This window comes from Sprattus sprattus (assembly GCF_963457725.1).
Source record: "Sprattus sprattus genome assembly, chromosome: 1".
NCBI classification, from domain to species: Eukaryota; Metazoa; Chordata; class Actinopteri; order Clupeiformes; family Clupeidae; genus Sprattus; species Sprattus sprattus.
In genome coordinates, this window is record NC_137920.1 from 28,638,067 (window position 1) to 28,710,155 (window position 72,089).

General features: G+C 43.6%; 4 protein-coding genes across 8 annotated transcripts; 1 reads left to right on the forward strand and 3 right to left on the reverse strand.

Annotated features, from left to right (window-relative positions):
* Positions 1-3,799: 3,799 nt before the first annotated feature.
* On the reverse strand, positions 3,800-9,317 carry crtac1a (cartilage acidic protein 1a; the record flags this gene model as incomplete). The annotated part of the gene is made up of 13 exons (XM_080849610.1): positions 3,800-3,973; positions 4,075-4,117; positions 4,559-4,704; positions 5,063-5,231; positions 5,498-5,598; positions 5,746-5,828; positions 6,155-6,291; positions 6,659-6,795; positions 6,918-7,052; positions 7,741-7,897; positions 8,175-8,311; positions 8,647-8,843; positions 9,133-9,317. 13 exons carry the CDS (start codon positions 9,315-9,317, stop codon positions 3,963-3,965), a joined length of 1,638 nt encoding a protein of 545 aa, XP_080705736.1. The 3' UTR covers positions 3,800-3,962.
* A 1,029-nt stretch (positions 9,318-10,346) lies between these two features.
* Positions 10,347-16,709, forward strand: r3hcc1l (R3H domain and coiled-coil containing 1-like). Its single transcript, XM_080855783.1, has 7 exons — positions 10,347-10,435; positions 10,957-11,565; positions 11,796-11,980; positions 12,154-12,224; positions 14,739-14,834; positions 15,115-15,255; positions 15,624-16,709. Exons 2-7 carry the CDS (start codon positions 10,972-10,974, stop codon positions 15,674-15,676), a joined length of 1,140 nt encoding a protein of 379 aa, XP_080711909.1. The 5' UTR covers positions 10,347-10,435; positions 10,957-10,971; the 3' UTR covers positions 15,677-16,709.
* A 613-nt stretch (positions 16,710-17,322) lies between these two features.
* On the reverse strand, positions 17,323-55,042 carry pnpla6 (patatin-like phospholipase domain containing 6). 5 transcript variants are annotated; one of them, XM_080838857.1, is made up of 37 exons: positions 55,024-55,042; positions 50,745-50,833; positions 50,489-50,560; positions 47,316-47,372; positions 46,788-46,875; positions 46,533-46,615; positions 46,299-46,390; positions 45,757-45,897; positions 44,825-44,984; positions 43,155-43,235; positions 42,378-42,506; positions 41,957-42,037; positions 41,291-41,423; positions 40,533-40,607; positions 39,849-39,949; positions 39,224-39,403; positions 38,696-38,773; positions 38,261-38,466; positions 35,513-35,644; positions 34,410-34,533; positions 33,797-33,910; positions 33,570-33,645; positions 33,221-33,370; positions 33,005-33,068; positions 32,442-32,610; positions 31,951-32,133; positions 31,523-31,641; positions 31,095-31,251; positions 30,534-30,650; positions 30,181-30,250; positions 23,879-23,995; positions 21,733-21,881; positions 21,309-21,461; positions 20,641-20,757; positions 20,358-20,445; positions 19,835-20,025; positions 17,323-19,537 (listed from the first exon to the last, which is right to left on the reverse strand). In XM_080838857.1, exons 2-37 carry the CDS (start codon positions 50,787-50,789, stop codon positions 19,448-19,450), a joined length of 4,182 nt encoding a protein of 1,393 aa, XP_080694983.1. In that variant the 5' UTR covers positions 50,790-50,833; positions 55,024-55,042; the 3' UTR covers positions 17,323-19,447. The 5 variants fall into 5 exon arrangements, with proteins under 5 accessions (XP_080694983.1, XP_080694985.1, XP_080694982.1 ...); XM_080838859.1 differs by having other exon boundaries at positions 47,316-47,369; positions 55,019-55,042; XM_080838856.1 differs by having other exon boundaries at positions 55,019-55,042.
* A 4,213-nt stretch (positions 55,043-59,255) lies between these two features.
* Positions 59,256-60,530, reverse strand: msx1b (muscle segment homeobox 1b; the record flags this gene model as incomplete). Its single annotated transcript, XM_080835487.1, has 2 exons — positions 59,256-59,665; positions 60,116-60,530. The coding sequence occupies 2 exons, from the start codon at positions 60,528-60,530 to the stop codon at positions 59,256-59,258; spliced, it is 825 nt and encodes a 274-aa protein (XP_080691613.1).
* Between the last annotated feature and the right edge of the window lie 11,559 nt (positions 60,531-72,089).

The following is a 72,089-nucleotide window of genomic DNA, read 5'->3' on the forward strand; positions in this document are numbered from 1 at the left end:
CGGACTTGTGTTGCGGAGGTAATTACTAATTACTGAGATACAATCTTACCTATTTATCGTTCTGATGGTGTTCAGGTAGACATTCTGAGCACATTAGTACACTCATGAAAATGCTGCCATGACCTCAGTGCCACTTCTGTTGCTTGTTTTAGAATTAGGCTGAAGAAACGGCAGTCAGGCACAGGGAGCAAGCAGGCGGACATAGAGGTGGGCATGCCGAACGTGATATACTAACCTTAGAGAAAACACACCCGCTTTTTAATGCTCTTTTCAGTTAAGTCATCACTAACTATCCATGATCTGTAAGTGAGGCTATTTTTGTTTTTAGATTCTTTTAAAACTCAAGTGTCTTTTTTTTTTTTTTTTTTTTGCATCTAACCAGATCCAAACTCATTTATTCACAAAGCTGAACCCCTCTGTGTTCTCTCCTCATCAGAATGACACCAGTGCTGAGTACAGCAGAATCTCAGCGACAGCTGTGGCTGTTGAACCAGCACAGGCAGCGAAGGCCGGCGATGAAGACGACATTCACTACGCCAGCATTAGGTTCAAGGGATCCAAAGGAGATGAAGGACAGTTGTACTCCAACATCCGGCAGCACCAAACCCCCAAGCAGCGTGAGGACGTGGTGTATTCCTCTGTGAAGTTCTCTCGACCCAGTGCTGCCACACAGTGGGTATTTTTGTGTACTACACCAGACCTAATGCTGTTCAGCACAAGCTCGGCAATGGCAATATGCATTTTCAATGCCAGATGTGGAGAATTCCACTAGATTCTGGAAGTGGGGGCTTAGCTAAGTAGAGTCAATCCAAATTACATTGAAGTTTGAATCAGGTCACAGACCACTCTGGTTTTAAAAGAGACTCTTAGCCTAGTCAAGTAATAAACCAAACAATGAAGGGTGCCTCTTCCGCTATAGAGGACCATGCAAGGTTTTACTTTCTGACAATGCAACCTTATATATTCCACAGTTTTGTCCACATAAACTCTGATGAAATTAAATAGAGCAAAATGACACCATAGGTTTTTAAAAGAAAATGTCTCTTCTATCATAGCCCATGACTCCCCATACGTAGCTTGCTGATTAGCAGAAAAAACAGAAAGTCAAGTCTTGTTTTCACTGAGCATTGTAAGAATATTATCCAGGTGAAATATATTTTAATATATTTGATGAGCAGTGAGAAGAGAAAAATGCTAACCTTTACTCTAACCGTATTTTGTTTACGACAGATCTGAAGACAGTTCTGCAATCTACAGTACAGTGAACAGAGCTGGGGGGTCCTGAGCACTGTTCTACGCCCTGCCGGAACCTGAGCACTGTTCTACGCCCTGTCGGAACCTGACCACTGTTCTACGCCCTGTCAAAACCTGAGCACTGTTCTACGCCCTGCCAGAACCTGAGCACTGTTCTACGCCCTGTCTGAACCTGAGCACTGTTCTATGCCCTGTCAAAACCTGAGCACTGTTCTACGCCCTGCCAGAACCTGAGCACTGTTCTACGACCTGTCAAAACCTGAGCACTGTTCTACGACCTGTCAAACCTGAGCACTGTTTTACGACCTGTCGGAACCTGAGCACTGTTCTACGACCTGTCGGAACCTGACCACTGTTCTACGACCTGTCGGAACCTGAGCACGGTTATACGACCTGTCGGAACCTGACCACTGTTCTACGCCCTGTAAGAACCAGACTAGTGTGCCTTTTCCTTCTTCATGTGGAGCAAAACATTGAAAGTGATATTAACTTTTCATTTCTGCCCATGGCATGTCTGTTCCTCTTTTGGATGTCATCATTTTCTATGTGCCTCATCTGAGTGGTTGAGTCTAGTAATGTCAAGCTTGCTGCGTATTTTTGTTTCATTATCAGTTTATTTATTGTTTTATTATTTATTATTTATTTAGCAAATGCCATTTGACTGTTTTTAAAGGAAGATTCTTCAACCTCTGTACATTTTTGGAGATATCTGCACCTCTAATGATGCTTAGTTAAACTGGAGTATGTGTTTGCCGGTGATGAACTGACCTGAGAGAAATAAACACATTAAGGGATCTGATTTGTTATCTTTAATAACCAACATTATAATGGAACCGATTCGTATTGTAAAACAACATACCATACAATCATGAATAATTATACAGAAGAGGAGTATTAGATGGTATTAATGATCTTCATCACTGTAAACATTTAAAATATTTCATGCCCTACTTTAGGCAGTGTCAGTGCAAGACTACAGAATATATGGGTATGACATATACATTTTGGCGTACACATAAACTGCACTCATTTTGTGTTCAGTTACTACAATCACATGGAATCCATGCAGAATAGTTCATGATATGCAAATTCACTTACAATCGTTGTTTAAACTACTAACCAGCCAGTCAAGTCAGTTGATCAGTTACACACACACACATACACACACATACACAAACATGCACACAGGCAAAAGCACAGGCACATAGGACCTATGACATTTAAGGCAACATGATTGAGGATTACACCTGCAAGCAGAACTGTAGACCTTCCTCTTGTGTAACCATGGGAACAGTGATCTATAAGGAAAGTCATGCTATCAGGAAAATAAGAAAAAAAGCCCTTAGCTGGAAAAAGCCAGTCCTGAAAATAAGAAAAGAGGAGGAACATTATTGCTTCAGATAACAAATAAAGAATAAAGATTTACAAACCCTTTGTTGTTGTCATTCAGTGTGGGCTTATAAACGGTCAAAACCTTTAGGCAACTTACCCATATCCTGATGCTATCCAGAAGCCCATTCGTGTCGAGAGCCCTTTTTTCCCTGTATGAACTCCAGACTCCTTGGGTAAAGTGGTGACAAAGGTCAACATGATCTCAGCCCCAACGTCAGGGACCCAGCGGGCAACAAAAGTCCCAGCAGGGAGAGTTGAGGCTGAGGGGGGGATGTGCTCTTATATCGGCTCGCCACAGCTACGGGACAGGAGGAATAGAGAAGGAGGAAGAGGAAGGAACAGACTTCAAGGATTTATGAAAGAAGAGTTAAACAGAGAAAAGAACAGGTGAGAATCGCATGTAGGAGAAGGTATCAGGGAAGAGGATGAACAGAAAACACCGATAAGTTGTGTGCGTGTCTGCCTGTGTGTGCGCGCACGTGTGTGTGTGTCTGTCTGTCTGTCTGTTATTCTCACATGCTTATTCAGCTTGCATGCCAAGCAGGTCTGATCTGAATATACTCCTACTCTTGAGATATCAGGACAGATCAGTTAACAGGACAGATTTGGATGGTGAAGCAGACCCGAGCCCTAATTCTCGTGCGTGCTGCGGTGCCAGGTTGGCACTCTCCAGCGCCACTCACCCACACAAGCTCTGCCACCATCGGCAGACTTATATCCCTCGGCACATTTCTTCTTGGGCCTGCACACGTAGCCTCCATAGACATTGGTGCAGAGAGGGAGAGACACTGGACACATTCGGGGCTTCACTTTACACTCATTAAGGTCTGTGTGGGGTCAAAGGTCAGAGGTCAGTGGGTAAACAGGGACAGAGATATAAAAGAGAGAGGAGAAACATCTGTGTCGGGAGAATGAGACTGAAAGTGTCTAAAACATCACACCAGGGGGTTTGGTTTGTTTTGAAAAATAAAAACAAAGTTTATTGACAAAACGTCCAACACACATACAACTCAAAACATCCAACAGAAAACACTCATGAGCTCAAACAACTCTTAAACCAGTGTGTGTGTGTGGAGAGTTAAGGCTTGTTAATAAAAAGGAATGACAGAAAAAAAAACTAGTGCAAAATAAACAAAAAAATCTTTAAGTTCAGAGTAAACATTGCATCATCCCTGATTTTCTCCCAAAAAGCCCTTCCATTTGAAACATACATTAGGAAGAAAATCAATGTAACAGCATCAAATACAACTGTAAAAATATCTTTACATTCTACTAAATTGATTTAAAACGTTAAAACCATCCTCTTCCTTTGGTGCCTAGGTTCTACCTGTATGGGTGAGAATAAAAAGAAAGATGTTTGTAAATGGTTGACGACCATCAGATTTCTATTGCTTTAGTGTTGTTATACTTTAGTGAAATAGATCGCACCTGTGCAGCGGCCATTTTTATTTAAAGTGAACCCGCTTCCACACTGAAAGGGAAAACAGAGGGATAACCACATATTAGAAAAGTTTACATTAAATACACAAAAAATTCACAGCAAAGGAAAGAAGATTAAATACAGCCTTACATCTACAATGATTGACCTAGGGAGCCCATTTGGTAAAAGCATGATTGGGATAATTAGCCGTTACAGCCGGTTTTTCATCAGGTTTCCATAAAAATGTTCAAGTGTTTTAAAATAAAAGTTCTTGTGGGAGTAATTCATTATGTATTTAAATTGGAACCAACCAATTTACCCCCACACAGTACAATTCACACCAATTTAGCAATAACAAGTGCCCACCTACGGGAGACAGGGCACTTCTGACTGCTCCTGTGTGTGTGTGTGTGTGTGTGTGTGTGTGTGCACATGCGCGTGTGTGTGAATGCGTGAGTTTGTGTGTTTGTGTGTGTGTGTGCGCGTGCACACCTGAGAATCTGATGTCAGCACAAACTGCTCCCCCTCTGTGGGGTAGGTGATCTCCAGGGAGGAGTTCATCTCTCCCTCCTGCAGGGCTCTGGCCATGGACCGGCCATCTGGCCAATAGATTTCCACGCTGACAACCTCATCCTCGCCTGTGGACCAAACATGACGTGTCACTACCAGCAGAATCCCTGAACTATGGAACATAACCTTCATGGTTCCAATCAAATGGACTTATTTTTTTTTTAATCAAGTTCTCCTCACACACCTTTAGCTGTCCGTTATGTGTGTGCGCTAATAAAAAACCAACAAACAGTCTTTGTGTTTGTAAACAGCTCTGTAAATTCCATACACTGTTCCAGCCAATCAACACATTGCCTCAAGAGCACAGAATCGAAGGGTGTTATTGTAAGTTCAAATATCAATAACCTTTCACCAAAATATCAGACTGTTACTTAAGTCCCAGGTTCTACTGTCTCTTTAAGCGGGTGTCAGTGCGTGCTTGCCTACCCAGGCCAAAGTGAGCCACCGGTTCCATCTGGCACAGGTAGCCAGAGCCGCCATCGATGATGCGCACGTGGGTCCCACTCTCCTTGGTGTACGCCACCACCTTGGCGCCGCGGGCGAAGGCACCGTGCCGTGTGCGAGGAACGACTCGCAGCCAGTTGTTGGAAGACCCCTTGGGAAGAGGAAGAAATTCAGCTGTGCTCCAAAACAGACACTACTGCTGAATATAAATCATAGAAAAAAATTGTTTAAAAAAATGACTTTAATATCTGAAACTGAACGCCCTGCTGAAGGATAATAAGAGATTATATAACTCAAGCAGACAAATAAATGACAGCTTGTACTGATCATTAGTTAGATGTCTGGTATTATATTAGTATCATACATTAATAATTCCTAGTTATTATTGATAAACCTATTAATATTAAAATGAAAGACCTGGTTAACTTTGTAGACAGATATGGGCTGCACTGCACTCTCGCCATGAGCAACCAGCAGGTCCAGCATCCCATCACCATCAAAGTCAGTTATCGTGGCACCTGTCAATCAAAGTTTCATTATGAACCCCAGAGGAAAACTGGCAACTCAACAGTGACATATTGGTAAGCGTTTTAAAATACGAGTGTATGAAGATTACGTGACTCGACGTGATGCGATACTGTATGTGCCCCGACGGTCATGCTCACCGGTTCCGCGACCCTGAGGTTCGGCAGCATCACCGACATTCAGTTCCTCAATCTTAGGATCAGAGTTTGCTCTCCTGCTCACTCTGTGAAGCAAAGGGATGAAATGTCACACATGGAAAGCAGCTTCCAGCATCATGACCATACATTAATTCCTGTCGCATTTTGCATTAAATGTTTTGTTAGTTACTTGGGAATGTGTGTAACACATAATCAACACTAAAACACTACAACACCTAATATTATATTATTATATTATATAACTAAACACTAAATATTATGATGGCTGGTTGTCTAATAGCTAGCATTTATTTTTAAACGTGCATGGGCAACATCTATTGAAACAATTAATCATAACTAGTTGTCTGAATCGTGTCTGTTTTGGTTCAACTTTGACAGCTGAGGCTCAGACCTGAAGATTCTGTTGGGCGAGCTGCCTCTGTAGGCAATGTTGTTGAAAAAGACTTCCAGCTCCTTGTCGTTGTCGAAATCGGCAGCGATGACGGTGCGTATTGGAGAGGGAGAGGCAAAAGCCTGCGTGGCTATATTCTGTGGAAAAACAGAGGAGAAACAGAAGGCTTAAAGCGTGAGAATAAAACTAGATACATCAGTCTTTTGAGTTTGATAAGTTTTCCTCTTGTATGGGCCTGTTTTTAGGCTACTAGAAGTTTGAAATGTAAAGCACATTATAGTGTAGTCTATTGAGCACATGAATGCATAAATATCTTCCATTTGTCAGAAATGTATACACAAATGACACAAGTTTTGCACTTCTAATCATCATTTCCAATACTTGACCAGAAACAAGTAGGAAAATGTGGAAGCAAGAGCAGCAAGGCCCCACAGCATTTTTGAGACAGTAAAAACACACACAAAAACCCAACACAAATCCCTTTAGGGAGGATTCCCGTCTTACCCTAAACTTCTGGTTGGTTCCCTGTAGATAGAGGCGGTGAGGACCGTTCCAGTTGCCATAGACGATGTCTGTCTTGCCGTCCCCGTTGAAGTCAGCCAAGGCAACCCCCCTGCCATGCTGGTGGATATCTTCTACACCTGTGGACAGCAACCCACACACAGGAAGGTATTCCACCAGTCGAATGAACCCATGGAGATAAATGTATCAGAGCATAAAACTTGTTTTCACATACAGCTAAGTTCCTGTGTTAGGCACTCACCAGCTTGTCTGGCCATGTCAGTAAACGTTCCGTCCCCATTGTTCTGGAACAAGAAGTTGGGACCATTCTCATTGTCACAGAAGACATCAGATCTGCTCTCACTTATGATTGGCCCAACCACAACACCACGCCCACCTGGATATTATTAAGGGTAGATGTAAGTTACAGTTTGTATAAAGAAGTTCACTCCATTCCATAATGCAAGATTCGGTAAGGTTAACTTTGAAGAATCAACCATTTCTCTGCCAAGTCAGATCAACTCTTGCGTATTTGCTCTTTGGATAGCAGTAGCACCCCAGTGTGAGCTAACCCTCTCACATGTGTGTTTGTCACTGTTGATGATGTGTGAGCTAACCGTCGCACCTGTGTGTTTGTTGAGCCCTAATCCTCTCACGTGTGTGTTTGTTGACCCCTAACCCTCTCACCTGTTGGTTCGTTGACCCCTAACCCTCGCACCTGTGTGCTTGTTAACCTCCAACCATCTCACCTGTGTGTTTGTTGAACCCTAACCCTCGCACCCGTGTTCTGTTGACCCCTAACCCTCTCACCTGTGTGTTCTGTTGACCCCTAACCCTCGCACCCGTGTTCTGTTGACCCCTAACCCTCGCACCTGTGTGCTTGTTGACCCCTAACCCTCGCACCCGTGTTCTGTTGACCCCTAACCCTCGCACCCGTGTTCTGTTGACCCCTAACCCTCGCACCTGTGTGCTTGTTGACCCCTAACCCTCGCACCCGTGTTCTGTTGACCCCTAACCCTCGCACCTGTGTGCTTGTTGACCCCTAACCCTCGCACCCGTGTTCTGTTGACCCCTAACCCTCTCACCTGTGTGTTTGTTGACCCCCGCCTGAGCGGCCACATCTGCCAGGGCGATGATGCCTTTGCTGAGGTCACTGGCAGCCTCATCCATCTCAATCAGTGCATGCGGGCCAACGTTACCACTGGCGTAGTTTGCCACATACACAGAGTAGCGTCCCGTACCCTGCAATCAACCAAAGACATTAATTTGTACATTAACTGCAGTGTAATTTCCTTATAGAGAAATCGCTTAATGCCAACGATGTACAATTTTCAGTTTTTTCTTTTCAATTCTTTAAAATAATAGCATTCATGAAAAATATGAAGAATATTGTAATTTCACTACCGACTGACTTTTTTTCTTCAATTTTTATGCACACATTGTGGTCTCACCAAGCTAAAGAAATTGTTGAATAAACAAAGTGGTGGATTGATAATTAATCGGCTAATGGTTTGTCTACCTTTCTGTCCACACATGCCACGGATCTTCCCGCCATCTTGTTGGCCACACCTCTGCGCTGGTTGAGGTCATCACTCAGAAGGTCCTCGAAGCGGCCGTTACGGAACTTGAAGAGCTTGTCGGAGTAGGTTGCCCGTCCTTCATAAGGAACATCCAATTTTTTTCATGCATTTAGTGTCACAGAGGTGCGACAACCACTAACTCTCTCTATGATTGACCTGTAATTACCCTTCAACATAATAATAGTGCATGTTCCAAAGTGAGACTACAAGACATGTTCACACCTCTTGACTAAGATATGTTTTGTTATAGTGACTTTTAAACACCTTCATGCAACCGTTAGATTTCAAAAATGACTTAATGCCCTTGAAATTCACTTTGTTCTAATGGTTTGTGCCTTTAATATATATTCTCTAAATGCAAGTTCATGGCAATGGATGTGTCCACTCCACATGGGGCATAGGGGTGCATACCTGAATAAGCATTGTTGGTGTTAAGGAAGTAGATTTCTTCTCTTCCATCCCCGTCCACATCGCATGCAGTCACACCAATGGCATTGCCCAGAGGGTCTCTCAGGGCATAGAAAGGAGAGCTGCTGTCATCGACTGCGATGTTCACGAGTTTCTTCTGGCTGCGATCATACTTCAGGACAAGGTTGGGTCCGTTGTATCTGTATACGAGTAGTAAAGAGAAAGGGATGTGTTGGCATAGCATTCACTTTAATATATTCATACAAAAGGACTACACAACTAGACTTGAACTTTTCAAACAACTTGTTTATGTTTATTATCTGCACCAATATACCAAAGGAAATCGCTGGTAGGTGTAAACTTACTGGGCAATAAAAACAATTCTGATTCTTATTTTGAATTTCGAATAAGATTGCTGATACTTGCATCTTTCGGCAAGGCTTGTGCTGTTTCAATGCATCTCACATGGCTCAAACACAATAAACATACCCAGCAACCACCACCTCAAGGTCTCCATCACCATCCACATCTGTTACTGCCATCCCATAATTTAGCTGGGTCGGGTTATGGAACGCGTCAGGGGGCAGGACTGTCTCCGTGACTACAGAAAACATGGACTGTGCCTGGGACAGTCCATAGCTCAAACAGAAAAGGCACAACCAGAGGGTCTGCATCCTCTTAATCTGTTCAAGCAACAGTCTTTGAGGCTGTGGGAAGAAAATGTAATATTTTTATATTGTTTATAATTCACAACAAATGACAAAATTGACATCAGTACAAAAACATTCAAAATTCTCTTCATCATTGGCACAATCTGAAGTTATGTTTGCAGGTAATATATTGCATGCAAAATTGGGTGCAATCGACAGAATAGTAATCGTGGGCAATGATAAAATAGGCAAACATTCCCTGCTGTCAGATGCCCATGTTTTCAAAATAGCATACTACAAAATGCACATTGGATTGTGCAGTGCACACAGTTTACGTTCTATGCGCATCTGCAGGCTATGAAATAATAATGGATTTAGATAGCTCGCTACAAATATTATAACTAAGTACATCTCTAAAGTCTACTTACCTCGACAGACTAGAAATGTTTCTCTTGGAGCGTGAAACTCCCTTACAATCTAAGCTACAAACTAGCTTACACAACGAGCAATATAAAGGTTTACGCAAGTGGTTGTGTAAGGAAATAGCCAATCACAGAGAACACAGTTGAATATTTTACACGTTTAACCAATGAACAATGAACATTTAAGCAGCGTAGAAAGGGGTGTGGGTAGTGCAGCAACCCAAGGATTTGTTTTGCATATCAGTACTACAAGTGACCAAAGAAACACCTTTAGAGAGTATGTATTTATTTTAAAAATGGCTCGATAATGACTAAGCGGTTGGAATAAAATATAAAATGATAAGCCTAATTCAGGCTATACGAATAAAGAACTTGTGTCCATCAGAAAAACAGGCGCACGAATTCTTCAAATCTATCCAGTGGAGGGGTTACCTAGTCATATTGACACAGCGTTCTTTAACATTTTGAGATATTTTAATTCAATGCATTTGACTAGTTATTATTTAAAAATGTATATCAGCAACTGACCGTGAAGATAATCAGCCGGTTGTTGAATTACTGTGATTCCCAGAACGCAACGCGATTTGATGACGTATGAACACAATTCTGTTACCAAACCAAACATCCGGCTGTGTATGTCAGCCCTGAAACGAGTCTCTCTGTGTAAATAATCATACTTTTTCCTGTGATTACCGTTGCGTAGCCGAAATCTACTTAAAGGTATGCATGTATTGTATCATTATTCTACTGTACGCTAGATAGTGTGCGATTAGTTATCATCAGAGTTATGTTATGCACTGCTCGGTATGACTAGCTAAGCTACTCCGCTATTTTGGGATTCTACGTTAGCCAGTTAGCCATTCAACTTCACTAGCTATTAACTTAATAGGCTAATAGCCTCTTAGGTTCTGTGGGAGCCTTTGTTATTTTTCTTTGTACTGCGCTTTGTTTCTACCTTACTGCCATGGAAGGTTGTGATCATGCATTTGGGATGTTGTCATAATCGTAGCAAGAGAGTTCGCTGTTTAAAGTAAACAGTAAAAGACAGTTGGCTAGATTGGCTAATGCAAAACTTGCAAACCAATGACTGTCATTGGTGCAAGCCGAAACATTCTCCTAGTGGCCTGTGAACACTGTTCTTAAACTAGAAAAAAACTAATTTTATAAGCCACATATTTCTCTTTGCACAGCTGCTCACTGCACATTTGTTAATCAACCTTCTCTTTGGTTCTATTCATTAGGTAACTTCGCTGGCTATGGCTGATCACCAGCAGGAAAAGCAAGGAGACTGTAAACCTTCAGGGCCACCACGCCCCACCAAAAAGCCTGACCAGGTTCTCTATGTCCCCAAAGGGCAGCAGAAGGAGGGTGGTGGGCAGGAGGGGGATGCTCAGGTGCCCAACCCCAACTCCAAGAAGCCCCATGCTGACAAAAAGGGCAAGCCCAGGCCTCGGTACACAGACAAGGCCTGGAAGAATAATGCCAAGAACAAGAAAGACAAAAGCGGAGGCAAACCAAAGATGGACGAGTCACCTCTAGGTCACGGAGACTCAGGTGTGGTTGTCGCAAACGGAGACGGTAACGGGAGTGAGAAAGAGCAGGTGGACGTTGAAGAAGAGGGGAAGGAACGTCAGCAGACGACAGGGGAACAGAGCAACTCACAAACGGGTGTAGAGAGCAGTCAAAGTGGAATCCCCAGTGACATTGCTGGGCTGTCTGACCGGTTGAAGATCTCTGACCCCAAGGCTTCCGACGAGGACCAGGAGGAGGACAAGGATGAAGAGCAGGACAGCTGGGACACTCTGTTCAATGACGACGGAGAATGTCTGGACCCTCATCTGCTAGAGGAGGTATTTCCTGCAGTGTCTCTCATTTGTGCTTTTGAATATGAAGTTAGTGGCCAATCTCTGCCCATCTGGGCTGCAATGATTATAGCAGTGAAGCATTCAGTGTTGGCATGGTGCATCACACAGCCTCGCTTTACTGGATATGGAATAGATAAGGAAAAATACGATTATGGTAAAATGTGTCAATTCTAACATGACCTAAAAGTATCCCGCTCTACGTCTTGCTGTTGTAGGTTGCTGAAAAGGCGGGGCGTAAGAAAAAGTCCATGCAAGAGCCGCAGTTCAACTACTATAACTGGACGCCTGAAAGCGAGGACATCGAGCTCAGGGACGATGAACTCTCGAACATAGTAGAGATCTTCGACTTCCCGATCGAATTCAAAACCGAGGACCTGATCCTCGCTTTCCACTCCTACCAGTAAGTGTTTATCTGTCCTTCACATGACCATATGCTATCAAATCAAAATGAATTTGAGGATGATACAAAAACTAGTTGCCTATAAAACCATACCTCAAACAGTGTCAAATTGTTGCATAGTGTTACTTAAAAGCTTCTCTGAATGGGTTGTGCTGTTGCTGTTTTGTCTCCAGACAGAAGGGGTTTGACGTTCAGTGGGTGGATGACAAGCATGCTTTGGGTCTCTTCTCCAGTCCCATAGCAGGTAAGAACCGAGACAGAACATTCTAGCATACACTACTATACTGCACCATTAAGATAAGTGTGCTTAGAAGTTAAATGCATTTTGTTTTTGTTTAAACATCATGTCAACTCTAAGGTGAGTTTTCTAACCTTCAAATATCCAAAAATTGTAATTAAAATATATTTATAGGAGTGTGATCCAAATTGCAGAGACCCACTCAAAATACTCAAAAAACGACCCACTCACAAAGATTAGCTATACAAAGCACTTAGTTAAACATAACACTACCCACACAAACCCCTTTGGCTTGTCTGTAGTTCTCAGCTAGTGTGAAGACCGTCGGTTGTGTGAATTGTGGGTTTGGTTTTATATAGCAAGTCCTGTTCTGTATTGTGAGTGACACTTAGGCTGACAAGTTGGGGCCCACTTTTTAGACGTCTTAAGTGCATTTTGGAGTCTTGCTTGGCATCTTTCTGGCATCTGTCATTATTTCAGTCATGTTGGGGGGGGGGGGGGGGGGGGGGGGGGGGTGCAACAGTCTGTAATTGCTGACAATGAGCCAGACCTCATCTTTATGTTAGTTTGTCACACTTGGAAAAGTCCCATTGACAGTTTACATTAATTACACACAATGTATTTTCTTAAATAGATTAGAGGTAGTCACAGTAAGCGCTACTTTTCAGTGAGTTATATTTGTTAATGGCAGGGTCATCTAAGAGTTTACGAACAACATTTTCATAGGAAAAAGAACTGAACATATAAGTGTATGTATGAATAAGGGAAGTACATAGAAACACTAGAAATAGTATGTCAAATAAGACCTGACTGAGGGCACACTAGTATACAGCAAACTCTCTGTGATGTATTTGCTTGATTGATTGATTGATTGATTGGTTATACTGAAAACACCTCATATTCACTCAAACCCAAGGGCGTAACCATGTTATAGACATTGGGGGGGTCCAAATAAAAAATAAAAATGACGTGCATTGCCTTCAATTCTATATTTATATGAACATTCGCACATTTAGAAAATAGTTTTTCGAGGACTACATTGATCACTTGAATTCACATCTAAAGGAATAGTATAATATCTCTGAGATATTATGTTCTAAATGTGCGAATAGTAGGCCTAGATTAAAACTAATGTTGTAAGGCTGTCTAGTCGTACATTCAAATTTCACACCTGATCACCCACATGTCCAGAGCATGTCCCTGTCTAGTCTGGCCACTGCTTTCAGCATGCCTGTCTTGTTACCACTTGTCATTTTATCAGAAAAACAGCGACTAACCTTCATGGCAGGGGCAAATCTAGGTTCCCATATTTTGGGTTGGCTAAGCTCTTAGATAAAACCTATTTTTCCTGTTACCCAGCAAAACTAGGGGGGTTAGGGGGCATGCTCCCCCATTAGATTTTTTTGAAAATATTCTTTTAAATAGTGTCCTCTAGTGGGTTCTAAAGAGAAATTAACACATAAATGTTAGACATCTGCTTAAAAAGGTGCTAATTATACTTTAGCACAGGGATTTGCAGCTCAAGTGAGTAGTTTAACGTTGTAGGCTAGAGTTCACTAGCTAGTTATAGCTGACGGAGCTACTGAATAGGCATGATTCAAGAGAGCAACGACATCTACCATTTGCTTGTGACGATTTAACCATTTAGTTTCTTTTACTATTTTAAACTTCATGTGCTTTACCTTTATATCCAGCATCTTGTTATGTCAGCTTTCACCAGCTTGGGTCAGACAGTCTCCTAAATCTGTTTACTAGACGTTATCACTGACTGCACGCTCGCGAGGCCCAATCGCGACCAAATCCGTGCACTTGCCACAATAATCTCACTCATACAGGGGGGAGTCCTGTGCTTCTCGGGACTATTTTATTTCTAACTCTTAAAATTAAACAAAATAAGTTCACTTAATCGGTTGCAAGGTGCCCCTGGTTTATGATCTATCATTTTATATTCAGATTTTATGAGGCAACACGATTTATCTGCTTACACATTAAGATCGGTATCAACTTCCTTACTGTCTTGAAAATCTCTCCACCAACGTTACTTTCTTTGAGCTCCACTGACTGAAGTGTTAGGTAACCATGACAACGCAGAACGACGCAAGGTGGATTCAAACAAATTCACCGAAGTGTGGAGGGGGGAGTCACACGCTTATGTTTTTCATAACAAACGGAAATACATTGAAAATAAATAGGACATAACGGGAGACCGATCCATTGACAGGGTTCATAAAAGGAGAACACATATTTAACATATTTTCTGTTGTATATTGGGGGGGACAGATTGGTACTTTCTCAGTATTGGGGGGGACACGTCCCCCCCAAAGAATGCGTGGTTACGCCCTTGCTCAAACCCATTGTGGCAAAAAAGTGTACACCTGGATCAGTGATTCCTTGTATAAAAGTAAAGCGGCTAAACTATTCCATCCGGCATTCCATGTATGGACACACCACACCAGACCATAATGTTCAATGTCCATCGAACTGTCAGTGACTTGTTTTCTTCCTTTACTCTCTCGTTAGCTCGGGATGCCCTTTCGACGCCACACCCGCTGCTGAAGGTGAGGCCTCTCTCCAAAGCCTCAGCTGCCACCAAAGCCAAAGCCCGCAGCTGCTCAGGTAATGTCTACGTTCACAAGACGCTTTTATGCAAAGTAAGCTTGGTGTTGAACCTATGACCAACTGCTTTAAAGGGAATGTACTGTAGTTTTATCCCGCCGTTCTGTCTCTACTTGGCATCCCTACCTTGCTCTTCCCTATCTGTGATCGCGTAAACAGCTTTCTTCATTCAGTTTTAGTTCCATGGGGATTCTAATCTCACGTAGTTCCTGTAGTTCCAGTTCCTTTTTCTTCCTCTCGCTGGCATAACATTGACATCCTCTCCCCTCTCTATGCCCAGACTACCTCCTGCCTGCTAAGGAGCGCCCCGCGACGAGCGCTGTCCTGGCGCGGAGGTTGGTGATGGGGGCGCTGGGCGTGAAAAGCCCCCAGAGCAAAGAGGACCGTGAGGCTGAGAGGAAGAAGCTGACGGTTGCCAGAGGTGAGGACCACAGTAACAGATTCTACCACACGTTAAACTCATGTTTAAACTACATGTTATACATCTGAAATAAAATTAACTAGTTATCTCAGTCTGAATCAGATGAATTTTGTTACTTTTTACCTTAATTACTTAGATCGAATTAGTTACTCTAGTGCAGTTAGTAGCGTTGCAGGTGTCTATTCGACTCTAGCTGTTGGATAGAGCCATGTAAGTATGAGAGTATTTATTCTTTTTTTAACATAGAAAATTAGCGCAGACCTGTAAATGTGGGCCCCTTCAACTTTCACTGGGCCACATGAGGGTAAAAAGGAACAAAGTCTCCTCTTTTCAGTCATTCAGCGTTTGTTGTTTCTTCCATCTTCCAGACCAAAAGCGTTTAGCGGCAAAACAGAGGGACGATGCCTGGGAAGGGAAGTGACATGGTCGGAGTCCCCAGTGCTCTCTCTCTCTCCCATCCATCCTTTCCTCAGAACCCCCCCCCCCCAGCTGCCTAAACCCTGCCCGGTTCTGCAGAGGGCGAGCTGGTGAGATGGGCACAGGTGCATCCATCTCTTCACAAACTGAAGGGATTTAACGCCATCTTCTCTCGTGACACGCAAGACACGTTTTTTCAGATCCAGTGGTCCAGTGATGTTTCACAGGGTGTTTTTTTTAAGTAAGCTTGTTTGATTAAAACGTAAACATTTAGTTCTTCCTCCACTCTACATTCCAAAGCTGAGAACAGGTCTAGATGGAATGAACGGCTGATGATGCTTTTGAAGAGGTGGAGGAAATGTGATTTTTAGAAATGTGTTTCCTTGTGAATTTCCCTATAACCTGTAATATGCTTTGGTAACATGTATCTACTTATGGACTGCTGGGTGGTACTAATGCTGCCTGTATGAAAGTTGTATTTTATTTGATTTCCTTTGTTTGCACACATTTAACATTTGTCATGTTGACAAGGGCTACAATTCAGGTTAATTTGGGCTGTTGTGTCCATCGTTAGTGTGTGTGTGTGTGAGTGAGTATGTTATTAATATGTTGACAGTGACACTCACAGTATTCAGGTTTCAAGTGGACATCATTTGTATCAAGATCCCTGATTATGTTAAATGTAACCAATAACATTGAATCCTAAGAGACAGTCACAAAAATGAATCACGTTTTTGGTGGGAGGGTAACAACTCTCATTTTTTTAGTCCAGTCATTAGTACCAAACAGCAGGTGTAGACTAATAGTGTGGAGGGAGGAGACCCTACTTAGTAAAGTAGTACTGTAAGAACCAGGGGGCAGCTAACACTGATCCGTTATATTTTTTTGTAGTACCTGTGCTAATTGTATTACTTCTTTATTAAAAGCTCTGTTGTACTTGGTGGTATGCATGTTTTTTGTTTGGAGCTTTTTTTTTTATGCCTACAGGCTTTTTTTATTATTGGTTTATTTTTTAAATTTGATATTCAAGAGTGTATTAAATGTTAAAGCACTTTTTTTTAACAGGAAGCAAATTTACGGTTGAAAATGCCACCCCAAAAAATACTCTTTTTTTTTTTTTTCTCAGCACATTTCTGTGTTTGCCTAAAGGGAGTTAAATAAAATGCAAACCCCAGGATAATGTTTTTGTCTTTTGTTCCCTTTCTTTTTCAGAGACACTGTAGTTTGATATGATTCAAGTCTAATGAAAAAAAAAAAATGAACACACAATGGTGACATATTACGTAAACGTGCCACCCCGAGTTGACACTGTCTATCAATCGTCATACCTGATTTTTGACCAACAATCCAGGTCACCTGTCAAATTAAGGCTTTGGACGTTGGATGGGTTAAGGTAAAGGCAGTGTCTGTAGCACAGTAGTGATAACTAAAAGAAAGCCAGGCATCCCATTAAACAGTATGGTCCAGTCATCTCTAATGTCACTGACCTCTCCATGTCCCCATCATCAGGAAGACGCCTAAACAGCCCCAGAAGGTCGTCTCTTCCTGACCTTAGAGCGTTCTGCAGTGGAAACCCCACCACCAGCCATGGACGTCACTGTAGCATTTGTGACCATCTCGATTGACAAGTAAATACTCAGTCTTCAGGTGAATTTTTAGATTGATTTATTATTTATCATTTCATTTTTTTCTAAATACTTTAAATTCAGTTCCTCAACATGAAATGGCAGCTCTGACTCAACATTCCTGTTTCACAAAAATAATAATAATAATAATTACCCTTCATTAATTATCATGGGTGAGAAAAAATAAAAGCAATGCTAAATGAAAACAAAGATACATTTCTACAGCCCCCTTATATTCACATCCACATGGCCCTTTCCATATGGAGATTATTTTCCAGTGTTAAAAAAATGTATAGTACAAAAATGCTAGTGGTAAAAACAAATAAATAAAAACAAAATGAATTGGCATCCCACTCCCATCGCATACATACAGCATTAACATACCAAAGTAGCAAATCCTTTTTTTTCCAGACCGCAATAATGCGGTCTGTGTTAATCGTTGTGTTCGCATAATAGACTTTGTAAATAGTAATTTACATATATTCATACAGTGTCTACACAAGACTGCCATTAAGAGGACCATTACTCCGTCTTCTTAACGACATAGATTAGTTCTTAAAGTCGTTCGGAAGGGGATTAACCTATGCAGTCCTATAGAAATGTAATGAGTCTGGGCCCCAAGACTCCAGGTCCCGAGTCCATTCACAACGCTCAGTTGTGGGCATGTGCAATACCAATAAAAGGCGTCCTCCCTTTCTGGAGGGATTAAAAGCAGGGTTGCCATCAAGGCCGAACACAAAACTTGAGAAACAAAAACACAACGTTGGCAGATCAGAATGTACAGAGCACACAGGCGTACACACACACACACACACACACACACACACACACACACACCAAGACAGAGACACAACCAGACATACAACTGCAAACATTTGATCACACAAAGACAAAAAATAGCACAAATTAAAAGCACTGGAAATGTCTTTTCTAAAAGGGTCCACAGTTCATCACCTTCACACCTCTCCTAAGAAGTCTCTCTTCAGGATGTCCAACACACATTACATGCACGAAACCTAACATCCCATAAGTGTGTTTGTGCACACACACACACACACACACACACACGATATGGCCACATCCTGTTTCTCTCCATCACTCCCTACAATCTACTTCAGACTCTTTACATTCCCTCCCCGTCTATTTATTTTTCTTCCCCACGTCCTAAACTCCTTACCTCGTTCCCTACCCTCTTGTATCTCCCCTACATTTCCACGGTGTTCCAAACCACAAAATATCTCCCTTCAAACAGTATTTCTCCAACCCTACTTCTGAATCTCCATTTAAAAGTCGTCCCCTACTTCAAATACTACATATCCTACCTGTAACCCCCTACATCCCTTCATTGCACTGATCTGCAAGAGGACAATCTGATTCCCTCCCTACATTTCCTTTTCCATGGTCTCTCCTTTAGCAAGGTGCCACTGCTTACGTTTACTGTCTGTCAGGTGACCACAATTTTTTTTTTAATACTTTCAATGCCCTATCATCACACTGGCCAGTTGAAACTAATCATTAAGGGTGTAATCGTTATATTTTTTAACGGTTTCCCATATTATTCCAAAACGTATTACTCACAGTATGGCAAACAAATACAGACATCACATACAGACAGAACAACTTTTGTTCTTAATCTCACACACACACACAATAACTCATATCTTGAAATGATATTGTTTTAGTACACATTGTTTTTCAGTTGCTTCCTGGTTAGTTTCTGAGGAAATCATTAGGAAAACTGGTGCCGAGAAGGTTTAATAAATTAACGATTAGTGTTTATTTATTGAACCACTGCGTCATCAGACATCAGTCTGCCTGCAGTCGTGCTGGGGGGGGGGGGGGGGGCAAGCTAAGTGGAGAGAAGAGAGAACACACACACACACACACACACACACACACACACACACACACACACACACACACACGGTTTCCCTCAGTTCAATGGGTCCTAGAGTCCGTGCTCCATTCACCCCAAGGGAGGGGGGCGGGGGGCTTGTATCTTTGGTTCTCCTCTGCTTTTGTGTCTCCAAGGGAGGCTGCTCTTCCAAGGTGTTTGTGTGAGTGGGGGGATGTGTGGGGGGGTCAAGCCTTTTCCCTCACTCCGACCCCTCATCTCTGACCTTTCAGTACCTGGGGTAGGTTGGGTGACGTCAGCAGTCTGAAACCTCGGAGCAGGTGTTGGAATCGCCAGGGGTTTTCCGGCGCTGGCGGACAGACTTCTCCTCGTCCTGGGACACATCCTGTTCCAAGGAGATGGAAGACAGACATTAGTCGCTAATGTGGCTATTTGAAGGGGCTTGAATAGGCATGAAGGTGTTCTGAACTGTTCTAAGTGGTACAATTTACTATGCACTTCAAACATGGCCACCAGCTAAACACAACCCCCACATGGCTGATTTATGACATGTACTCAACTATACAACTCATGAAGGTTCCAGACCTTGGAGCAACACTTAGGCTACATACTTCTACAGAGGCCGCAATGGGATATGTGTGTGTGTGTGTGTGTGTGTGTGTGTGTGTGTGTGAAGTCTTACTGCCTGGAACACTCCGTTGTGGCCCCACTCGCCAGGGGAGTGGTCACCAGGGGAGTGGTCACCAGGGGAGTGGTCATCCGGGTCGTCACCTTCGTCCTCCTCTTCCTCACCCTCACCCTCACCCTCGCCCTCCTCCTCCCGCACTGTGTCCATGCCGTCTTCCTCGTACTCAGTCAGGCAATCGGACTCCTCTGCTATTAAAAAGATCAGTTAGCACACCCCAATCCACCATGCCAACCATTTACTAAGGGGAAAGTTCAGATAAATGGACATCCTGGCAAACTTAAGTTTAGCACAGATGAAATGTTTCTGTGATAATGTGTATAGTATTAAAAATGGCAGATAATAATACAAATAACAAGTTAGTACTTATTTTTGTCATTATTGTTCATTCTAAATGTGTCTAAATACCTAATACGATTTATAAGTAGCTTTTGGATTAAAGCATCATCACTTAAATGAACTAATATAAAACGGTCACACTTATTTTGAACCCAAATGTGTCAATTGACAAATGGCTGACCATCAGCAGCTACAAAAGTCTGGACTGGCTCAATCCGAGACACGATTTCAGCCAGGTCGGTGAAGTCTGCTCCCGGGCACGTGCAGGACTACAAAACAAGAGAACGACCGTCAGTGGCCACGACAAAGCTGGGCAGAGAGATAGATAGATTGAGGAGGAGAGAGGGGGAGGAAGGGGAGAGAGGGGGATGAGGAGGAGAGGGGGGGAGGAGAGGAGAGGGGGGGAGGAGAGGAGAGAGGGGGAGGAGAGGAGAGGGGAGGAATGAGCTGAAAGAGGTCCTCACGTCGGTCTTCTTGCTGTCGTTGTAGTCGGCCGACCGGTAGTCTTTCAGCATGTTGTCAATGATGTCGCCCCTAGCCCAACCCGTGAAGAGCAGCTTACCATGCTGAAACCCAACATCCTGCACACAAAGGCCATAGCAACGATGATGCAGATGATGAGGTCATAGGCAGCAACAGTATTTGTATAAAATCCTACAGCACTATAAATGAAGTATCCTTTTTTCTAGTTATTAGCCTTCAAAGCCCCAGAGCAATGTTCCACCAATGTAGTAAAAAAAAAACTACTACTTAATTGTCATCAAGAGTGTATATCTATAGACATCAGTTAACTAGCCACTAATACAATATGTTTAATATTATAGTAGTTTTAATGAACTACATTTATTACACAATATATATATACACACACACATATATATATACATATATATACATATATATATATATATATATATACACATACATACATATATACACACACACACACACACACACACACACACACACACGCACACACGCACACACGCACACACGCACACACACAAAATAACGTCTTCTACTAACATGGTGGAAACGCATATAAAATCGGAATGAGAGTGAACTTTGCATCGGCATTAATAAATCAAGACTGTGCAAACTGAATTGAAAGAAAGAATCTGAGGACACTCACGTGAATCTCGTCAAACTTGCCAAAGTCCATGGTCTTGAAGCGGTCGATGGGCGGCCGGATGTACTCGCAGTACGCGCTCTTCTTCACCAGCTCGAGCTGCCGCACGCACGACACGTACGCCAGCCTCGACTGGATCTCCGCCATGTCTGGGACCTGGGCAAACCCAGAGGTCAGGGGTCAAAAAGTGTCCGGTTTCATTCCGTTAAAATGAGGATCACGGTTTTAATACCTCTACAGCTCGACTGAAATGCCTCGCTTCCATCATATGCTATGATGACCCATTTTTCCTTGTTTATCAACCTATACATTCACTTGTGTTCATTTTTATTTTTTTATTTACTTTATGACAAGACCTCAAAGCTAACATTCTAACCGTGTTTTTCCAAAAACAAAACATTTGAAGGGAGATCCCTTTTATTACCACCTTCACTTTTTCCGCCCAGGGGTTGAGTCGTTTCCACAGCAACCAGAAGCCCGAGAGGCTGTCCCCATAGTTGCAGAGGTCGGTCTCGTCTTGGCTGCCCACGTCGATGGCAATGACGGTCTTGGCGCCGAGCGTCCTAGCGATGTCGGCTGCAGGACGTGAGACGTTGCGAACGGACAAACGAACGGACGGTCGGGCGCACAAATCACAGGCACAACCGCGGGCATCGTGGATGTGCATGTGGGAGAAACCGGTCTAGTGTCATCATTAAGCACAAACCAAAGAAGAAACACTGAAATGCACCAGCACACTGCTTTGCCACATTTTTTAAATCCAATTGCATCTTAACAAAATGCACTCACTTGTGTTGAAGAAGTTATAGGTTACTGGTAATGTTGACCTTCCAAACATGGAGGAATGTGGCAATGCAGTGCAATTGGGTGACCGTTGGGTAATGCAAAATACTTGAGGTTCACAGGAGATACCTGATGTGATGCCACCCCATAGTATATGCCAAAGGCCAGTGGAGAATGGGGCTGGGGGTCAAGGGTCAAATACAGGCATCAAGCAGCTGAGATCGAAGCAGCGTGACCAGTTACTACTTAACTTAGAAGTCTAGTCATTTAAAGTTAAGTAATTTTGAGAGGCTTTGGGCTGTCTAGAAGGGGGCCACACACATGCAGATATCTCCAAGAAAGTACAACCATGTCGCACAAAAATGGGCTTATCTGAAGAGGCAAAAACAAACAGTAAACAATTGAATGTGGAGCATATTCTCTTATTTTTCAAATATCGTTTGTGAGACATGGTTTGAATTTCATCCTCTTCAGACATTTTAACGGAGACAAGTTTTACATTAACAGTTCTCCAAGAGACATGCAACAGTTACCACAACTGAAGGAAAGTGAGGTTTTTATGTATGCTATAAATAACGGTATTGATGACGAGATAACGTGTATGTGGTAACAATCTCCTTAAACTAAATTACCAGTGCTCATGTATGCCAAGTGCTCAAGTGTGGTAAGTACTTGTAGAGCTGCTGGTAATTGTAGAGTTAATGTAATACCTTAATTTCTTTCAATTATGGCATGCAGAAAAAAATCTCCAGATGTTTTAGCCTTCTCTCCAGTTGTAATTTAACAATCAAGGGAATATGACTGATTCCATCTTGTAATAGCAAAACCCTGAAACCCTTGCTTTGTTGTGATTGGCATGCTGTTAAAAGGGGGATTTGGCTTGTTAGTCATGTGGCGGCATTACATTTCAACTGGATAGAGACCCTTTGGAATGGTGTGTTGAGCAGGTTTGGGGAAAACAAGTCAAATGTATCAACGGAAATGCAACCAGTTTCAATGCACACTGGATGCATCTCATGAGCTCACAAAGGGATAAGCTGTGCGTTGTTGTTGTTGTTGTTGTTGTTTTTGTTTCTTTCTTCTCCTTTTGTTCCCCCTGATCACACACCAGACCAGACTGTAATTTAAGCCTGAATTTCACACACTGTGATGGGGCCACTGGGCAGACTAGCACTGTCCCTCTCACTTGCCCTACACATACTTCACTGGCAACTGGGCAGCTTGTCTAATCTCGATGTACTGCCTGTTCTATCTGAGTAGAAGTGGTCATCAAACAAGAACTCAGATCGTCATTTGCACTTATGGAGAACTTGAAAATTGCGAAGTGAACTGCATATTAGACTGTGTATACAAACTTGAAAAATCAATAGATGTTGTCAAATTCCAGGTTTAACTTAAGGGTTTAAATTTAAAAGGAATTTGAAAGGTTTGAGATGACAGCTGTATCTGACATAGTCTTATGCTATGCAAATGCTAATATTCATGGTCTGACGCTTGGAGGAAAAGCATGTCGGCCACACCAGTCAGCTCAGATGGAAGAGGCAGGAACCACTCCAGCTACCCTCTGTCTATTCAAAAGCACAACGCTGGGCGTACTTACCTGGTCCCAAAATTCACATAACCCTTCGCCCTTCCCATGGTGATGAACACTAACTCGTTAATCTAACCTCCTCTGCCCCTACGCTCTGCCCTTTGGGACGTCCCCCCCCTGGTCTCCTCCTTCTCAGGGGCAGGCTTGACGGCCAGTGGAGAGGGAGTGGTGTTGGTCGAGGGGAGCGACCCGTACTTGCCTGGGAGGTTGTTGATGTAGCCACCGTCCATGAGCAAGTTGCCATCTTTGGGGTCGCAGAGGGGCGGCAGGTACCCCGAGAGGGTCATGCTCGCCCGCACATAGCGCCACAGAGAGCCTGGCACACCGGAGGGAGGAGGGGAGGAGGAGCAGGAGGGGGAAGGGAGGATAATATCATCTCAATATCGTCTCAGAAACGCAAAACCGGTGAACCGCACGACTCGACTGATCAGTGACGCGCTGCAACAGCACACAGGTCTACCATCGCAGGGGTAGGGGGGAGGGGCGAAGGCTGGGGGCGGCGCAGCTCACACTCTAACGGTTGACCCAAGGATGGAGCAGTGCCTTTGGTCCAGCCTACCTCATGAGTGCTCCGTACTATAACCAAGCCCCCATAGCTCGTACTGCTGTATTGGATACATACAAGGTGTAGGGGGGGATGGTGGAAGACATGGAGCAGTGGCCATGAGGTAGACTGATCTCCAAAACGTGTCTTATAAAAAGAAACTCTGGCTTCTGGCATGGTGGGATGAAAATAACCCTGTTCAGTAGCATCAATCAATGTTTTTGAGTCGTTCAGGAATGCTAAAATAGGAGGAAAAGTTTCATTCCAAAATAATTGGGTTTCAATCTGATCCCACTAGGTTATCTGTCGATGTCCTTGCACAGGGGGAAGCCAGAGGATCTGTGGAGACAGGCTTTGGAGATCCGTCAGTGAACACGTTTTGGGGGGCAGCCAGCCAATCCCGACCTGCACTACCAGGCGTAGCCAGCATGGGGCAGTAGCAGCAGCAGGAAGAGAGGGCTGGCTACAGCATGGGTTGGAAGGAGAAGGAGCACCATATATCAAAAGAGAGAGAGAGACAGAGAGAGACAGACGGTGTGACAATGTTGTGTGAGGTTTGGAGGGGGAAAGACAGTAGCGTTGGGTAACGCAGATCACCAGTTAGGCAGAGGCGAGGGGGGGATAAATCACAGACTCTGAACAGAGTCAACAGCTCCGAGAGCAGACTCGTCAGCCATTTTGATTTCTGAAGGGGAGGGTGGGCGTCTCTTAAAGCATGTCATGCCCAATACACATGAACCACAGGTAGAACCACAGGTTCATGTAGGATCCAGAACACTGGCCCCTGCTGATTGTGCCCGGTGAAAACCACAGTCATATTTGGGTCTACAAATCATTCCTTAGGTAGAGATGCTGATCGAGCTCATTTTCAACATGCACACACATACACACACACCAAAGAGGCAAAGCCAGTGAGGCTGCACTCAGCCAAGCTCAGGCAGCAGGGATTGTGCTTGCTTGTGTGACAGAGGAGTGAGAGAAACAAACAAACAAACAAACAAGCAAATGAAACAAATAACGAAAAACAAAAACAAAACAAAAAGACCATGAATGACAACAGCCAGACAGCCACATGAAGAAAAGACGGCAATAGCGAGAAACAAAAACAAACAACAAAAAAAAGCCCAGGAAGTATCAACATAAATATTTACACCAGAAAAAAAGGGACACTGTGGACCTTCCTGTCAACAAGCCTTCTTGTAAACTTAACTAGCCTTTTTTCCCCACCTAACTGCACTAAAGTGCACTTCCAACACTTACTCTGGTACCTACAAAACCAACTAAAGCGTAACTAATTGCTAAGGATTGGTGAAGGCAGACCATTCAGAGCGCCATTCACAAGGCCCAGCGGATCAACACCAAGTTATTACTAACCCATGCTCCTCCACCCTTACAGACGTTATGGGCATGCAGAGACGTTAGGACAACACTCAGCCCAAGATCAGATGGAGACTTACAACCTTACTGACCTTACTAAATCTCTAAGACATATCAGAAAGAGGATGAGGACACACCCACAGCCACACACACACACACACATTCCAAAACGCAGCCAGCTTTCACCTGGGAATGGGAACAGGGACTCACAAGCATATGCGTGCATATATACTGTGCTGGGTGAGTTACAGGTAAAAAGGAAGAGGATGAAGCTCTTCTCCCCAAACCAGTGGGAGAGAGAGCTCATGCACGTTCGACCCAGGGATAAAGACCTGCTGACAAACACCACTGCCGTTCTGGGAGAAGAAGTTACACCGGGACCTCTGAAATTGGACATTAATTAGACGGTAACTTGCAATGGTCAATCGGGGAAAAGCTTTTCTTAGTTTTTAGTTTAAAGGCCAATTTATACGGGAGTCGGTTTGTGGACAAACAGATGAGGAAGCGTAGGGTGAGAACCCAGACCTCCTTTCTCTGCTCTGCCCATCACTGGTACGGTTTGGCATATCTGCCCTGCTGATTCCTTCCAAGCCATGGGGGGGTTCCCAATGCACGAGCATTCGGGAATAAGGGAAGGATTGGTTAGGAGGCGGGACGGAACAGAGGGAGAGGGTAACCGAGTTGTTGACTGTCGTCAAGGGAACGACTTTTTGTTTGGTTGCATTCTTTTGTTGTTTGTTTGAGGGAGACGGAAAAGATGGTGGTGGTGGTGTTGGTGTTTGTGGTGGTTGTTGTGTTGAGGGGGGGGTTGGTCATTATAGGGTGGGGGGGGGAGGGTGGGCAGAGCTCTGACCTGGGACATTGTTTACATAGCAACCATCCACAAGCAGGTGACCATCCTTGGGGTCGCAGAGAGGAGGTAAATAGGGGGTGTAGGACGCACTGGCTCTAACATAGCGCCAGACTGAGCCTGTCAAATGAAGATGAAGAGTAAATCAAAATGGACCACAGCAGCCACCCCAAAGAGGAAGGATAGAAAGAGTGAGAAGGATGAGAGAGAGAGAGAGAGAGAGAGAGAGAGAGAGAGAGAGAGACAGACAGACAGAGAGAGAGAGAAGGATGAGAGATAAATGAAAAAGAGAGAGAGGAAGTTACTGTTTTACTCAGTCACAAGGTAAAGAAAGAGAGAATGAGAGAAAAAGAGAGAAGAGAAATGGAAGTAGAGAGAGAGAGAGAGAGAGAGAGAGAGAGAGAGAGAGAGAGAGAGAGAGAAAAGTGAGTGATATGAGATGAGCAAGACAGGACACCAAGAGAAAGAGTAAGGAGGTGGAGACACGAGAGACCAGAGACAGATGAAGTGAAGGTGAAAGTCAACAAAGGGGTAACACTGGAAAGAGCTTACAAGGAAGAAACCCCTGCCTGGAGCTAACCTTTCACTCAGCTACTAAGAGATTAAACAGCCAAGGTCGACTAGATCAACTGAGCAAATACATTAAGCTACATTCCACATAGGCCCATAACACAGGCTTACGCAACTCCCCTGGATACATCTGAACCGTCTTTACTACGTGTACAAAAAAAAGGTGCTTCTGCTTTCTGTTTCTTTTCAACTGGCTCTTGATCCAAACGTACTCTGCTCTCAAATCCCTGTGGGTTTAATCAATGTTGTGTATTCCTGTTCCTTAGTGAGGATTAGCATTAGGCTAATGCATTTGTTAGCAACAGATGACAGAGTGGAATAAGCAAATAAACAAAGGAGAAAGCAAAAGCTTATGAGGTATTTGCACAAAGCATACACACACGCACGCGCACACACACACCCCCACACACGCAAAGGAAGAGAGAGATAGAGAGAGAGGAGCTGCTGGCCAGGCTTAGTTGGAAGAAAAAAAAACAACACACGCAAAGGAGGTCAATTCTTATATCAGGTCCATCACCTTCTTAGCAGCCATTGTATAACAGGGTCCCTCTGGTCTATGCATCACTGGTAAGGCCTGTGATGATCACCATCTCTGACCTGAACTGGAAGCTAACCCCTCCTTGCAATGTGTGCTTTGACAGTCTTTAGGCTAAGAGAGTATATCTAGCCAAAGAAAATAACGCAACAAAAAAAAGTATGAAAAAATATAATATAGAGGGCCAGAAAGTAGCAGAGAAAATGTTCTGGATCCTAGTGGCGTCGCTTGACACCCACTAAAAAGGAGACAGGAATCGAGGGCAGGCGTCAAGCCCTAAGCGTAAAGAGCTAGCAGGAAGCGATACAGGTGCTGCTCACCAGACAGCAGAAGCAATGGAGCTACATTATATGATTGCAGTTATCATTTTTCGACTTTAAGGAAATAAATGTTAATGATTCCCTTCCGCCACCATCACACGATAGAGAGGCGGAGAAAAATAATCCAAGTTAATGGTTGTGTGGAAATTAAATGTACTGGGGGGTGACATTTTTTAAGTGCGAAAAGACATTCATGCAAGATGAAAAACGGATGTTGTAAGATGAAGACAAACGGAACATTAGCAGAGCTGAGGAGGGGAGGAATGGGAGGGTGTAGTTTGTGTTGGGGATGGCTAATGAATGCAAAACCATGTCTGGGCAGAGGAAGGAATGAGAGGTTGGTGACAGAGGAAAAAGGGAGAGAGAGATACAGAAAAAGAAAGGAAAGTAGAGGTGTAGAGAGAGGGACCAGCTTGGCCCCCCCCCCAAAGTTAGACAGGACATGCCAGGTGCATTTTCACAAGCACTGCACCTCTCTTATGGCAGGGGGATGGAATTCCCCCCAACCCAAGACACCCCAAAGCCAGCAGACGTATCAACCAATCAGTAGATGAGAAAAAATGCTGTAAGCAGTTACTTTTTCCAATGAAACCAATCAAAAATGTATTTTGACCAAAAAGCACTTTGAAAGGCGAGTTTTTCACAGCCGTTCTCAGAGACTACTAACGTAAGTATTTCTGAGGTAAAAATAAGTTATCTAGTAAGCCAATTGATCCTTCAGATGAACTGTCGTGTGCTGGATTTGGGGTGGCAGCTCCAAGTGTGTTATAAACCCCCTTTGGAGCTGGGACACTATGGACAAGGTAGCAGGATAGACCTCACAAACAAAATTACTGCAGAGTTAGGGGGCAAAGTGCTTCTCAAACAAACCAACAAACAAACAAAACGTTAAAGGCGGTCAATCAATCAATCAATCAATCAGTTTTTCAGTCAATGGATATTAACATGAGTTTGTGATATACAAGCATGGATGGAGTGACAATCATACAGTAATGCATTCTAGAATGTTATCAAAGAGCTACCCCAACCCTACCTCCCCAGTTCTATACAACACATGGTGAGAAGAACATGTGACATTGTACTCTACTCTAATTCTAATACTAATGGAATGGCATGATCTTAGAAAATCACAACTGAAACTTGCTAGGAAGTTACTAAATTCTGTAAGTAAGCGTTAGCAGAGCTAATACCAAGGTCTATAAACTCAGTTGTTGAATGGATTGTTAAATCTAGGTAGCTTTAGGTTTCATTTCTTCAAAATCACAGGTAGCATTTATTTGCTTTTGAGGATGCTAAGTACCGATTATACTTGTTACTTGCATTAGTTCTCTGTCATCACAAGCGGTTGCAAGTAGATCATCTTCACTTGGAATGCAGTTAATATCTTAATCTACAAGATCAGTGGTTGCGAGACTGCAACGTCTTACAAGCCTTGGGTGGTCTGTTTCTGTGCTTCTTTGGTTCATCCTAAGAGTGACGTCTTGAGTTTAACCCCTAAAGCATCGTATTCACTACCTGACCTGTAACTGACTCTACATATGCAGCTTTTTTTACACATTAACACACAGGCCTTTGGAAGTGCCAACAGGCTAACTGTCCTCTCTTGAACTGCAAACACTCAATAATGCTACAGTACGTTCAATCTTCAACTCTCTCTATTATTCTCAAACTGACGCTTTGCTTCGGGACATGACCAAATTCCAACATGGGGGTCGGAATGCTACTCATAATTCCAGCTCTTATCAGCCAGCACCTCAACCTTTGTTTTAATTAAATATCTGATCACATTTCAAAGGGGCACTAAGCAAGCCCATGTTTATTGTCTGCTTCTAGACTTGTAATAGTGACTTAATTCTGAAGGCAGGAAAAAAACTAAAGACAGCCTTTCTCAATATTCCTGTGAGCATTGAATATCTTATCTTACTAGTGGTTTACTGCATTTTTTTTACTTTAAATCAGGCCCAGGAGGGGGAAAAAAATCAACAAAAACAAACAAACGAAAAAAAAAAAAACCTAGAGTGCAGAGGAATGTTGAGAAACATTTCCTCCAACTCCCTTCTTCCTTCAGAGATAATTTGTACAGGTCTAGAAGCAGCGCATCAACACACTGCTCCTATAAACAGCACCATTCAAAGTGCACTGGGCAGGAAGTGCCCCTAATCAGCAAAAAGCTGATAAGATCGGAACAGGAGCAGAACTGACCAATACTAAACAACAAAACAAATAAACTAAATGTAAACAAGATAAGTCAATATCAAGGAAGGTGGGGGGGGGGGGGGGGAGACCGGTTGTGGCCATCACTCACCGTCCTGGTGAACCCGCATGGACGAAGCCGTGATGTCAGTGGTCACGTTGAAGTACGGCAGCCACAGGTCCTGGAGACAAGAGTCATGTATGAAGCACAGCACACAAGTCACGTATGAAGCCTAATTTATACACAAAAGTGACTCGACTGGGGGTTTAAATCCAAACCATGACCACAGAAGGTCCAAAACATTATAGTTCAGTGCAGTTGGAGCTGTCACGCCATTTTGTGTTGAACTTATATTCTAGGAAACGTCAGAAACAGGATGAGATTCCAGGCGTAGGGACCAGAATGTGATTCCAGCCTCCCAACAGGATGTCAGTGTTTTAACTCGCAGTGCTATGACCACTCACCTCAATCTGCTTGTCCTCAAACACGTTGGAGATGCTGGTGTTGAAGGCAGCGCCTGAGAACATGGAGGTGATGGGATAGGTCAGATCAAGGACCGTTTTGAACACGGAGTTCATTGCCTTTGAGAAAACACAATCAATCAATCAATCAATCAAACTTTATTTGTACAGCGCATTTCATAACAGGAGGTAACACAATGCGCTTCCGGAAGGAGAAATGGGGGGGGGGGGGGGTTACAAACACTTGTAAAGACATACAGATTTTTCAGAGATAAATAAACAGAAAGTTGCGTACTAACCACACTGGAAAGTAGAAATAGAGTTAAGGGATTTAAAAAGAAGGGGTATTTCGTCTGCTTAGTGTAAAAAATTCAGTGCGGGTTTGGTTTCATTTTACATGAAATACTAAATTAACTTCATTATCATTTTCACATGAACTCAATAAGGAGGGCTTGACTAGCTTTGCGAATAAAGTCTATGTGAGGGCAGGACTACCTGCATGAAGCAGGGCTTGCTAAAACACACAGGCTCTGTTTACTGTGGGATGGTTGGTGTTGTCGCTACCTTGGACCACTCCCGTGCTCGCTGTTTGACGCGCACGGCACTGCGTTCTTCCGCGTACAAGGCACCGATGAACGAGCCGATGGAAGTGCCGCCCACAATGTCGATGGGGATCCCCGCCTCCTCCATGGCCTTGATCACACCCACATGTGAGCACCCTCTGTGGGATTGATAGGCAGAGTGACCAATCCAAATAATCTGCTCAGTCTACAATTCTACAGGCATCAAGTAAAATACATAAGTTCGACTATTAGTTTAATAATTTAACTGAAAAACAATTATATTATGCCATAATACATTTTTTACCTGTAAGCATAGGCATAAAATAAGCATTACAGAAAAAAGGACAAAATACAGCTTACTAGGAGTAAGTCATAGTATGATTTAAGAAGGCAGCCAAAACGTAGTTGTTATTGAGTCTGTTTAGTCACCTGGCTCCCCCTCCTCCCAGCACCAGTGCTATGCTGTTCCCAGTCAGGACTCGGGCCAGGCGGGAGAAGTCACTGTGGCGGTCTGCGGTCTTCTCAAACACCTTCTCATACACCTCTCTCTGCAAATGCCGGACACACACACACACACACACACACACACACACACACACACACACACACACACACACACACACACACACACACACACACACACACACACACACACACAGACACACACACAGACACAAACAGACAGATACAACAACACCTTAGTTTGACTTAACACAGGTCCATTTCCCAAAAAATTAGACAAGGTAATTTAACAGTATTTTCAAAAATCAAAACAAAATCCTCTCATAAGGAGCAGATTTCAGAATTCATGTCTCAATCCTGCGTCACAGGAGTTGAAGAAGGCTAGGAGACGTTACCAGTCGGGCTGGGCTCCGTCGGGAGAAGACCCTACGTGGGCACCGGAGGTGCAGGTGACCTGAGCACCAGCTGCGCATGTTGAGCCACTCAACGGTTCTGGAGGGTCCGGGTCCGTCCTCACGGTGCAGCAGAACCAGCTGCTTCAGGGCCCGAACGGCCGTGTTCTCCAGCATCTGCTCCAGCTGTAGAGAGGGAACCGGAGAGAGAACCAGAGCTCGTTTAACGAAAACATTGGTAGTGTTGGTAGTAATGAAATGAATAAAATGGATACAAATAAAATAAAAATGGAGTTTCCCCAAGGCCTAGCTTTGTCCTAATGTCTCCAAAGGAGATCTGTGTTCATGCTGATACACCATGGCCTACTGGAGAGTACCAGGCTATTTATCTGTTTGTGTGATGTATTGATAAGGGCCTAATACTTGAACCTGGCAGCGCTGCCATCCATAAACCTGTCTAGACCCTGAGCGTGACGCCTGGTGTGCCCACTGACCTGGCCGAGGGCGGGCTCCTGATCCCCCAGGCCCACGATGAGGATGCAGTCGGCCTGCCGGATGCAGCGCTGGGTCCAGGGCGTCATGGTGCTGTCCGTCTGGTAGAGCACGATCCGGTTTATGTCCTCCTGCTGGGCCAGCCAGCCGGACAACCGATACTCATGGATACTAACAAAGACAACACAAAACAAAAACAAACAAAAAACTGCTTGAAAAACAGAGCTGATGCAATTTAAGTTTAGACAGACCATTCCCCTTTATGAACATTCAATGACATAAATCATTTGCATTTGATCAACAAAAACTATACATTTCAGGAGATGTATGCATTGTATCAGTGCTGTCTGTTGACATGTGCTCGGCCATCAAAGCTAAGACATCAGTATTGCTGTGCAACAGGGTTCAGGATTCACAACCAAATATGTCTCCTTTAAACAGGGCAACACTGAAAGACACTAAGAAGTTACTCCATACCATATATGGCCACAACCTGCCACATGCTTGTTTTGCCTTCAGAAAAATTGAATAGTCATACCCCTGGAAACACAAGAGAACGTTTTACCTGTCAAGGGCTGATGCTCCGAGTCGCTCCCTGATAATTTCACTCGTCAGCATCAGGGTGGGTCCTGGAATAAGTTGAATAAATGGAATAAGTTGAATTCACATGAGGAACTTGCCCATGCACAAGATGACGTTAACTAATCTATTATTCCTATTCATCGGTTTGCCTATGAATTAAAATTTCTCTTTTTTCAGCAAAGACAGCAAATAGTGTTACCTATGGCACTGAGGGCGTGGCTTAGCTCCAGGTTGAAGGCATTGATTGGCACGTCGTCGCACACGGGCAGGACAGCCACAGTGGAGAGGTTACTGGCGGGGTTGGTGACGTCAGGGCTGGAACCCAGGGAGGGTAAGCCCAACGAAGAACCTGCAGAGAAGAAGAAGAAAAGAAAGAATCAAAAAACAATCAAAGATAGAAACAAACAAACAAACAAACAAACAAAGAAGTTACATCTTTGTTTAATTTCAAGACTGAACTGTTTGCTCATCATGTTTCTATGGAACCAACACCATTTGAAATTGTACGTCACAGTGAACCTATCTGATGGCACTGGGACAGGACTCACTTGAGAAAGGTCCCCGCGTCTGCTGAAGGTTCCCCAGAATCTTCTGGCCCAATAGGTGAATCAGTCGAGTCACTACCTACAGAGTGCAGAGGGACACACAGACACCATCATCACAACCATGGCCAGGGGTGAGAAATGACTCATGAGTGAGTAATGAGTAATCAAGAACTAGGAGTGGCGACACGTCATGAGTAGAGTAGAGTGATATGTGAACGCGGCGGGCAGACCTGAGGGTAGCGTCTCTTGATGTTGTTGAGCGTGCCCTCGGGTAGCTTCACCAGCTCCGTGTCTCGCACGGCGTGGACCGTGGTGGCGCGCGGCTGCCTGGTCAGTGCCTCCACCTGGGGGTGACAGAGGGCGTGACAAAAGGAACATGGTCAGCCTTGTTTGTGCCTTTTAACTTTAAACTTCTAGTTTTACCTTAGAACATAATGTAAACATGCTGTGAATTTCTATCAGGAAGGCACACCAAAAAAAAAAATGAAAATAGTTTATGGTATACATTTTATTTGCCATATACTGTATATTATGCCTTATAGACAGCATATAATTCAAATGGTAGGGAGATCTTCCCATTATATGGTCTTAAATAAGAAAATAAACACCATCATCTAAACAGCGATGCTCAAGAGGTAGTTGTTTCGAGAAATGTGCCAATTGCCCTTTGCAAACTGAGTCATACCTTTATCTCAGCCATTGTAAATACAGCTAGATAAGCACAGATACAGGCAGATAAAGACTAAGTCACTGCTAGCGGATATCTTGTGAAACCGCTCCCTGGAGACTGCTGTTATCGTGATCAACCGTAAGTAGCACGGCGGAGAGGATCGCAGGACTCACCACACCGATGAGGTCACCACGACCATACTCCCCGACCAGCTCCTTCTTGCCGTTGGCCTTGCGGATGACCGAACGCAGACGGCCGTTCAGAACGATGTAGGTGCAGTCTGACTGATCGTCTTGTCTAAGAGAATAAGAAGGACAAAATCATCGTCAGCACCAGGTTTCAAACGGAACCTTCCAATAGAACGTTCAATCAATGCCCCTTGACGCCCAATCCTTTTCATTTGATTTGTGTGTTCGTATAGCACAAAGAAACGCATTGAGGAAAATATGGTTTGGGTCTCCGAATTGTTTGCCGTGAAGGCTAGAGCTGAGGTCAAGTCTTTAAATTTGACGAGCGTGTGCCTGTGCAACGAACAATAACTGAAAACAGTGACGAACAATAAAGAAGGTAATTTGTGAACTGACGGTTAAAGTCAACACCAGCACACTGGCAGCACAGCAGTCACATTAAGCAAATCTAAACTTAAGCCACATTAACACTCTCTGGTGTCAATGGCCAAAACAAAAACCTTGAAACATCTCAAGATTACTCAGACCAGTCAAAGAGGTTTTCTCTTATCATGGTTGTGATTTCAGTATATGTCATAAACATCTTAGTCATACACAGAGATATCTGCGGCTTCAAGGCCCTGGTCAATGAAGCTTCATAGCATCAACTTTACTGTCTTTGATCTCATTCTATAAATGGGAGGCTGTGCAGAGAAATGCTGATCAATGATTGACCCTGAGGCCTGACTTATCAACGCAAATGAGCCCCTATCCCTTCCATGTGTTTCAGATTACACATTAGTCTGAAATCCGATTAAGTATTTTTATGGTACTGCTTTGATTAAAATGTTGCATGTATTGCGTATGTTCTCCCTATGTGTAAGTGACTTATGTATGCAAGTCTATGAGTTGTATAAATTGTATAAGCGACTGGATGACCTATAGTTTACCTTGTGATATTAATAAAGTATCCATTTATCTATTTATCTATCTATTAATTGTGCATTTCAGTGTGCAGGTATAGCAGCATATCCAGGTTTAGCAACACAGTTCAGACTTCCAAGAGAATGACCAGAGACCAGCAGGTGTGTTAAGAAGTCTCGAGGCACCTGTAGAGAGCGCGGCCAGCCTCCACGGCCATCCAGTCGATGGCGAAGTCCATCTGGCGGACGAAGGACGACATGCGGACGGCCACCGTGTGGGCGGCACTCAGCACCACGCTGGGCTGCTCCCTCATGATCCTGCAGGGGGCGCCAAAGAGTGAGTCAGCCCACAACTCATTGTGAAAGTACATACAGATGTCAAACTCTCATGTATTTAAAGTGTAAATCCTTGCATAAAAACAAACACAGAAAAACAAAACCTTTACTTGATACTGTTACATTTCACTGTACAGTTCACATAACACTTCTAGCAATCATTTGTTCCACTGATGCCTTTATGCATTAAAAGAACAAAGTTTAACAAAGTTCTCACTCATGATAAAGTGAAAATATACAGTGGTGGCCAAAATTATTAGAACACTAGGCATATTTAAGAGGTTTCAGTTGTTTTTGTTGAATTGGCCATTAAAATACCCTTAAAACTAATGAAATACCTACAAAGTCATCATTATGCTCTATAAACCATAGAATAGAGCTATCATAAGTAGATTAAGGTCAATTTCCGTACAAAAACAAACTAGGCCTATTTCACTGTCAATGTCACACAATCATGTTCCTTCACAGAAGAAGCCAAATTACTTGTTTTATCATTGTCAGGTGTGGTCGTGGTTAAATTGATGGTGATGCAAGAGTCTTAGGACACAGCTCGGTGATTCTTTTGAATGTACAAGGCCTATCTTCCGCATTAAGTGATTGGTAACATAAGGGGTTTGTCACTGAGGCCACACCACCTATTGTTTTAGATTCAAAGCCTCTAGAGGCAGTCTTAAAGCAAATGTTGCTCTTTGAACATGGCTAAGGTGAAGAATGAGCTAATGAGTGAGCAACGGGTTCGAATAAAGGCCCTTTTTGATGCTGGCTGTAGCTACTGCCGCATAGCCAAGGACTTGACATTCAGTCCAAGCACTGTAAAATACACTTTAGAACGCCATGCCACCAGAACCGAAATGGGAGAGGCTGAAAAAATAAACTGTGTGAAGTGAAGCATCTCAGAATTCTCAGTCTTAAGAACTGAAGAAAGACTTCACGAGAATTGGTGACGAGCTCAACACCACAATGGCTAATGGTTCAATAGTGTTCCTAAGAAATGGGAGAGGCTGAAAAAATAAACTGTGTGAAGTGAAGCATCTCAGAATTCTCAGTCTTAAGGACTGAAGAAAGACTTCACGAGAATTGGTGACGAGATCAACAACACAATGACTAATGGTTCAATAGTGTTCCCAAGAACTGTGCGTCGGAAGCTGTGAGAAAAATAACTTTTTGGCAGAATAGCAGCACAGAAACATTACCGAAAGAGAAAAATAGAGTGAAACACCAAGAAATGGACAAAGAAAGATTGGTATAAAGTGTTGTGGACTGATGAGTCCAGGTTTGAATAGTTTGGCAACAAGCGAAGAGTGTATGTTTAACAAAGTGAGGGGGAGAGATATAAAAATGAGTGTCTCTAGCCAACAGTTAGACAAGGAGGGGGTAGTATTATGGTGTGGGGTGCCATTTAATCCTCAGGAACAGATGACTTTGGCGAAATTGATGGCATCATGGATAAGAAAGTATACCATAACATTCTGGTGAGGCATGGAGTACCTTCTGGGAGTGGCGTTAATGGGCCTGGATTTATTTTCCAAGAGGACAAGGACCCTAAACATTCTTGTAACTATTGCCAGTACGACCTGTGGCAGAAGGAATCCTCTGGAACATTGAAAATTATGGACCGGCCCCCTCAAAGTCCGAACCTCAAACCCATCAAGCAAATTTGGGGCGAGTTGGAAATTTAACTGGACAGATCTAGTGTACATTCAAAGGAAAGCCTTTAGCTTGAGTTGCAGAAGGCATCGGATAACATTAGTGTTGAAGTTCTCAAGAAATATATTGACTCTATGCCAGAGAGATGTGCTGCTGTAATTGCTGCCAAAGGTGGGCGTACCAAATATTGGAGTTAAAAGTGGATAAAAACAGTAGGAATCACTTCATCTGATAATTGTTGTGCTCAGAACAACCATCTGCATGTTTCATTTACATTATGAAATTAAATAATGTTTCGGAGACAAAAAAAAGGTCAATATTCTCAGATCTGTAAGGTGTTCTAATAATTTTGGCCACCACTGTATAACAGTATGTATAAAAAAAAAATATATATAAAAAAAAACAAGAACTCCTATTATTTGCGTCTCAAACAAGGAATGCTTACACAGACCATACAAAGAAGAAATGTTTGCAGCCCCCTCAAGGTTTACACGATAAGGCCTCTCTTTCAGGGCAAGTTAGTGCAAAACCTTGCCTCTATAGTAAGTGAACATATTTGATGGGGATCCAACTGCCTAGACATGTTAGCGCAAGCCAATCCTCCATTCTTCAGCCCACTTATGAGATACACCCTATGCCAGTCATTTGTGTTCACTGAGCAGTGTAGCCTATGCATCCACTCTAGATCCATGAGATGAGATCCATGTTTGCATTTCATCAGACGCAGCTACAGTTCTGTTGCACCGAAGAAACTAAAGAATGGAGAAGATCTAACCAAATATGGGCTGGTTCTGGTCGTACCTGACCAATGCCCTGCTCTGGCTCCAAAAAGCTCTTACTGCAGAGAAGCAGGCTGCGGTTTGAACATATGGCACCTCTCACAAAATGCCGCATTATGGCATAATTTCTGTGTAGCGGAAATGCTTTTTACGGTCACTGGGCGGGACTCACTCGTAGAAGTCGGATTTGGAGATCTTGAGGTAGGTGCAGTCACGCACGGCCTTGATGGTGAAGATGAGCGGCTCGCCGGTGAGCACGGCCAGCTGGCCCACCATCTCGCCCGGCTGGGTCACGAACAAACACACGGCCTCCTGCTTGTCGATCATCCGCTGGTACGCGTGCAGGCACCCCGACAATATGAAGTGGAGACTCACGTCCTGTGCAGACAGAGACAGAGACAGAGACAGAGACAGAGACAGAGACAGAGACAGAGACAGAGACAGAGACAGAGACAGAGACAGAGACAGAGACAGACAGACAAACAAACAAACAAATGGTTTAGTAGAGCAGAAATAGTACCCACAGCTATCTAATCCATTAGTGAAGTTGATTTGATATGAAACATTCTTTAAATCAAAAGGTGTGGATGACTCTTGAGGCTGATACCTGATCTCCCTGTTTGGCCAGGACAGCCCCTGCTTTGGCATGGTGGAGTGTCACCCTCCCATTCAACAACGCAGGGTCCTGAGAGAGAGACAGAGAGAGAGAGAGAGAGAGAGAGAGAGAGAGAGAGAGAGAGAGAGAGAGAGAGAGAGACAGAAAGAAAGAAAGAAAGAAAGAAAGGAAAGAAAAAAAGAAAGAAAGAAAGAAAGGAAAGAAAAAAAGAAAGAGAGAGAGCATGAGAGATTTAACAGTAAACAGAGGGACAGAGACAAGACAATGGGGATAAAGAGAGAGAGAGAGAGAGAGAGAGAGAGAGAGAGAGAGAGTGTGTGTGAGAAAAAAATAACCCAAAACCAATCTATGGCGAAAGACAAACAGCAACTGCAACCCATCTTGTGAAAAAAGGAACCCTGAGCTGAGCTGTTGCTCTCGATGGTGAAACGCTGCATATTGAAACACTGCGACATCCGTGTCAAATATTAACCAATAACTACCAACGCGTGTACCAACAAGGCGCGGCTATAGTCATACCTCGATCTTCATGAGTTTGAGCATCTCCTTCTGGGCCTCCTCGAACAGGGCGGGGTTGTGTCGCCCCGACGGCGACGGACCGTAGACGCTCTCAAAGCCCTCCTCCTCGGGGTAGAGGTAGACTCCAGACGGCACCTCGTCCACCGTCACCTTCCTCTCCCTTTGGTCCTGGGACACAGACTGCAGTGCAGACACGCACAGAGCAACACACAGTTATTCATACTACAATTCAAAACGGTACTAAATGACAGTAGTCAATACTGATTTAGACAGTATCTTCATTATGTGAATACTATTATTAGACAGTAAACCACAACCAACAAGGCTGACTTCTGTCAGTTTATTGTGGCACAACAGCTTCATTATGTGAACTATACAGTGGTTGTGTATACATAGGGAGAGAACGTTATTCATACTAAACTTCAAAACAATACTAAATGACAGTAGTCAATACTGATTTAGACAGTATCTTCATTATGTGAATACTATTATTAGACAGTAAACAACAAAACAACAACAAACAAGGCTGACTTCAGTCAGTTTATTGTGGCACAACATCTTCATTATGTGAACTATACAGTGGTTGTGTATACACAGTGAGAGAAGGTTCCGGGGTGAGACTGACCCTTGAGAAGGTGGGTGGGGTGTTACCGTCCTCTGCCGACACAGAGATGCGGCCACGCTCATATGCCATGTCAAAGTCAGACCTCAGGCCCTTCTGAATGCCTGCATTAGCCAGAGGGAGAGAGAGAGGGAGAGAGAGAGGGAAAGGGGGAGAGGGAGAGGGAGAGGGGAAGAGGTAGAGAGGGAGAGAGGGGGGGAGGGAGAGGGAGAGGGGTAGAGAGGGAGAGAGAGAGAGAGGTGGGAGAGAGAGAGAGGGAGAGGGAAAGGGGTAGAGAGGGAGAGAGGGGGAGGGAGAGGGAAAGAGGTAGAGAGGGAGAGAGGGGGGGGAGGGAGAGGGAAAGGGGTAGAGAGGGAGAGAGAGAGAGAGAGGTGGGAGAGAGAGAGAGGGAGAGGGAAAGGGGTAGAGAGGGAGAGGGAGAGAGAGGGGGGAGAGAGGGGAAGGGGGAGAGGGGGGAGGAGGGAGATGACACAATTTGTAACCACCACACATAACTCATATTCATCACATTGAATTCATGTAGTCCAGCCAATCAAGCACAGAGGTCACGGCTCACATATCACACAGTCTATGTCCATGAATTAAGTCACGCCTTCTGTGCACTGGTCATTCCAAGGAGTACAACAATCTCTTCAATGTGTAATAAAAATTGTTTTGTTCCCATAACAAGCACACACACACACTTACCAGCTATGTCCACAGGCATGGAAATTGCACGACTGAGTGTTGGCACTGTAGATCCGTCTTTCCCCTGCTCACCTCCTGGGAACAGCACACACACACACACACACACACACACACACACACACACACACACACACACACACACACACACACACACACACACACACACACACACACACACACACACACACACACACACACACACACACACACACACACACACACACACACACACACACACACACACACACACACACACACACAAATGTTTCGTTCATCATCACTTGAGATCAAGTTCTCAGTGATGTTCTAGCAGAGAGCACAAAAAAAAAACGGATGTTGATAAAACGCCTTTCTTCTTCTATTGCTAATTGCTACAACTTTATTGCTATTTATATTTATTCACCTTTTGCAAACTCGAGGCATGCCTCAGTAACACGTCCCATCATTATTCAAACAAGCAATAACCACTTCAACCCAAACCCCCCACCCCCCTTCAAACTTCCTGGAAATCTGGTAATGTTGGTCAGAGACATCCAATGGCTGGCACTAGGCCATAGAATTTTCTACCCGGGGTCTCCTCTTTACCCAACTCCACACCCAACTCTACACCCCAACCTTACACCGACACAAGGCACTCCAACTCCACACCCAACTCTACACCCCAACATTACACCGACACAAGGCACCCCAACTCCACACCCCAACTCCACACCCCAACTCCACACCCCAACTCTACACCGGCACGAGGCGGTCCTCACCTGTGGCCTCCCTGACGGCGGCCTCGCGCTGTTCCTCTGTGACCGTTAGGCTGCCGAAGCGTTTGCCGTGCCGCACGGGGCTGGTGCGGGTGGGGTGCGGAGAGAGGGGCGGCAGGCGCTGGGGTTGCATCTCCTGAGGAGGGGAAGAGGGAGGAAGGAGGGATGTAGAGAGAGAAAGGAGAGAAGCGGTGATTATTCAGCTGTTACTAACTTGCAGTAACTGATGTCATTTGCATTTTCATACGACCCTTGCATTAGCAATACTATTTGCACATTGCACATTAATACAAATACAGACACTTTGCATCGGAGAGCTAGCGAGTGTGGAAAGAGAGAGAGAGAGTTCCATAAAACACAAAAACAATAAAAAAAATGAAAAGAAAAAAAAAGACAGATGAAAAATAAGATTGCAGAATGCTGATGCAGCCCAGCTGACGGAGGCCCATTCCAGCTGCCTGAGCTAGCCATCAGATGGGAGCCTTACTGGGTGGAGCTCTGATACAAGATCTACAGGCATTCTGTCAATACATGCGCTCATTATTATCCCAACTCTGAGTGTGTGTGTGTGTGCATGTGTATAGTGGAAAAACACAAGATGTGTGTGTTTCTGCGCATGCTTGTGCATGCAGGGTGTGTGTGTGTGTGTGTGTGTGTGTGTGTACTTACATGGCTAAAGAGCTCATTAGTGAGGCCCAGGTAGTTGTGCAGGGCCATCACTGTCACTCTCTGGAGGCGAACCATAATGATCTGCAGGAGAGAGAGAGAGAGAGAGAGAGAGAGAGAGAGAGAGAGAGAGAGAGAGAGAGAGAGAGAGAGGAGTAGAGGGGTGAAGTATACAGAACACAGATGTATACTGTATAGTCAACATACAGGCAGCCATTCAGATGTTCCAGTAGAAACACTTGTGCAAATATAGGCAATCACCCAAAGCACACACTCAAACACAGCCATACGCATACACAATTACTGGAGGGAGACCATCCACACCCATGATGTCAAACAAACACAACCACAAATTGGAGTTCAAACACACGCACACACAAACAAACACACACACACACACACACTTCTAAAGGCAGACACCTACCTGCACGACGCGCACCAAGCTCTCTGGGTATTTCTCAAAGATGGAGAGGAAGGCTTCTACAGGCAGCCGTAGCACAGTAGAGACCTCGGCCGCCCGTGCCGACACTGTACGGTATGGCTTCTGGTGGCCCTGAGGTAAAACACAGAAAACACCATATTATACACATGCAACACACACACACACACACACACACACACACACACACACACACACACACGCCGGACGCACACACGCACGCACGCACACACAACAATAAACACCAAAAGAACAATAATAGACACAGGCCCACACACAAGCACACACACAGGGAATAACACATAGCCATGTAATTTTACAGTTAATGACAGCATTTGCAATTCACTCCAAATGAGCATGCAGCTTTTCTTACCGTCCTATGCTGAGGACTGCATACTTAAGACAGATTGCGGAACAAAAAAAACACACTCACACACATGTGTGTGTGTGTGTGTGTGTGTGTGACTGTGTGTGTGTAATTGCAATAAGCCTTGAGACTTTGGATGAGTCATCTAGCTCATAAAAGCCAGAGTAATGTAATGAATGAGCGCCAGAGAAGCCATGTGTAACAGGAAGTGGTGAATGATGCAGGATGGATGTCCCATGAGGCACTTTCTCCTCCCCCCCCACACACACACACACACACACACACACACACACACACAGAGGCAGAGACAAAGACAGAGAGAGAGAGAGAGACAGAGAGAGAGAGAGAGAGAGAGAGAGAGACACAGAGACAGAGACAGAGAGACACAGACTCACGGTAATGACGTCCAGGATACTGAGAAGACTATGCACGCTGTCTCCAGGATAGACTTCCTTCACCACGCCATCTTTTCCATCCTGAAACAACAAACACATGGCTCAATATTGCATCTCACACACACAGACACAGACCTATGGCTTCTCTGGCTTCTCATATCAATTCTGACACACAGTGTTCACTCCTCAGTCTAAGCCGCCCGGTAAACTGCAATGTTAGTCACCCATACCCAAACATTTATGCCATATTTGTTTCAAGCAGCAAAGAGGCTTACGGCCAAATGTTAACCGATGCTAATCAGGCACAACTGTTGTAATCTGGCATTAATGACAGGTAAACCGTAATCCAAAAGGGTCAACGGCCTTGCTGTCACATAGTGCCAATGAGTTCACAGGCTCACAGGCCTTACATGAGTTCAACGTGTGCTATTTGCTGACAAGAGGAGGCGTTTACAACGGGCACGTACTAAACCCCACACGTCTGTCATCATTGCGTCCCACCGAGGGCCAAAGTAAATATATATGGCATCCTCCCAATCCCTGTCTTTCTATTTTCTTTTTTCTATTACTTGCACAATACACCGTGCCTGATGTGCTTTACTTGGGATTTGGGCCATTTGCATCCCGCTGTTTTTGTAAAGTGCCAAGGACAAGAAGTGCCCCCCTTTCCACAAACGAAAGTGCAGATTTTGCAAAATGCAAATTCGACTCACTTTATTAGCAAACGAGCCTAAATGACCTCAGGCTGCCCTATAAAAGAGGGAAGCGTACGTTCTCAAACTTTTTCTGTCATATCCCACTTTGAACAAGGGGGCCTTTTCAAGACCCACCTGTCCCCTTTTAGGTAGATTTTTTGGTGGATCAGCTGTCTTTTTAGCCACTAATTGTATTTCAAACTAATATATCCATAACTTCAATATTAGCCTTTCATCCACTATAGTTTCATGCTCCGGGAAAGTTTTTTTTTTCATTGTCTCGCTGCAATTAACACGTCGACGTCAATCACAAATTTTGGCATTATATTTTCAGGTCACATTTTTACCCCGATTCCCTATGCAATAACCCCTATAATGTATAATGGAGAAACACGTAGGCTACAGGGTGGGTGTTGTGGACAGACAGACAGACAGACAGACAGACAGACAGACAGACAGACAGACAGACAGACAGACAGACAGAGATGATGCACACAGATAGCTCAGATGTAGCGACCGGAGCAAAGTAATATTGCTGTAACGTTGAACTCTGTGCAACCAGTGTGGAGAAAAAAATCTTCAGGCCAAATCATAATTTGCTTATCAACCGCAGACAGAAGGGAAAGAGAGATAACCCTGAAGTTAAGAATATAGAAAACTTTGGCCCTGGAGCAGTAAACAAAAGTCTCCCTTGTAATCTCTGACTACAACTAGCAGGATAGGTTAACAACAGGCTAATTAATACAATACAATACAATGGGCAAATGAATACAATTTTCCCGTTCATCGCGTCCATTCAATTCTAGGTAAATTATTGCTTTTCCCAGGTCATATTATCTATCTGGACTTTTTGAGGAAGTTCAGAAAGAAAATAACATTTCACATTAAGTCGAATGAACATTGGTGTCTGTGAATTTGCCAATATCTCTCATTTCCGCACACACGCACACACACACACACACACACACTCCCCACCTGTCCGGTAAGGCACAGCTCCAGCTTGCCGTCCTGCACCACGTAGATGCTGCTGTCGGGCTGGCCGGGTCTGAAGACGTACTCGCCCTGCTGGAACTGCAGGAACACCATGTGCTTGCACAGCTCCAGGAACAGAGGCTTCTCAAAGTGGCCCAGGACCCTGCACAGGAACCACACCAGCAGAGTGGAGGCGTGAAGGGGTATGAAAGGGTAGAAAGGGGGTAAGAAGAGCGTGTATAACCAGCGTCATTCTTGCATGATTAATCCATGGATCCAAGTGGTTGAGTATTCAGTTAAGTAGATTATTAGTTATTGTGAAGTAATTGACCACAGAGGTCCTAAATCAGAATCTAGTATTCTACAGAGCTACATGTGATGTCATGCTCCTTTTGTTTATATACATATATACACAGGCAAATAAAACAACAACACAGACACACACACACACACAAGGAAAGATGAAAAGGAGGATTCATAAAGACTTATAAAAAGGATTACCATGGTTCAAAGAGAATCAGACTGCCCGTACGGTTTAGACTATGTAATTATGCAATGGTGGATGTTATTGACGTGTGTTATAAACTATTTTTGGGATGGCATTGTCTCTTTTCCCTTCCGTAAAAGAATGGTCCAGTGGACCCTATGCTAAAGGAGCTAAGAAAGAAAGCAATCAAGCACCTTTTCTTAGTATGTAGAGAATTCAGCTCTTATCATGGCTGTCATTTAGATACTTCTGGGTCATTTCACTCAGTATCTAACCACAGCCTAAAGACGGATTCAGGATTCTCAAGGCTGTGACCCAGAAGCATGATATGGACTGGCTCTATTCAGACATGCGCACTCACACACTCACACAAGGATATGGACTGGCTCTATTCAAACGGACACTCACACACGTACATACACTTACACACACACAAACAATCACTTACCGGACGTTTTTGAGCATATAGAGCACCTCTGAGGGGAGGTGTGAGTTGGCCACGTCAAACTCTGTGAGGTCGGCCTCCAGCACGGAGGGAGGAGGCTCCTTTAACTGAAGAATGGGCACCTCCTTCTTAAAGCGCAGGATCCTAGGAGAGGGAGTGAATAAAGACAGAGGAGAGGGAGAGAAAGAGGGGAGGAGAGGGAGGTGCGAATGAGCAAAAAGGAAGAGGAGAGGGAACATGAGGAAAGATATAGAGACAAGGGAAAAGGAGAATGAGAGGAGATGAGAGAGACAGAGCGACAGAGAAAGGAAAAGAGAGAGAGATGAGGGAAAAAGAGAATGAGTGGAAAATGGACATGAAAAGCAGGGAGAGGGGTTGGAGAGAGTGGAAAAGAGTGGGAGAGAGAGAGAGAGCAAGAGAGGTAGAGATGAGGGGAAAAAGAGAGTACATATTTCATTTTTATTGAGCAGGTGTGGAGCGTGGAGCCTTAGGCTCTAAATTAAATGGCTAATGGTGGTGCAGGGGGAGCTTGAGAGGATTCCTACTTTTTGGCAATGTTGAGCATCTTCTGTTTCTTCTTGAGGCGGGGACGAGAGGAGGACGCCGTCCCCACCAGAGACGAGGTAGACTGGGACACCTGAGAGTGAGAGAGAACAAGGGGATGATTAAAATAAGAGAGAGACAGTGATATACAGACACAGACAGACAGACAGACAGACATACAGACAGACAGACACTTTACAATAAAGAGAACCCATATTCCAGATGATGACACTTACTTTGCGCATGATCTTACGTCCATAGAACATGACTTTGTCCCTTTTCCGGAAACGATATTTGGGAGCTTCCTGGGATTCTAAATCTGAATGGGAGGAAAGAGTTGTCAACACGTGCAAGCCATTATGTGCTAAAACAAATGCAAACATATACATCTGGCACCAGAAGTGGGAAGAAAAGCTTTAGCGTATTGAAGCCAAGTCTAGGAAACAGATTGATAATGTTGAAAAGCTGTAAATGGGTTCTAGATGACTTACTTCGAAGCTGTATCCTGCGCATCACGAAGAAGATCAGGATGGCAATAAGAACGATGGCGATGCCTGCGCCAATCACAATTCCCAACATCTGTTTGAATACAGGTGTGTGTGTGTGTGTGGGGGGGGGGGGGGGGGGGGGGAGTGGTGGTACATTTAGTTATACTTTGTAAAATAAAAACTGTGCAGATGGTGCTAGGGAGCTCCATGTAAGACACTTCATTCTTTAAAGGTTTAAAAAGGCCACAACATTGTCGAGGTCGTCCTGTAATCTGTGAAACCTGGGCCTCATGTTGGCTAGATGGGAAAGAACAGTCGACTAGCAAGTTGAATGGCCATAGGAACAACCTCGTGAGAAAACGATCGCATAGGGACACACAAAGAGACCAACAGTTCCCACCGCCAACCTCCTGTACTTTCCATGACTTCCGCTATTGTTTTGCTAGAAAAGTTTGTTTGGTGGTCTTGAGGCGCGTGGGAACCGTCACACACGTAGTCATTCTCAGAGAGGACATAAACATGGGTACTGACCATGCTGGTCTGCAGTTGGTCCTCCACAAAGGTCTTGAGGTTGCCAAAGCCGTCCTGCTGGGGGAGAGAGAGAGAGAGAGAGAGAGAGAGAGAGAGAGAGAGAGAGAGAGTGTCAGGAGAATAAGTAGGCTTATTATGAGCCGGGGAGAATTATTGTTGAGTCAGGGGACTGAAGAAAAGCGGGAGGGGGGGCCAGAATGGAATGCACTGGAGGTCAGAGAGAGAGAGAGAGAGAGAGAGAGAGAGAGAGAGAGAGAGAGAGAGAGAGAGAGAGAGAGAGAGAGAGAGGCTGCTAGCTGGAGTCGTTTAAAGAGAGACAACAGGAGAACATAATATGACCTCAACTGAGATAGAGCGATGGATGGAGAGAGAGAGAGAGAGAGAGAGGAGGAGGTTGGAGATGGAGATTGTGTGTGACTGTTTGTACGTGAGGGAGAGACAGAAAGATTGGGCTAACAAAAGAACAATTGTCAGAGACAGAGGAAAAAGAGCAAGACCATGAGTATGATGGAAACTGCTACAGACAGAGACAGAGAGGGAGAGAGAGAGAGGGAGAGGAAGAGAGCAAAAGAGAAAATGAAAGAGAGAATGTGAGACAGTGTGTGTGTGTGTGTGTGTGTGCGTGCGTGCGTGCGTGCGTGCGTGCGTGCGTGCGTGCGTGCGTGCGTGCGTGCGTGCGTGCGTGCGTGCGTGCGTGCGTGCGAGTGAGTGAGCATGAGAGCAAAAAAAGAGAGCAGGGATAGGGAAAAGTCGTGAGCATCGCATCTGTTTTGAGTCAGACGTGCATCGGAAGAGATGTGGCATCAAGCAGACGAGAAACACGGTAATCTGTCCGATCTCTCTTCTCTTTTCTCTCTGCTCGGTCTCCCCCACGCTTCTCTCCCATCTCCAAACACCACTTACATAATCTCCGTTCCACTCCCCCCTTGTTCACTTTTCCTCTCATTTCTTCAAACGCTCCTACATCATTTGTTTGTTGTGGTTTTTGTTTTCCTTCCAACTCCTCTCATCCCTTTAGTGTACAGAGTATGTCTGAAGTATGACAAAACAGGCTCTTTCTGCTTCAACTGTTCTGTCCTTGTATTCATCTGGCATTCCTCAACATGTTGTGTATAAGGTAGCAGCGTCAGCTTCTGCGATGTTTCTCCGATTTGATTTCCCCCACCCTTAATCTGGTTTGTGTACACTCACTACCCTAATGGGCCCTGGCAAGAAAAGGAAGTAAAACTTGCTGAAACACACACACGAGACACACACACACACACACACACACACACACACACGAGACACACACACAAGACACACACACACACACACGAGACACACACACGCACTAACACAACACACACACACACACACACACAATCACAGGGCCTCACTGAGGTTACAGGAGCTTGTAACACCTCTGGTCTGGAGAGGAGCTGAAACCCACAGAAGGCTGGTCAGCGGAAACCTGATGCAATCTGGCTGGTCTCTCGTGATCAGAGCACAGCGCTGCACAGCACAGCGCTACTCAGGCACGACAAGGCTCTGTCTAGCCTGGCTATTAATGGACGCTGAAGATGGACGCATGAAAGACAGGAAAAAGAGATGGGAGGGGAGAGCAATGCATTGAGAGGAGGAAAGAGAGAGGGAGAGGAAGAGAAGAAGAAAGGGAAAGGAAAGGTGACTAAGAGACAAAAAGAGAATGGGAGAGAGAGATTGTGCAAGAAAAACCTTGGGAGATTAACCTCCACCCTTTACAAAAACAAAGGCAAGTTGCAGTGACTCAACGCAACTCACACGTCACAAGTTCAAATATTTACAAGGAGGCATGACAAAACCCCTCCGATTAGCATGGCCCATCTTAGATCAACAACGGCACTTCAACGCAACTCTAAAGCCAACAGCTGGGTAAAAATGATTTAGCATACAGCAGCAGGAGGAGCTAGTAGCTAGGCTAGAGATTCCTACATATTCCTATCCCTACATATTCCTGCATATATGCAAGAGCAGAATGGACAGGGCTAGCAGGGCTAAACCAATAAATGCTAATTGTAGCTGATAAAAGGACAGTTTGAGCACTGTGGAGACTGCAATGGAGAATGGGACAGAAGTAGAGATGGGGTGCGTGTGTGTGTGTGTGTGTGTGTGTGTGTGTGTGTGTGAGAGAGATATATTGGTGGGGGATGCAGCATGCAGGCAGGGTAGCAGCGGCACGTTTGGGTGGGGGCGAGGCAGATGGAGATTTGGCTGAGGCTTTGGGTTGGAGTGTATCATGGCATTTGACGGAGGGTAAGGTTGGAGGCATAGAAGAACGAGGATAGGGATGATGAAAAGAAATAAAGAAAGAAACAAACAAACAAACAAACAAAAGAAGAAAGAGAAGAGAGGGAAAAACAAACATGTTTGGGCTGTGGCGGTTAATTCATGTTCAGTCTGCAGCATAGCTGCCAGGGCTTGGGAATCTGGTGGAGGGATTCAACGGAGGGGTTGACAAACCTGCTGTAAGTTTTAGGGGACTCATTTCATGAAGGGTGTTTAGCCCGTGTTTTTCTGGTCAACATCTAAGCCTTAATGCACTTATTAACCATAGTTTGGACGTGCACAGCTAAACAGCAATGATGCGGGTGATTAACGACAACGGCCATCAGTTTAGCTGTGCACGTCAAACTTGTCTAATCGCACAGTGATCAAATGTTCAAAATGAATCATCATTCTATTGGGTGAGTCAGACCTGTACGTTATGGTCTTTCAACACGCATATTGTGGGAGTAGTTTGAAGCCTTAAAAGACGATGATGAGTTGGATGGAAACTTCCGGGGGTTAGGTGTGGCCGAAGCCTTTTTAGTTTTCAGCATCACAGCTTCTTTTGAGAGCCGAGACAATGATAGGATTCTTTCACACGCTCAAGATAGCTAGGGCGTAGGCCAACGGGAATGTAGATTGTTGCTGAGACCATCATCAACAATTATCCGAACCAAGGTTGTATCCTAGACAAAACAACGACCATGTTAGTTATGAATAATGAAAGAATCTTTCGCCTGTGGACTATAACTAATGTAAGCCTAATATGGGGGGGGGGGGGGGGGTATGTCTGTTCTCTCCTGATGTCATTAAATCATGTCAAAATGTCACCTATTGCCATCACACCAAACATGAGTATAACTACTACATTAAATGATCTGCCTCACCTGGGTAAGGTCAAATGATTCTTCCAAGGGGTTTGGGTCAGGGGATGTAAAACGTTCAGTTAACAGCATCCGCTAAAGAGGAACAATTAAATTCACAATTTTAGTTAGGTCCAGATTGGTTTGCAGTTGACGTTTAGGGTTTGATTAGGTCCCGTTGAAGTTGAGGGTTCACATATTTGTATGTCTTTTTGTTGTTGTTGTTGTTGTCGTTGTTGTTTTTTTGTGTGTTTTTTTTTTTCTTTGTCTGAATGCTCACCTCTGGTGGATCGGGGGACTCTTGTCCCGAAGTGCTCTGTCCCATTCTAACCTCACCACCACGTCACAGAGCTGGTCCATCAAACAATGCTGTAAGAAAACAAGGCAGGAGGGAAGTCATGCACGTGCTGCCATGCTGGGCACACACACAGACACACACACACACAAACACACACACACACACACACACCCCACCAAACACAGGCAATTCACAGACAGCGGTTGCCCAACCAGCAAACCAAAATTGTTACAGCTTTGCATTCCATCAAAAGGGTCATAAAGAAGATTGAAGCAGTGTACATCATCACAGACTGTGAATGTAAGTACTGAATTAGGCTACACAAATGTTAAATTGTGGGATTGTTTAGGTCAACAATGACAAATTATACAGGCCCATTACAAAGAGCTCTTGTCTGTTGCATTGACCCTCAGATGTCTCAGTTTTTCGCAACAACAAACCAATTGCTTGAGGAACTACCCTTTGACCTGGATACAGAGTCCGCCACCGTTTCTCCCTTCCCTCTGTCTGCCCACACTCACTGCACATCCAGTGATTGCGAACTCGACGATACAAAAAAATGAAGGTGAATTCTTGTTCTATAGCTGACCTAGATTAAAGTCAGCTTATGAATTCTGTCGAGCTGAATCTCAGTGTAATGTTATGCAAATCCCCTACTGCCTCAGGAAAAGTAAAAACTAATAAACAGGCACACCAGTTCTGACAAACAATATTCAATGTGTCATCTCCTCCGAGGACAATGAGGCTTCACTTTACCAAGTCCTTTAACTGAATACCATATTACAAAATAAACAGAACGTTTAGAACGCCAAACTTGTCGTCTCACATAATACAATTAAGCAATATAGCACGAGTGGGAGTGGGGTAGGTAAGGGATAATCCCACGGGCGGTGTTCGGCCGTAGCCACCGAGGCCGCTAGGCTGTTATCATGGAACAGTGAACAAACTCTCTTGCCTGACTGTTTAATGTGTGATTCCAAGTTGACTACAATATGAGTAATATGTGTAATAACAAAACAATGTCAAATTCCTTCAGGAAATCATCAAGGCATGCGTCCAGTGGGAATACACATTAACTCTACTGCACTTTCCACAAAGCTAAGCTGGTACACAGCCCATCCCCCCATGACAGGATGTGTCAGTTAAATCTTCAAAAGCAGATAATACAAGTCACTACACCACCACCACCGGGCACACACACAGCTCACTTTTACACACACACACACACACACACACACACACACACACACACACACACACACACACACACACACACACACACACACACACACACACACACACACACACACACACACTCAGTCTGACAATCATCATCAGCTCACATGCTCTCTCTTGCTCTCTCTCACACACACACACACACACACACACACACACACACGACACACACTAGAAACACACATCATACCCAACCACCACCACCACCACCAGCCCACACAGACCCCCCCCCCCCCCCCCCCCCCCCAAACACACGTACCAATACAAAACACAGAGCCTCCACAATCCAAGCCCAGATGGCCCTACAGCAACGCCCCCCAGCCCTCCTCTTGGCATCTGGCAGCACATGATCCTCTTTACGCTCCTTACCCCCCTCCTCATATATTGGTGATCTGCTCTTCTGCTGCCTGATGCCTGCCTGTCATCTCCCACTAAACCAGCTCTTTGGATTTAGCCCATTCTCTCTCTCTATCTCTCTCTCTCCTGTTTTTGAGCCATATTCTCCAGCCCTTTCTCTCTCTCTCTCCATCTAGGCCTATCCATCCATCATCCATCCACCCATCCATCCATCCATCTCTCCATCCATCCATCCATCCAAGTGTCTACTGTCCTCCAACATGACTGTGTTTTCTTTCTCACTCTCAATATCCATCCATCCATCCATCCATCCATCCATCCATCCCTCCATCCATCCAAGTGTCCACTGTTCTCCACTGTAACCATGACTGTGCCTCCTTAAGAGGCATCATATCACTGCTTACCCTCTTAACCTCCTCTCTGGTGGCAGTCAGGGCCTAATGCAAGACTCTTAACACTGCAGCCGGGCTGAAATCAAATCAATGGCTGGACGCTAATGTGGAGTCAGGTTACTGAGCCCAGCCTCTGCTCCGCTCACTGGCTGCCTGTGCTGCGTGGCACTGATGAGCTGCTCTCTGAACAGCAGAGCACAGCACAGCACAGTACAGTAACCCCCCCCCCCCCCCGGCTATTCACCATACCAGCATCCACAACAAAGACAAAGGAGGAGAAAAAAACTGAGAGTAGATTGTGTAAAAAATAGTTTTTGTGGCAACACACAGATATTGACTTTTCATGGAAAGCATCCACACACAAAAAAACTGTGTAAACAATATCGGTGTCTACTAGTTCCTTCTTGTGTTTCATGCCAGGGGGGGTGGAGATTTGACCTCAAAAACAGTGTGTCTAGGTCTGATATCCAAAACACTTCTGACATGCACAATTAGTCTAGATGAATTAATAGTTTTGCCTTTAACAATTCCAAACATGTTTGACCTGGATCACGATTCTTCCATCCAAGTGGCAGAGTGATTGTGCGTTGTGTCCACACAACCTCACACTTATCATGGTATCTCTGTCACTTGACAGCATCATGGCATCACATCCAGGTGAGGTGGAAACGAATGGAGAGAAAAAACAACACAAGAGAAGGAGAGTGGGCTAGGCAAAACAACCACTTTATCAGAAGGTCCTTATCATAGAGGACTTATTAAGATTGTCTATGACAGGAACTTCGCTAAGGAATCAGAAGAACCACTGGTGTGTACCCACACGTCCTTGTTTATTTCAGTGCAAATGTGCTGTATTGATTTCCCCCTCCTGTCCCTATAATGTAACCCCACAGTCACACCAAGCACCTCTCTGTGAATTGTCCTGCATTGTTCTCCCAAAACAATGCAATCAGTGTCTCCCAGCACTGTGGTAGGATACGCACAGACTACCCTCACACACACACACACACACACACACACACACACACACACACACACACACACACACACACACACACACACACACACACACACACACACACACACACACACACACACACACACACACACACACACACACACACACACACACACACACACACACACACACACACACACACACACACACACACACACACACACACACACACACACACACACACTTTGTTGACATGGCCATGATGTGTATGTGGAAGTGTGACTAGTATCTCCTCAACAATACGTCCTCTCTGACAAAGTCAAAGGCACTGTACGTCAAATGCCACAACTATGCCCATGTTCACATACATCTACCTCCATGTTCTCACCAGGGTCTGTCTGGCTTGATGATTTGCACTGAAGTGAAGTCTCCAAAACTCAAATATCAATTCATTTTGTCAATAGCCTTGCGTAGACTACACCAAGTTTGAATCTCTATCCATCATTTTAAGCCCTGGTAGACTCACTCACTTAAAAACGGTTTAGAAGGCGGTGCAAAGGAAAGGCCCTAAAACACTTCGCAAAGGGACATGTCTAAGCGAGTCCATAATCTCATTTTGACTTTTATGGTTTTCATATGCCTCAGCTCATCCATTCGTATTCCACCGCATTCCATCCGTACTCGCCTACGCCAAAATCCAACATAGCTATGTAAGCAGTCAGTGTTGAGATAGATCAGATACAAGTCAAATTCAAAACAAAAAACAAAACAAAATCCCTAATGCACATGAGTCTTCCTGTCACCACAGGAGGTATACATCATATTTGTCTCCTAAGCTAGCCTAACCTAGCCAACTAACGTTAGCTGAGCAAGCTACAACGGTCTGGGTGGCATCACTGCTAGCTTGCTCGTCGCAAAAAAACAAACACGCAGAGCAGAGAGATTATGCTGGAGGATACACCTGCTAAAACAGTGTGTCGTCAACCCCGATATTCTGACAACAGACGAACATCGGTTGAGTCCATACAGAAATTGTAGCCATCTTTAAATCGATATGCTACATTTCGACCTAGGCAGGGACTACAAGATACATTGACATGCAACTCACAGCTTACATTTCGGTACCGTTACCCTCTGTGGCTAGGTTAGCTTGATAGCGAAATTACACTCATTCATAGAAATCTCAGACTGCGGGACAGACGAGCACGACAACAGCCGGAACAGCTATAACAACTCCTGTCCTTCGCAAATCAATACTGTATTTATTAGAATATAACTGTCATAAATATGTGGTGGAACATTTAGCAGCTTACCTCACCTGACCTCCGATGTTCTCGTCAAACTCTTCTGTCAAACAACATATATACCGGAAATGTCCTTTGGAAAAGCTCCACCCATTATGGGCTAACGTATCACCACCACCAATTGAATTTCAGGCTGAGGCTAATCGTAACCAATCATCTCTCAGAGAAAAAATATTTGCTGAACGCCCACCTCGTCCTAATAGTATAGTAATAATAACCAATGAATCTACAAGGTTGACAGAGGACGCCCAACAGACCACGGTGAAAAGAGCAAAAAAGATTAACTATCAGGATTTTTGGAGAACACATACACCGGTATAAACAAAGGCCCTTAAAGTGACATCATCATAGACTAGAGCCGTTTGTTCAATCACTTATTTCCAGAATTTGATTAAAATGTCCACTTCAAAATCACTGAACCACTAGGGTTATGGCTACGTTTGCCATAAGGAAAACGTTTAAATAGTAGCTGCTACTTACTTAACAGTGTAAGCCTACATGTCCTATCTCTGATGCTGATGGCATTTCCAGAATTCTAAATAGCTGGGTAACAACGCTGTTAGTATCCTATGCTATGATATGACAGATAACATTTGTGTTTCCTGTATTGGCTAATTAGGCTATACATTATCGTATGATTAATGTTTCTTCATGTCGCTGTAGGAGCTTACCTGAAATGTTGAACAATTTCAGCTCTTAAAATGTGTTGGCGCCATCTACTGATCTAACGTTTAAATCAGGTTAGGGACGTTCAGATAGCCTACAGATTTTCACAATTAAACACACAAAGTTTGAAACGCTGTTTTTATGATGTAATGAAAACATAACCACTCGATTTCACCTAATTGGTGAGGTATGTATTTCATACACTTTTACGGTTGTGTTTAAATCAGGACTTTTTTGTGAAAGTACAATTTGCACATATCACAGTGTCATTATCATGGCTATGTGTAGGCCTAGACTTACAGTCAGCATAACTATCCCCACATTACAAATTACAAAGTACAGAGCAACACAAACTATGTGTTTAAAATATGTGTAAGTGTTGTCAACCTTATAACAGAGGTTGTCCTGTGTGACTTTGGCAGATTTGTTTTACTGCCAACTACTTATCCTGTTGTCTTACAAACTCACTACTCTCGTGTGTACACTGCACCTCTGCAAAGGCCTTGTTGTATATGTAACTAAAATAATATATATTTAAGTGGCACATGTAAGTTCAAATCACCAAGGGGGAATAAGTTCTTGTGATAACACAAAACTTTTCTTGTGCAATGGAAACTTAATCGTGTAGACACAATACTTTCTTTTGCCCACAGGATATTGTTTGCTGTGCACCAGAAAGTAAAAGAAAATGTTGATGCTCCCTTTAGAGGCTCCACATGTGTAGGCCTATTTGTGAAGTGATTTTGTTTTCCAGCTAAACATAGTCCAAAATGTCACAGGCATTACTATGTTAATGCTGGTATTTATCTTGGTAAAAGGCAAACAAAACATATGTGCAGTTGCACAGGCTTACAGTTTGGGAGCTAACTCATAGAAGATGTGTATTCAGATGCAGCCCATAATTCTCATAGCCTATCATAATGTTTTTTTGATCAAATTCTGCAAATTACTCTACCCACTGTGGCTTAAAGATGCAGCCCATAATTCTCATCGTATACTCTTTTTTTATCAAATGCAGCCATTTGCTGTTCACTGCTTACGCAAAAAAAAAAAAACTCCTGTGTTAGTAGGCTACATACAAACACAGAGGCTATAGGACCGAGTCATAAACATTGCCAGTCAATCAACACACGTGCTTAACGTGCTTCTCCTGCAGGACCACGGAAGGGAGGGTAGGCCTATACTTTGTTTTGTTGGCTTTTGAGCTCAAATATCAACAGCCCTAAACGAATTGCAGACTGCATATTTAAGTCCATTGGTACTTCCACTGATTTGAGTTTGTACCATCTTTAAGCAACACTAATCCACGTGTGGCATCGGAGCTGTATGATTAGCCTATACCGAGCCGACGCATTACTCAGACGTGTAGGCTACTCTAATCTTCTAGACTCTTTATTCACATTATAGGCTAACTATATCAAGGTAGTACACTTTCTATGTATGCCACTCATCTCCATATTCTCAGTGTATTGCTTATTTGAATTATTTCTTTATTGGCAATTTGGCTAAAACAGTAAGCTATCTGTCATTCCGTCAAAGTGTTTCTCTGTTAATTGTAATGTCACAACACGCTAACCAGATGTCTGGTTATCAGGGTATAAGTGAACAAACAGTTCATAAAACTTCTACAACATATCTACATGTCTAACAGGGTCAGAGGGTGAAGGGAACTTCAGGAAAATGAAAAGAAGGAGTCCATTAGCCCATCTGTTATGTTCCATAAGCAAAAAAAAATCGTATTGTTTATCATCTTAAATTGAGTCTTACTTCCATCTTTTTGAGGACAGAAGAGGAACAATATAACGGCAATATAATCACAAAACAGAGACGAGGTAAGAAGACTCCTAATTTTGTATTTAAGTCTTTAACACAATAATGTTAGTAGGTAAAGCTCTCCCAATATTAGTTTGAAGAAAACTTGAATTGATCTGTATGTCAATAATAACGCTCTTTCGTGATGATGCACTGCCACCCATTGTTTTGGAGTAATATTGCAGCATTATTCTTCACATTGCAAATTCAGATTATTTTGTTTCATAATTCAGAGTTTCAGTGTCCCATCGGGCATTTTAGAAAAGTTTACAACTTATTTCCGCAGTGTATTTTCTTATTTCTCATTTACGTGACAGACAGTCATTGGTCTACATCAATATATAGATGCAACGAGGGCTGTCGCTGATAAAAAAAAATATTTCGGTGACAGATCATAGACCTAGCCTACATTTCGTCGTGAAATTGGGTAATCCTTTGCGTTTACTTGGCTGTGTACTCTTATCATGTAGTTTGTTGTAAACTTTTTTTTAAAGATAAAATAACTGGATTCACTGAAATATAATTTTTACTTTAATTGTTTGTCCTATCGCGTAGGCTATATTAGTGCAGTCTGCCTTGGAGCTCATTTTATTGCTACAGTGATTTCAGCTCTCATTTCAATGTGGAACTACTTTTTCACATTAAATGTCGATGCAAAACCAACCTGTCTGCATCTGTCAGATCTTAAGAGTAGCCTAGGCCTTCCTGTTAAAAGGCCATGTCATGTTCACTTAAGTTGTAACCCTAGACCCTATCAATATGCCTATGATACAGAATGTAAAACAAACTTGCCTAATAGTAAAACGTGAACAACATGCAGACCTACTGTCTCAATACATACAGCCTATAAAGAGGATTTTTGGCCGACGCCGAATACACAAGTCGGTGCGCAACTTTTCTTGGCTGAGGATTTAGATTACTGAAAATCAAAAACATGAAGCTTCAACCTGGTGAATTTTCTATTTTGAGTATATGTTGAATTTAAGAAGGCTCTGCAATATCACGACTGCAGCTTTACACTGTTTGTTTTACGCATGTTTCATAACCTTGGGGATGAAATACATTTGAATTTACAGTCACTAAACACAATATTATATTTTAACAAGACCCAAAACATTTGCAATAAAATCAAGAAATCAACAATAATGAGGGTAAAAATTCTCCACAATAATCTTTATTGTTGACTAATAAATATTTGGTCTTTCAAGGCACTTACAAACTAAGGCCATTAAGTACTGAAGTTGCGTGGCGCACAACTTTTGCATGGAAGTATACTCTCTCTCTGTATCAGACTCACTCACACGCACACACACTCTCACACATACAAGAACATAAAATGCACCCGATTGAACAAAATGAAACGAATTGGCGTTGAAATATGGGCTGTTTACATTAATCACTTCAGTGCCCCTCTTGCAAGTCGAGGGCTGCTGAAAGACTATCTCATCACTTTTCTTTTACGGGCAATATGCTTATAATCGACAAACAAATTATTTACAATACGCAGTTAACATAACTTTTCTGAAAGAAAATGACAACCCCATTATAGAAAAAGACAGCAACTGTCTATTTGAGAGGTTGGTCTGATCTAACTGAACAATCTTTAAAAAAGATTAGACTATACTTCTTTAAATTTGATAAACATAAAATAAAACTACTTTGTACATAGTTGTAAAAAATATCCGCCATTTTAACATATCTCATAATTGGTGTAAGGGCACGTTGTTCATTTTATATAAAAAGTCTCTGCCAGCAGTAAAAAATCTACTTATGACAAATAGTACATTCCATAGCCGACTGGTCCACCGAAAAGTCCGGGTACCGGAAGGCCGGGCCTCGGGATGGAGTTTCCGTACAGAGATGGGGCGCCTACGTGCGCACCTAGTGGGAATGGAAGCGCAAAGGCAGGTAGAAGTGGTTTGGACGCCAGCTTGTATTTCTCAAGCTCGGCCTCCTGAAGTCTCTTGGCTTTGGCCCTCCTGTTCTGGAACCAAATTTTCACTTGGGTCTCCGTCAGGTTGAGAGAATTCGAGAACTCGGCCCTCTCCGCGATGGAGAGATACTGCTTCTGGCGGAATTTCCTCTCCAGCGACAGAAGCTGCGAGGTGGTGAACGGTGTCCGAGGTTTGCGGTTGTTCTTGTGTTTGCGTAAGGGGCAAGGTGGAGGGCTGGGGTTACCTGTTGGAGAAGAACACATCACATGTTAAAACATCAATATCTACCAGAACAAGGAGAAACTTGTAAACATGCAAAGTATAAATGTGAGTTATCTACATTACATAACATTCGAACAATATTATGTAAAGGATTTACTGTATGCTTAAGAGCCCACTGTGTGACCTGTATCGAAGTAACAATTTCCAGTTGGATGAGAGGACTGTAGGTAAATAATATGATATAACTCCTTCAAATGCAATATATAGTTAATCTGTGTTGTATGTTTTATAGCCACTCGTTATTTTAACTACAAATACCAAAACCTTTCGTTAAGTTCGGCCATTTAGACTTTATAGGGCTCTTGTCATTTAAACATTGCGCAGCGCAATGAGTGAGTTGGTGCCATTTAATGCTTCTAGATTTACCATAGGCAGTCTAAAGGCAGTCTAGGCAACACAAAGCAGAACTTACGTGGAGGGGATGAAAAAGAAGATGTCCTGAACCAAGTGCTCTGTTCTTTATCACTAAATTCTTCATTATCGTCATTCAAACCATCGGACGCGTTAGGAAAGCTCTCTGAAGGCATGTTGCTTTTCTCGGCATAGAATGTCCTCGGGGACGAAAACTGTCCCATTTGTTCCGTGACAGGTTTCGGTAGTACTAGTCCTGCTCCGGCGGCGGTATACACAGTCCGGCAAGTGGTTTTCTTCGAGATCAACGATTCGACGCTGAAGGGCAAACTGCTTGTTTTAGTTTTGAGCACCTTGTCAACGGTTGCCTCGTTTGGCCGGACTTCTTCTTTTTCGGAGTCCGCTTTCTCCTGTGCTTTAACCTCATGGGAAGGGGAGCCTTGTGAAGAATTCATCCTACAAGTGGATGGTGCCATACACTAGGGTATGGCTATTCAATAGACTTCAGTCTGAGTATCCCTTCTCTTTGAAGTAATGTCAGTCCAATGACTGTTGTGGGTGAGGTCGGGTATAAAAGGCTCAAGAATTCCCCCCCTTTCACGTTGACCAATCAGCTTGTCAACCGGGTCGAACGTCTTCCAATCACCTTGTCAAGTTGGATTCGTTACGTTTCTAGGTTGCATTTTGATTGGACTAAATGCCCCATGAAAGACATCAAGAGGATATGGAGAAAACCGAGTAGTTAACTTTAGACGTCTTGCTGGGATGATGTATTGATAGCCCAGAGGCTTTTGACTCCTTGGAACACTAAGTAGACCAATTTTAGCGTAATTAACCAGTAGGGAAGCGTCCAAAGTATCCTCACCCAATAGTTGAGCAGTCATTGAAAAGGCACAATGAAATAATCACACGCTGACACTTGTATGCCAAGACAGAGATGGGGAAAATAAAGATGACCAAAAAAACTCAATCTGTAAACCTTCAAGTAAATAAAACACGAAAAATGTATGGATTGCTATGCCCATCCTTTAAACTCCACTATTAGACTTAAAACTAATAACAAATAAATACAACCACCCCTTTAACCAGCGAAAAAGTACGCTGCAAAACATACATCTTATGCTCATAAATCGTTTAAAAAAATAAGTTGAACAAACAACAGAATCTGGCTATTTGCAGGAATAACTATTTGTAAACTTAACTTACATACAGGCCTATCTATTTAGAAATTGATTAGTTATGATTGTTGGTCACACAACATTTCCGCAATTTAAAGCTGGTCACGGTCTTTTAGGGTTACAAAAGGCTCGGTAGAGAAGCAACAGGCGCTTTTTTTCTCTTTAGGTCTCAGCGTTTAATAACCCAGACAAGTTGTGTTTTGGAAGGCGCCAGGCTCGGCGAGATCAAAAGAGAAGCTACCTCGGGGAGAAAAGGCAACAGTTAACTCCACTTAACCAATTGTCCTCCAAATATTTCATAGTCCACTGCATAGCTGGAAGGCCAACTGCTGACATCAAAAGACGTTAACTGTTTCTTTTCTGGAGTATCGCATACAAAATATTTCTGAAGCATATTCCTGATATAAACATTGCCCGGCATCTATTTTTCATTTTAACAAGGTTATAAGAAAAAAATGGATCACCACATAATCGATTAGTTATATTTCAATAAAAGCCTAGTATTTTCCCAAATCCTAACAGTGAAAAAGTGGGCTACCACTTCGCAATAAAGTAGCCATTATCTCAAATAAACATCTGCAATCGAAACGTTTATGAATTCGCGTGCAGAACGAAAAAAAACAAAAACATGTTGATTGTAAGCCAACGTTTGTATACAAACTTCATGAAACCTGATACAGCCTTTAATAATACGATCAGGTCTGATCATTTCTTTTTTGAAAACGTGTTGTCACTACAGACTCATGAGAAACCTGACAGACGTCCCATCAAAGGCATTTTACACTGAAAGTGCAGTCTCTGAAATGATGAAGTCCTTCAACTTGTCAGATTTTGTAGCCTCCATATGTTTCCAATGGCCATTCATTACCCTGAATTACTCTGATGGCGCTTTAAATGTCATCGGGTTGTCACGCAGCAGTTACCCAAAAACCATAACTACTGCAATTCTTAACAGTCTTAAATGCATTTCAAACAATTGGGATGTATTGATTTTAGTGGAATGAAACGTATTTGTATAGTCTGGTCCTCACAGCGCAAAATAAAAATGCATATTCCAGTCAGTCGGTTATATCATAGTTTTTTATGTGTATAGTCTGAAAAGGCACATACACAAATATATTCATGTTTGGTGTCACACTGAGTTTCATGACCCCAGCAGAGCAACAGGTTATTTGAGGATCTGATATTGCTATCCTTTGCCAAAATGTTCGCTTCCCAGGGAGAGTGCTGGCACGATTTGTCAGTCAAGTGATGTATCAGCTACAACACACCGCTTAATTCAGTAGCCTACCCCATCGTCCACCTCTCTCTTCAACATACCCGCCTAGAAGCAAGAAGTGTTGGTGTTTCCAATCGTCAGTTTTCTAACACTCTTGTCGAACTACTTCCATCAAATCGTTAATTATTTATGTGATTTGTCACCAAACAGATCCATTACGCAATTAAGACTTGGTAATGCGCACAAAATGTAGGATCTCTTGATGGAGTTTGTGTTAATGTGATTATTGTCCCCTATTGAGGTACTTCAGTAAAACGAGTATTGGTTGTTCTAAAAAAAAAAAAAAAAAACGGTCACAACACCTAGGCCCACTCATTTTAATTGAATTGAGACGGTTAATAATTAAATGAATCTGGATAGAGCATTAATGACTGACACCAAGGACAATACAGTAGGCTGCACCAGCATTGTCTTGCCCGTGAGGGACCAGTTTTTTTTCAGTGTTCAGAGAAGGAGTTGACATCACATGACCACATTAAATAAAAATACCACAATTAAAAAAAAAGCTGTCCAATTTATATGAAAAAAAACATATGAACAAGAATCTGCATTATACAGGAGAAAATGCAGCAGCCTTTTCATGCTCCAGTTATTACACCATTGTGTGTGGACCATGGGAACAGGGAAATAGGCAATGCTCATTTATTTAGGTTGAGGGGAGAACTCAAAGTTTATTTTATTTTATTACATTTTGACCTTTATATATATACACCACATCAAATTGTCTGTTAGAATGTGAGACTGGAAAGATGTTGATTTTTGTACTTACATTACCTACTAGTAATTAACTATTAACTAGTTAGGATGTCACATTTCTTCAAGAACCCTTTATGGCCTACAATTTACCTCAGACTGTCCTTGTATTTTATCCAGGAAAGGATGCTGAAATTCTGACAATAATTCTGGATCTCAAGTTTAGTTTTATATTTAAAGTTGTCATCATCCATGGCAAATGACTAATATAATTGATAGACCTCTTCTATTTGTTGATAATAAAACTCTTTATCGCCCACCCTTTGACTTTCTCAGGTCATCACTGTAGTGGGCCCTATGCCTGTATACCTGCAAGTCTAATTTTTCTCACAACAGGTAAGCCCAGCTGTTTTGGCTTAGGCGCCCATAGTCATTACCCCTACCATCTGATCCCATCCAGCTCTGCTTTTTATACAAAGACGTGGACGGGAATTAAAAACTCGAGGCGCACAAATCACGCAAAGATTCAAGCCACGGTGCGGAACCCACCGAAAAAACGGCGAAATAAATCTGCCTTTCGAGGTCAATTTTCCACCGAGCTGCTCCTTGGTTTCTCGCTGGCATATTTGGTTTCAGGCCTTACTTTCGTCGTATTTTTTTTTCTCTCTCTCTTCCTCCTCCTCCTCCTCTTTCCTCTACCTCCCCCTCCATCTCCTTAAAAGACATTTCTGTAACAGCGTGAAAGCCAGGGCACTGTGTCAGAAGTCGTTACATAGTTTGAAAGCAGATCAGCGCCTCAAGGTCAGCGCCTGGATGGGGACGCGCATTCTACGGCAGCGGAGCGCCCGGTTTCACGCGGGGCTCCCTTCCAGCTTTCTCAAGGCATGGATGAAACCACTCAGTCAGTTCGTAAAATAAAGGGCCGAGACAACCACACACACACACACACACACACACACACACACACACACACACACACACACACACACACACACACACACACACTCACACACAAACACACACACACACACTCATACAAACACCCGCACATACAGCCGCGGAAAAAATTAAGAGACCACTTCAAAATTATCTGTTTCTCTGGTTTTACTATTTATTGGTATGTGTTAAAGTAAAATGTACATTTTAGTTTTATTCTATAACCTACTGGCAGCATTCCTACCAAATTTCAAATAAAAATATTGTCATTTAGATCATTTATTTGCAGAAAAATGACAATTGGTCAAAATAGCAAAAATGATGCAGTGTCTTCAGATCTCAAATAATGCAAAGAAAACAAGCTCATATTCATTTTTAAACTACACAATACTAATGCTTACACTTAGGAAGAGTTCAGAAATCAATATTTGGTGGAATAACCTTGATTTAAAATCACAACTTTCATGTGTCTTGGCATGCTCTCCACCAGTCTTTCACATTGCCGTTGGGTGACTTTATGCTACTCCTGGCGCAAGAATTCAAGCAGCTCGGCTTCTTTTCATGGCTTGTGACCATCCATCTTCCTCTTGATCACATTTCAGAGGTTTTTTATGGGATTCAGGTCTCGAAATTGGGCTGGCCATGACAGGGTCCTGATCTGGTGGTACTCCATCCACACCTTTACCGGCCTGGCTGTGTGGCATGGAGCATTGCCCTGCTGGAAAAAACACTTCTCAGAGTTGGGGAACATTGTCAGAGCAAAAGGAAGCAAGTTTTTCTTCCGGGACAACGTTGTACTTTGCCTGGCTGAGGTTTGTAAAAGACCATAAGGATTGAAAAAGCGGACTGGAGGTTCTTCTAAGTTCGTCTTCTCTGATGAGTCCGATTTCACAGTAGGTGCAAGACTCTCTGGCTTGTAGGCCTCTCCAGGTCTCCGTCTAACCATCAGACGACCATGTGTTGGGCAAAGCTGAAAATTGGACTCATCAGAGAAGACGAACTAGAAGACCCTCCAGTCCGCTTTTTTCAATCCTTATGGTCTTTTACAAACCTCAGCCAGGCAAAGTACAACGTTGTCCCGGAAGAAAAACTTGCTTCCTTTAGCTCTGACAATGTTCCCCAACTCTGAGAACTGTTTTTTCCAGCAGGGCAATGCTCCATGCCACACAGCCAGGCCAGTAAAGGTGTGGATGGAGTACCACCAGATCAGGACCCTGTCATGGCCAGCCCAATTTCGAGACCTGAATCCCATAAAAAACCTCTGAAATGTGATCAAGAGGAAGATGGATGGTCACAAGCCATGAAAAGAAGCCGAGCTGCTTGAATTCTTGCGCCAGAAGTAGCATAAAGTCACCCAACGGCAATGTGAAAGACTGGTGGAGAGCATGCCAAGACACATGAAAGTTGTGATTTTAAATCAAGGTTATTCCACCAAATATTGATTTCTGAACTCTTCCTAAGTGTAAGCATTAGTATTGTGTAGTTTAAAAATGAATATGAGCTTGTTTTCTTTGCATTATTTGAGATCTGAAGACACTGCATCTTTTTTGCTATTTTGACCAATTGTCATTTTTCTGCAAATAAATGATCTAAATGACAATATTTTTATTTGAAATTTGGTAGGAATGTTGCCAGTAGGTTATAGAATAAAACTAAAATGTACATTTTACTTTAACACATACCAATAAATAGTAAAACCAGAGAAACTGATAATTTTGAAGTGGTCTCTTAATTTTTTCCGCGGCTGTATATATGTTTAGTCTGACATATTTTTATATACGTATATATTCTATACAAACTTTATATAGAATATATACGTATATAAATATATATATATATATATACATATATATATATATATATATATATATATATATATATATATATATATATATATATATATATATATATATATATCAAATGCCAGACTAAACATCCACAAGCACTGAAAGGGCAAGGGAACAGAAACTGGTATTGGGGCTTGTGCTGTCAGTCTGTCATATAAAGGCTTGTTAATAGCAAGTGGAGTTTATGGAGAGACTTATAAAACTTAGACAGCATGTCACTCTAATCATCCCCTAGAGGATTCAACGACAGACTGATATTTTGTAGTGCAGAACTTGCAGTGTTGGAATAAATGTAAACCGGGCAAAAAAGTACAGAAAAAGATGACCTGATGAAACATCGAGAGAGACCTGTGGTGTTATTTAATACTATGGATGATGCATTGGACATCAATCATGTCATATTGTCTAGACTGCTTGCAGGGAGCCTGCGAGCTGTGTTAAACAAACATAAGCATGCTTATATTCTCTTAGCCAACAATATATATAATAGATAACCTGAAATTTAAGACAAAATGTACTGCAAGAAGCACCATCCAACCACAAGGAACAGGGCATGACTTAGAAGGAAAGTATAAAAGTATTGCTGAAAGTCTGAGTGCGACTAGTCTGTGTTTTTGTTCTAGGGAGCAAGTGGCAGTCATCCAGCTCTCCTTAGAGGACGTGTGGGCTTCTCAGAGGGAGGGATGGAAGGACGGTGGGGTGGGTGGGGGTGGGGGGGTTGACACCCTCCCAACAGCTCTAACTGACACAGGATCAGTTTGAGCGCGAGTGCGGTGTAACGGAACCCGGTACCCGTGGAGGCTTTTTGACACGCACACAAAAGCTGCAGGTACAGAGAGGGGCCCCACTGGTGAGAGAGACGGTGCCAGAGACGGACTGCTGACACAACAAAAGCCAGGAGGTGGCCGAGCCCGATGCATGACTCGGCGTCAAAACACATGACACGGAGTCTTGGCTTTTTTTTCTGGTTTTCTGCCTTGCTCAGCTCTGTTGAACAGCATCGCAAAATGATAATCATAATAATAAAAAAAATCTGCTAAAGTGATTATTGAGTATTTGAAAAAAAAAGTATTGTATTGTGCGTGGTCCAATGTCCTGCACGGGTAATTTGGATCCCCAAATGAGAAGCAATCAGCATCTCTGAATGGCTATCTGTCCCAGACTCAAAACAGATTACGGTTTTTATACCACTGCGGCTACCTCTCCCCAAGCGAAGAATAAAACTTGTACAGTAATAGCTGTGTATCGCTTAACGGGTAATTTGTTATTCCATCATAAACGACCAGAGTGCGCAATCGAGAGCAGCTTACTCGCTGTTTCTTTAAGGGGGTCGGTTTTCTGTGATGGGGAACGACAGGGGATGGAGATGGGGATGGGTGGGATCCCATCAACACGGAGGCTTGACATTTACATTCCCAAAACCGCAGGGATGACAGTTGCCGTAACACACAACCTCCTCGAGGGTTCTCTCGCCGTTAAACCAAAAAAATAAAGAACCGAGGCATTCTTGAGGGGAGGCCCTACGACTGGGAGAACGGTCACATGAATTCTCTGCACGGACAGGAGACTCGCTGTGGCCGTCCGGCGGTTCCCTGGGGTGACCGAGGAATGTCACCACACTTTCATAGCCCTGTTAGTGGCCAGAGATGTAATACATTATATTTCATGGGAGCAGGCAATAGCACCCCAAATTACCCTTTTACTGTTGGATCAAATTTTGAGCGCAACCAAACCACAGAAGCATTGTAGAAATTGCTGCAAATGGGCATATTCCTCTAAGTGTCTGGTTTTCCCTTTTGGCTTTTTTGTAACTTGGGGAAGATTGTTTCCTTAAATGTAACACAAGGACTGCTTCTTTGTGATGCACACGAGAGAAAGAAATGGTTAGAATATTCGTATTAAGGTTCCTTAGTGTAGACCTACCTTCTTTGGTATAGGGGATTCGTTTCAGCACACACTCAGACAAAGACAGGACATTTTTGTGTTTTATTGAGACTAAAGAGACTTGGCACTTTCAAAACAACAGTTTTTTTCTTCTCCTTCTTGTTATCACAAAATCAGTAGGAGAGATGGAGAATGTTAGAAATACACCAGAAAATTTGCCATCAAATGTCATTTCTCATGGAAGCAAGATGAGATTATGATAACATTTGTCATGCGAACACAGACTACTTTCCAAGAAATACAGTCCTCTGTCACATGCTGTACCAGGAAGAGAAAGAGTGATGAAGGTGACGAAAAAAACAACTATTGTCTGTTTTGTTGTTTGTAAATAGCATCACAGGTCTTTAAAGACAAAAGTAATCTCAATTAACAATTTGTATCTGAATATATTGATCCACTCTCCACAGACATCCATTGAAGAGCTGCTTAATCTTAAATCTTCAGAGCTCTTTTTGTTGTCGGATAATTATGAGATCACCAGAGGTAAAGGCATGAACAAATATATGCTCTTAGTTGTCCCAAGATTACAATTTTAAATTCCTCTCTTGTAAAGCCTGACAGCAGGGGGCCGGGAAGTTGAAAGGGCCTTTGAATAAACATGCCCCCCCTCTTCCCTCCTCCCTCTTTCTTTTTCTCTCTCTTCCTCCCTCTCTCTCTCTCTTTCTCTCTCTCTCTCTCTCATGCTCTCTCTGTGTCTCTCAGACAGTCTACAGGAGGTTGGCGTCCTCCTCTGAAGTCCGGGCAGATGTTCGTGTGACCGTCCCGAGGCACACATAACTTTAATTTAGATGGTAAATAAATATCCACTCCACTTGTTTACGCGAAAGGTGTGTGTGCATGAGTAAGAGTGAGGGAGGGACAGGGAAGAGGAGGAGGAGGAGGAGGAGGTGGTGGAGGAGAAGGAGGAGGGGGGTGGCGGTGGCTCTGGGTGCGGGTGGAGGTGGCGGAGGGGTGCTTTGTTGTGCTATTGCTTAATGAGCTAGAAAATACAATTGCACTTTTCTTACGGTGAAAACCGCCTCGAGGGCATTGTAAATTAGCTCCCTGGAAGTCAAGAGAAGGATGAGGCTTGCTGTGCCGGGGAACACAGCAAAGGGAACACAGCGGAGGGGAGGGGTGGGAGTAAGAGAGGAGGGGAGGGGGGGGGGGGGGGTGGAGGAGAGTGGAATGGGAGTAGGAGGGGACCAAAAAAGATCACAGAGCATTTAAGATCACTATCATTAGCTGAAATAATCCCTACACGCACTTGTTGCGGTCTGAAAGGGGCTGGGCCATTGTTGCTTTTGCAGGTATAGCCTTTCTGTCATGCTGGGACGAACTCACTTGACCTCACGGAAACGGTCCGGTTTTATGGCAGTGTTTGAGTGCGGAGTTGCCCCTCCGCCCTGTATTTTAACGGCGTAGAAGTAAGTAAGGAAAGGCAGGGCATGGCATGGCCAGGAAAAAAAAGATGCCCAATAGGTTAGCCAATGTGAACGTTATCTTCGCTAATTTATTTTTTACTGAGACACGGGCTTTGTTTTCGTTGTACACGATTTAGAACTTCCACCTCCATCAAGCATTCAGAGTGTCTCAGGGTGACAACCTTTTAATGACCACCCGTCAGACCATTTCTCTCCGGCACAATATAAAGGGATAATTTCTTAAAGAAGAAAAGAAATAAAGAAAAAAGAAAACAACATTGTTAGACTACTCGAGACGAGAATGGGTCTCCATTTTGCATATGGCGGTCCTGGGCCCCTGTACCTCTGACCGCTCCGCTTAGCATCTGTTGCCTATGGCTGGCCTATGGCTGGGTTCTCCCTCTCCTCCATATCTCCAGCAGAGACTTTCATTTTGGACTCGAGTAATTGATGGCTTCCACACTTCAGCCTGTTACACCCCCCTCCTTCCACCCCCCCCCTCACCCCACCACAAACACCCCCGGTTCTCGGGGCCCAATTGTTATGATATTTCTGTGGCTTTCCACCTTTGTTTCGACCATTGTGTGTTTCTCTTGTTGTTGTCGTTGTTTTGTTTGTTTGGGTTTTTTTTCCCCCACTGTAGTGTCACAATTGAGGTCAAGTCAGAATGCAAGGCGTATGTTTAGTGTCAGTGATTGTGTGTGTGTGTGTGTGTGTGTGTGTGTGTGTAAGAAATCAGGAGAGAGAGGAAACAGAGAAAGAGAGAGAGAGAAGCAAGGGAGAGCCACCTCTGATATTTAGTGCAAAATCTAAAAAAGGACGAGGGGGGGTTGGTTTAGAAACTTTTTTTTATTTCTTTCTTATTCCGCAGGCTTGGCACATGTCTTCTGTTACTAAGTGGCACGCCATTGAAAGGCTCTACATCTTCCATTCTTCCTCTCCTCTGGGTGCCCAGACTTACAGCCCTGGCAGCTGCTTGACTCTCCATACAGCTTTAGTCTCCTCTCTGCAGGTGAGCTCTCCTCCAAAACCAAAGCAGCCTCTTCTCAAAGAAGCTCCCTTCTTTTCCAATTCAATGGGAAGCTCACTTTATGTATGCCACAACTAAGAATTCCTCCACAATGGCTGTCCTCTCTTTTGCTGTTTTTCTTTTCTGCCCCCCCCAACCCCCCCCCCCCCCCCAACCAAAAAGCGCACCCCTAACACAACTCATCTTATATACTCGTTCCATATTTTGTCTGTTTTTATATGTTTGTGTTTTTTTTTCTGAAGGAAGATTATGGTTGGTTTTGGCTCAGGAAAAATAATGGGTTGGCGGGGGTAGCTAGGAGGACGTTATTTGTGTGTGTGTGTGTGTGTATGTGTGTGTGTGAGATGCGAGCTGTTAGGCATTTACTCGTGAGGTGTGGTGCTCCCCTCAAAGCCTTCCTCTGTTCTCTTCTTCCTGAGCGGCTGGCAGGTCGGGATATCTATTCATTTGGTTACTTAAGTGTAATTGCTCCCTTTGAAGCCTCAGAGAGGCAAATGATTTTCTTTGCCCTGGGGCAGTAATGGCCACATACCCCGTGACCCCCCCCCCACTGGCTCGAGAATGGCGCAGAGTCTCAGAGAGGGCAGCTCCCATACAGAGAAGAAATAATACAGCCCGGGCCGCTCAATTTCACCTCTCTTTTCATCCCTTTCTTTTAAACTTTTATTAACAACAGCTTTTTCTCTCATATCGGGGCGCCCCGGGAGGAGGCTGTGTGGGAGGGACCCTGCCGCTGTCTGCCGGAGGCTCAGCAGTGGCCGCTCCTCATCAATGGCGACAGGTCACGGAGGCTTCTAGAAGGGTAAAAAGAAAAAAAAAGAAGAAAAAAAACCCTGCCCATCCCTGCCCACGGCTCACACTGCTGCCGCCAATTCTGGTGACTGGCGTCTGAAAAAAAAGTGTCCCCAAACAGCTGAAAGCAAAAAAAAAAAATCCTATAAATACTGGCTTGTTGACACTTCCCATGTAATGCTTTTGGAATGGCTGTTTAAAGACAAGCTCGCTTTTGTTTGTTGTTCAATTTGTTGAAGTTGCTCTATTTTTTTTTAAAGAAAAATAATCGAGGGCTTCTGTCGTACGAGGCCTTTCCGTGAGCTGTGTCTATACACCAGAGCTTTCATGTGCGCTCTCAAACGTAAAGGCAATATAGGCTGACATCCCAAAGGGACGGGGGCTCTGTAATGACAGGAGGCAGGAATTACGCTCCGGTTATGACTCCATATTGTGTCAACATACCAGAGCAGGATAATCAGAGGCTTCTATGGGGGAGACATGTTGCGGGTATAAATCCTTAAATATGGTATAAATTCGGTATAGTACCAAATGAACATGGATGGGAGGCTGTAAAAAGGTTACCCTGGTTATGAACAGCGCATTTTTTTAACTCGCATCACCCCGCTTTGAGGTTTTTAAGAGGGAAGCGATTCCCGCGGTTGTGCCAGATGGTAACAATTCTTTGACATATTACGAGCAGGTTTCTGCCAAACGACGTACCTTCGGGCTATTTTTTCACTGGCCCATAAAAGCATATAATGTAATTTTGATCTGGTTTATCAGATATCACTCGATCCAGGTTTGGTTTGCGCTGGACTGGGCCTGCGACGCAGGGCCATGTTGTCTGTTTTGCCGGTGTTTCGGTAGCATGTTTGAGTTAGATGTCTGGGCTGCCAGAGGTCAAGGGCAGATCGCAAGCCGAAAGACAGGATTGGTCAGTACGAGAAAAAA

Excerpts from the sequence above, each read along its gene's own strand:
- r3hcc1l (XM_080855783.1), top strand. The coding sequence starts at position 10,972 with ATGGCTGATCACCAGCAGGAAAAGCAAGGAGACTGTAAACCTTCAGGG. Across the intron at positions 11,566-11,795 it reads ACCCTCATCTGCTAGAGGAG|GTTGCTGAAAAGGCGGGGCG; the intron begins GTATTTCCTGCA and ends TTGCTGTTGTAG. Across the intron at positions 14,835-15,114 it reads CAAAGCCCGCAGCTGCTCAG|ACTACCTCCTGCCTGCTAAG; the intron begins GTAATGTCTACG and ends CTCTATGCCCAG.
- pnpla6 (XM_080838857.1), bottom strand. The coding sequence starts at position 50,789 with ATGGGACAGAGCACTTCGGGACAAGAGTCCCCCGATCCACCAGAG. Across the intron at positions 44,985-45,756 it reads TATATGCTCAAAAACGTCCG|GGTCCTGGGCCACTTTGAGA; the intron begins GTAAGTGATTGT and ends GTTCCTGTGCAG. Across the intron at positions 33,371-33,569 it reads GACGCGGGGACCTTTCTCAA|GTTCTTCGTTGGGCTTACCC; the intron begins GTGAGTCCTGTC and ends TCTTCTCTGCAG.